The sequence below is a fragment of the Solanum verrucosum genome, unplaced genomic scaffold, assembly GCF_900185275.1.
Source record: "Solanum verrucosum unplaced genomic scaffold, falcon-dt-bn FXZP01000143.1, whole genome shotgun sequence".
Taxonomy (NCBI): Eukaryota; Viridiplantae; Streptophyta; class Magnoliopsida; order Solanales; family Solanaceae; genus Solanum; species Solanum verrucosum.
The window spans coordinates 760073-832161 of NW_026020238.1; the positions used below are offsets into that span (position 1 = coordinate 760073).

Below are 72089 nucleotides of genomic sequence, written 5' to 3' on the forward strand. Positions count from 1 at the left end.
TGAGGTACCTCCCTTAGGCTCCGATCGTCCAGACACGGTGGGTCAGGCACAGGACGGTGACCCCATTATACCAGATCACTCTGATATTATCTCAGCCTCCTCTTCCCAAGCCGCTAGTATGGCTCATAGTTCATCCCGTTCCACACCACCGTTGGGAGCTACTGTTGTCCGGTTGGCCAGAGTATAGAAATTAGAGGCTTAGATGGCCACACTGCTGCATCACATCCAGTCATGAAAGAAAAAGTTGATAGCCAAGTCTGAGGCCCGAATAGAGCGAAGGATGGAGGGCATGATAGACTGAAAAGTCCAGGCTGTTAATAAGTGTCTTGATGCATTTGAATTGGGAGTCCTCGAGCGATCAGCCCCGGCCATAGATCTATCCTATTTGCAGGTTGAGTTAGTCAATCTCCGGATCGACATTGATGCCATTCTTGCCACCGCTATAGTTGAGGATCAGGCTGCACCTGTTGCACTGACAGATGATACGGTGGTAGATGTTTTATTCAATGGTATCGCCAAGGAGGGGCTTGAGCCTACACATGCCAAAGGTAAGAAGCACCGTTTTAGTCGCACTGAGGAGGATAATGCTCATAAGAGACAGCGTAGGCAGGAGAAGCAGGCTAGGAAGGCTTCGATTTTAAGTGAAGATTTACGCCAGCGGATGGTGCATGAGAGTGTTGCAGGGGACTCAAGTTCTGCCCCAGCTGTAGAGGTCCCGCCTGGTGTGATGGATGTTGTGAGCACCACTGGTGGTGCTATGATGGGTGATGTTGGTACTACTGAGGGTGACCCAACTATTGTTCTAGCGGGCTTTGGGAAACCGGACCCACCTGCTCGTTCATGATTCTTCAGCGCTATGTGCCACAGGTTTGCTTCACCCAATCCATTATCTTTTACTTTTCCTGTATGCATTGGGGACAATCACATCTATTTTTGTTGGGGGTGGGGTAAATGGATTGTGAGTGATAGGGTGTAGTCTGAGTAACCCAACTCATAAATCCTCTCTTGGGGTTTTCTTGCTCGTGTTCCTTTTTCCCAAAGAGACTATTTAATTTCTGTTGAATCGGCATATGTTAGGATTGTATGTATAGAAGGATGTAAAAGAAATGAAGCATGATGGCTTATGAAAAATATACCCGTCTAAATTTTGTGATGTGTGCTAGACTTGGTAGGCTAAGACAACTTGAATGTGTTAACATTGAATATGATATGATAATGAATCAACTTGATGGCATGACTTAAGCTGAAACTTGAACTGGGTAATCTGGTAATCTGATAATGAAACTATGCGCCAAGAGTGTGTGAGAATAGTTGATTGTTCAAATAGTTTTTTTGCAAAAACTAGAACTTGCCCGGTTAGTCCTGCTAAGACAATTCAATCTAGAGGTTAGGAAGTGATCATAGGCCCTTGTTCTAATAAGTCCACAAATTGCCTAAAAGAAGGATCCAACCAAATGACATAAATGCTCCCTTTGATCCAAATGCGTTGAACCTAAAATTATACAATTTCTTTCTAAACCCAATCTAACTTCCCATAATCGACTATGTTGGCCCTAGTCCCTCCTTGATCATGTTCACCTCGACTTAGGCCAAAAGCCTAAGTTGAGGGTGGCTAATGTAAAAAGTCACTTCAATCTTGTCCCTGACCCGATATCGGGTATTGTGCACCTCAACCAATGGAAAGTGCATAAAGTTGAGGGTGGCTATGAAAGAGGAAACCGAAAGAAAAATGGGTATGAAAAGAGTTTGATGTTGAAAAAGAGAGGAAATGATGTGACTTGTTGAAAGCTAAAAAAAAATTAAAAAAAAGGGCTACAAAGTGTAAAGTCACATCCATGGTTGAAGAGAAAATCAAGGGAAAGAAGGTACAACAGTAGGATGGTGGTGCATGCACAACAAATTGATGAGGAGAAGTTTAAGGAAAATTCTAGAGAGGTAAAGAGGGCAAAGACCGGAGATGGAAATTTCTCTCATACAAGGTCCGATGGACAAGGTCGTCCTAGATTTTTACAAAAGTTTTCCGGTCAAGGTTTCCCCAATGCTCCTCTTAGGTTCAACAAATATAGGGTGTCTAACATAAAGCCTCAAGTAGGAAACGGTAGTGGATCTGCATTACCCATGTCTACTTGTGCTAGGTGTGGAAGGAAGCACGAGGGTAAGTGCCTAGCCGACACAGATGATTGCTTTGGTTGTGGTAAGAGTGGTCACATCATGAGGGATTGCCCGATGCTTACGACTAAAGGAAGAGAGGCCAAGCAAGCTCCTCCAAGTGGTACGGGTTCCAATGCTCCTAAGAAAAACTAATTTTGTGCACTTCAGACTTGTGGTGAACAAGAGGGTTCTCCCGATGTGGTTACCGGTATGTTTAAAGTTTTCCAACTTGATGTTTATGCTTTACTTGATCCCGGTGGTACCTTGTCTTTTGTGACGCCATACATGGCTATGAGGTTTGATGTTCTTCCGGATGTGTTGTTAGAACCTTTTTCTGTCTCTACTCCTGTTGATGATTCTATTGTGGGTAAGAGGGTCTATAGAAGGTTTCACATTTCCTTGTACCATAGAGTTAATCTTGTTGACTTGGTAGAGCTTGATATGCTAGATTTTGATGTTATCTTGGGTATGGAATGGCTGCACTCATGTTAGGCTTCTCTTGATTCTAGAACTCTTGTAGTCAAGTTTAATTTCCCAAATGAGCCTGTCCTAGAGTGGAAGGGGGGAAATTCTATTCCTAAGGGTCAGTCTGTCTCTTTTCTTAAAGCTAGAAAGATAATTTCTAAGGGTTGCATATACCATCTACTTAGGGTGAGGGATGTAGATTCTCAAACCCCTACTTTTGAGTCGGTCCCCGTTGTTAATGAGTTTTCAGAAGTGTTCCCAGATGACTTACCCGATATTCTTCCCGAGCGTGAAATAGACTTCGACATCAACCTTCTTTCAGATATACAACCTATTTATATTCCTCCTTATCGTATTGCTCTGGCAGAACTTAAAGAGTTGAAAGAACAATTGAAAGATTTGTTAGATAAGGGTTTCATCTGAGCGAGTATATCTCCATGGCGTGCTTCAATGTTGTTTGTTAGAAAGAAAGATGGTTCTCTTTGTATGTGTATCGATTATCGAAAGTTGAAAAACGTGACCATTAAGAATAAGTATCCTCTTCTAAGGATAGATGATTTATTTGACCAACTTTAAGCAGCTAGTTATTTCTCTAAGATTGATTTTTGATCAGGTTATCACCAATTGAGGGTGAAAGATGATGAAATTCTGAAGACGGCTTTCGAACTCGGTATGGACATTATGAGTTTGTGGTAATGTCGTTTGTGTTGACTAATGCTCCGGTGGAGTTTATGGATTTGATGAATAGGGTGTTTAGTTAATACGTTGACATATTTGTGATTGTGTTCATTGATGATATTTTGATCTGCTCAAGAAGTGAAGATGAGCATATTGATCATTTGAGGATCGTGTTGCAAATTTTTAAGGACCAATAACTCTTTCCAAAGTTTAGCAAATGTGCATTTTGGTTAAGATCCATAGCTTTCCTTCGACATATTGTTTTAAGTAAGGGTATTGAGGTAGATCTAAGAAGATGGATGTGATCAAGAGTTGGCCTAGACCTCTAACTATTTCGGATATTAGAAGTTTCTTGGCTTTAGCCGGTTACTATAGAAGGTTTGTGGAGGGTTTCTTTTCAATTGTCTCTCCTTTGACCACTTTGACTCAAAAGAAGGCTACGTTCATATGATCCTAAGTGTGCGAGAAGAGTTTTCAAGAGTTGAAACATAAACTTACTTCCACTCCGGTGTTAACCTTATCGGAAGTGACATATGGTTTTGTGGTTTATTGTGATGCCTCCAGAATTGGGCTAGGGTGTGTACTTATGCAAAATTTTAAAGTTATTGCCTATGTCTCAGGGCAACTTAAAATCCATGAGAAGAATTATCCTACTCACGACCTTGAGTTAGATGCGGTCGTTTTTGCCTTAAAGATTTGGAGACACTATTTGTATGGAGCACATGTAGATGTGATTACCGACCACAAAAGTTTGTAATATGTGTTGAATCAGAAAGATCTAAGTCTTCGCCAAACAAGGTGACTTGAATTACTGAAAGATTATGACATGAATGTTGTTTATCACCCTAGTAAAGCTAATGTTAGCAGATGTTCTTAGTCGATTATCTATTGGTAGTGTTGCCCATATTGAAGATGAAAAGAAAGACTTGGTTTGAGATGTTCATAGATTGGCTCGATTAGGTGTTCAACTAGTGGACTCCACAAAGGGTGGTGTTATGGTTAACAATAGTTTCAAATCGTCTTTCGCAGCGGATGAGAAAGCCAACCAAGGTCTTGATCCAATTTTGGTAGAATTGAAAGAGGCGGCGTTTAAGAAATCTCTTGAGGCTTTCTCCCAAGGGGAAGATGGTGTACTTAGATACCAAGGTAGGTTATGTGTTCCAAATGTGGATGACTTGAGGGAACATATTGGCAGAAGCCCATAGTTAACGATATTCCATTCACCCGAGAGGCACAAAGATGTATCATGATTTATGGGAGGTATATTGGTGGAATAGGATCAAGAAGGATATTGCGGGAATTGTTGCTAAGTGTCCAAACTTCCACCAGGTGAAAGTTGAGCATCACAAATCGGGAGGTTTATCCCAAGACATTAGCATTCCTACTTGGAAGTAGGAAGACTTGAACATGGACTTTATAGTTTGTTTTCCTCACACCCTGCGACAACATGATTCGATCTGGGTGATAGTAGATCGGATGAGGAAATCGGCTCATTTCCTTCTCGTCAAAATTTCTTATATGGCGGAGGACTAAGCCAAGTTGTATTTGAGAGAAATGGTAAGGTTGCATGGAATGCCTTTATCCATTATTTTCGATTGCGGTACCCATTTCACTTCTCAGATTTGGAAGTCTTTCTAGAAGGGTCTTGGTACTCGTGTTAAGCTTAGCATGCCCTTTCAACCCCAAAACGAAGGCCAAGTGATCGTACTATCCAAACTTTGGAAGATATGTTAAGGGCTTGTCTGATAGATTTTAAGGGTAATTGGGATGACCATTTTTGTAATGACCCTAAAAATGAAGTAGGATGATCTAGAGCCTCATATGTGTTTTAGAAGTTGGTAACTTGTTAAAATTATGAGTTTTGGCTTTTAAGTTTAGTTAGAAGTGTTTTTAGGTCAAATGCCAAGAAACGACCATGATGTTCGAAAACTAGTCTTTTGGTGCTAGTGTGTTCTAATATGTTGTTGTTGAAATTGTTGTGTGGTTGAGGTCTAAAACTGGTAGAAGTGACCCTAGCACCTAGATGGACATGTGTACGGGTTAACGTCCGGGTACGACTCCCCAAGGACCACCCTAAGGGTCCTTGAGGAGGACCCTAAGTTAAAACCCCCAAGCTGCCAAAATTAGTGATCTACGGCCATGACTTACGGCCAATAGGTTCACTTACGGCCCGTAAGTCTATCTCCGTAACTCAAGACTTAGCCTAGGGATCCTTAGCTCCCATGACCAAGTCTCTGTCACAAACGACGAGCCAACATGATGGCCCGTCACTCCACTTATGGTCTGTTGGTGAGTAGTTGTAGGTCACACCTGCAAGCTGTCAAGTGACACGGCAAAGCCAAGGGTGATTTGGTAAATTCCACCCTTGGCCAATTAAATACTTGGATGGTTATTTTGTGTATTTTAGGTATTTTAAGTATATTAAAACTATAATTTCCCTATTTAGAATTCATTCTTCAAATAAAACCCTTCCCTCCCAAAAAGGTTCTCTCTAGAACTCCATTGAAGGTCAAGGTAAATATCAAGCTAGGGCTATGGATTTTCAAGGGTTTCTTCTTCAATTTTGTTTGGGTTCATCAAGGTTAAGGTATGGTGATCCTTTATCTAGGGCAAGCTTCAGCCTAGAGTCAATTTCAAAATAGTTTCCAAGTTTCTAATGTTTATGAAAAGCCCTAATTCTTACTCAAACTCATGGGTTATTGATAAGATATGATCATGTTGATGTTTAATTGAAGATTTTAAGATGAAAAACTCTATGAACCCATGATTTCACTAAACTCCTAAATTTGGCTTATGAAGTGGGTTTTATGGTTATGATTGGATAACGACGGAATTGTTCTTAGATTGAATTGTATTACTGATTTCTATTGTTGTCTATACCTAATTATGGTGAATTGTTGGGGATTTGAGTAATGGTGATTATGGCTTTGGAAAATGGTAAATTGACCTAACTTCATGTTATAGTAGAATTGTTCTTGTATGGATTGATCCACTTGAAAGGTGAAGGTGGTTATATATTGAATGTGATGTGATTATGGCCATGAAGGCATTATATGGTGAATTGAAGTATTAACATGTTATTGTATAGATGGTTGTATAATGTGAAGGTGTTTATGTGATCTCAATGATAATCTTGTGTGCAGTATTATTGTATTGTGATGGAAAGTATGTTCTCTCTTAATGATCATGTATGAGGTTGATATAATGTGATAGGTCCTCCTAGTATTGTAATGTAATCTTGCACATTGATTTAGTAGGCCTAGGGCATCCTCCTCCTTGCGTAATTGAATGTGATGAAGGTATCTTAGGACAGGTAGACCAAATGTGGTATCCCCTCCATGAAGTCTGATTGATGTCTTGAATTGGTAGAGCTAGTATAGGTACCCTTTCATGAATGAATTAGTAGTGACCTTGAAACGGTAGACCCAATGTAAAAGGTACCCTTCTTGGAAAGTCATGAGTTATCCTTAATGTACCTTGAATCGGAAGACCTAGTGAAAGGACCCTTTCTTGTGTAATGTACTTTGGGTCGGTAGACCTAGTATTGGTAGCCCTCTCAAGTACAATGAATGTGAATGAAATACTCTATGGGAATAGAGGCTAAGCACCGAGTGGATAGGGTTAGATGGAAACTCTCCCAATGATTGGCTAGAGTTCCAATGAACATCTTCCTACCCCAGAACTATGTGCCCACATAGGAGATATATTAGCTAGTGGTCTACACCAACACTACAATATCATCTAGTTCTACCTTAGGCAAGTAGAACACCTCTTTTCGGTATGGGGTAGAACACTAGATTCCATGTCTAGCTCTCATGGTCTATGTCAGTTAATGCCTATTCCCATCATATGAGATGTGCACTCTAGTCATTGGATAGGCTCTACAACGTGTAGGTAGTAGTATGGGATGCTATCTACACACGGCACGAGTACACTTTGAAGATACTAAAGTGAGTTCCCTTAGACTTAATGGCTAATGAGTGAAATTCCTCTAAAGGAATGAATGTGTCCTAAATGTCTTAATAAATATGTTGACTTATTGTCTAAATGAAATGATGAATGAGTAGCTTATATTGATGAAATGATTACTTAGCATGTTGTGTATAAATGGAAAGGTTCTTTTCTATTGTAGCCTTGAGGAATACCTAGGTGTGGTATGAAGAGGTTGTATGGATGGCCACCTCATGTCTTACTTAGGTGTGTCTTAAGGTAACTTTAGATAGAGGTCCTAAGAGGTTGAATGGCTTATTGATGTATGTACTTATGGGTTATATGTGGTTCTTGCCTAAATGTGATGTTTGAGACTTTATATATTGAATGCGATGATTATTATGCCTTAATATCATGTTATGAAGATTTTATCAAAAATGGCATACAAGTATGATTTGAACTCAAATATCCTTTTTAGGATGTTTTTGCATGGTCATCATACGTAGTGCTTAATTGTGCTAACCTCATTCTTTATTTTCTACAAGGTGTAGGTTCCGGCAAGTGATAGCAATTCTCTAGTGAAGCTTGGGATTAGAAGTTCTCTCAAGACCTATCTTGGTATGTCCTCATATGTTCGAGGACAACGATTCTATGTTTCTAGTTTTGTATTGAGACCCTTGTAATAGACTTTCGCATTTTGGATTGTATAAAGGGTCGTGACCCTATCTTGAATGTTTGTCCAAGGATGGCCATGTGAGACTTAGTCTTCCGTTATGTCTTTGAAAGATGTTTAATGAGATTTTAAATAGTTGGTTTTAAATAAAGTTTTAATTCCACACTATTTTCTATTGTCTATGTAATGAATGAGCTAAAAGGCTTGTATTACACCTTTTCGAGGTCGAGTACACTGTGTTACGACTAGGGGGTGCTCTCGGGTCGTGACAATTTTCCATTGATTGAGTTTGATACAATAACAACTATCACTCGAGTATTGGTATGGATCTATTTGAGGCCTTATATTGTAGGAGGTGTAGGTCTCCTATAAGATGGTTTGAGGTGGGTGAAGTTTCCCTAATAGATCACGAATTCGTACAAGAGGCCATGGAGAAAGCTCGACTTATAAGGGAAAAGTTGAAAATGGATCAAAGTGGGCAAAAGTCCTATGTCGATCTGAGAAGAAGGGATCTAAATTTTGATGTTAACAATTGGTTTTACTTGAAAATCTCAACCATGAAGGGTGTAATGAGGTTTGGTATAATGGGGAAGCATAGTCCCCGATATGTAGGCCCATATCAGATTTTGAGGCGTATTGGCAAGGTTGCTTATGAGCTAGATTTGCCAAATGAGTTGGCATCGGTGCATCCAATTTTCCATGTCTCTATGTTGAAGAAATGTGTTGGTGATCCGACATCCATAGTTTCCTTAGAAGGTTTGGGAGTTAAGGAGAGTCTTTCTTATGATGAAATTCCGGTAGAGATTCTAGACCGACAAGTTAAGAAGTTGAGAAATAAGGAAATAGCTTCCGTGAAAGTGTTGTGCAAGAATCAGTTAGTTGAGGGTGCTACTTGGAAGGCCGAGACCGATATTATGTCCTGATATCCTCATTTTTTTCCTTCTACTCCTACTCTAGCTTGAGGTAATGAGTTCCTCTTGGTTTGTTCTTTATTTTGGAGTCATGTGTTTTATGTGTTTCCCTGGTTTCCTTATGTTATGCATGTTCATGAAAACTTGTGTTTTGAAAGAAAATGAGTTTATATGATTGATTTTCCTCATGTTGTTCTGCATTGAGTATCAGTTGCATATAGACTTCATAAGATGAATTGATGAACATGATTTAGCTATGCTTTTTGAGAAGGAATTGCATACGAGCTCCATGAAATTATGTTGAGCATGCTTTTAGCTTGGAGAAGGTACTTACTCCTTGAACATGAGTAATTTTTAAAATTCATGCATTTAGGGTTTTTAGATGTAGTTTCTACTTCCTTATGATGCATTGAGTATGCTTAGCTTGGAGTTGACATTTCCTCCTTGTATATGGGCATTGCATGCATGATGGGCTAATAGAGTTAGTTTCACCCCTCTTATGATGTATTGAGAACATCCTAGATTGGAGTCGATAATTCGTCCTTGGTTACCTTATTTGCATTGTTAGGTTAGGTTGTTAACTCCACTCTTAATCTTTTAGAACTAGTTTGAATCTCATTCGAGGACAAATGATCCCAAGGGGGAAATATTGTAACGCCCCCTATCCGTAAAGGGGAAATGAGACTAATTTCCAGAAGTTGTAGGTACAACCCACGCTGGCCCATGGAAAGGACCACGAACCGTAGGTGTAGTCCATGGTTGGTCTGCCTAACAGTGGTCTGAGGGCTCAAGACCACGACCCAACTAACGGACCGTTGGTTAGACCACAGTCCATGGTTGGAGGGTCTATGGTTTGAGGCCCCAAAATCATGGTTTTTGACCACGAATGACGGTCCACCAGGACGGACTGTAGGTCAGACCACAGTCTGTTGACTAGGTTCGTGGTTGGTAGGTGATGAGTTCACGATTTAGATTTATTTAGGGCTTCATTTTAATAGTTTTAGTGTCCTTAAATGCATATTTTATGCCAATAATTGATGTAAATCCTTGAATTTCAGGTATTTGGATTGAGGAACAAAGCATGGACACTATTGATAAAAAAAAACAAGGAAATTGAAAGAATGAAGAAAAGAAAGCCTGAGGATCGCGTAACCCATTGGGTGAGTCGCCGAATGGCCATGATCTCGCCTAATGTTCCAGTGTGTCAAGCCCTAAAGGAGAAATCAAGTCGACGATAGTAAAGAGCAGTCGGCGAGTCACCAAACGGTTCCGTGATGCAGTGCCATATTGCCCAAAGTACAAAACCTGAAGATGCTGAAAGCCAAAGAAAAAAGACGATGAAATTGACCAAAGAGCAGATCGCCGAGTGGATCGGCGATCCCGACTTATTGCGCCGAATGGTCCTTCACATCATAGTTTTGGCCAACTATAAATATGTTTTAAAATTCTTAATTTAGTAGGCAGTTTAGTTTTTATCAGTGTTATTATTTAGTTTTCAAGTTTGAGTGCTTAGAACTGAGTTTAGAGACATTTCTGCTTAGCTTTGAAGATTTTCATTTCTAAGAAATTGGAAGTGGGTGTTGAAGATTCTTCATCTTAGACATCTGTAAATACAATATTAATCTTACCCAGTTGATGGAAACACAATTTGGTAACGATTTCTACCTTTTTACTATGTCTAGCTAAAACCCAATTTTTGGGGTGTGATTATGTGATTATGGGTTGATTTAACTACTGGGTATTGTTAATTAATAGTTTATTTTCTGTTTAAAGGTCATTTCGTTCAGTAATTGTGGTTGAATTTAATGGGTTGTAGTTGAAAATACAATCTTAACTTCGTATTTTTGGCTTGCTCGAGAGAGAGGTTTTAAAACCAAAAGTACTGAATCAATGGTCTGTGGGTATTGAGTTGTTATGGGTTCAGCTCGAGAGAGTTAACCCTAAACCTTTTTCCACACATTCAGCTCGAGATAGTGAATGGACTAAAGTGTAGGCTATGCTTAATTGCGTCTTATTGGTGTTCGATAGAAACCAATTTGATTTGGGGTAAATTGTTCGAGATAAAGTTTATCCTCACTAAAGTCTATCTTAATCACAAATTTATAGTTGTTTACTATTAATCGCAATTACCCAGTTGTCTACCTTGGCCCATAATCCAATCACATCCCAAGAACCCGTCTCTATACTTGCTATTTCGTGTTATTTGTTGTTGTAGCTGATAGTTGAAACTAAATCCCCTCTATATTTGACACTTGTGTCACCCCAAATTTGAACCATGTTTTTATTCATAAATGGTTTTAGCTATGATTGACTTGAGCATATTCTTACTTGCCTATTAATTCTTAATAACAAACCACTCCCTTGGGACATGACCCCAACTCACTTAGTTAGGTTATATTACTACATAACGATCGTTGGCACTTAGTATTGGACGAAGTGTCTTGATACATTAATAAAAAATGGTGCCGCTGCCGGGGAGTGGTGTTATTTGAGAATTTTTAGTTAAGTTGGATTTTGTTGTTGTTCATTATAGTGCTACTTACTTAATTTTAGTTTTGGTTTTCTTGTTTGGGTGTTAAAATAGGAAGTATGAGTGTGAACGGCAGCAATGGCGGCCATCAATATAACATCGGAAACCTCAACGATGTCAACGAGCCTCATGCTAATGACCCCTATCTCATGGGAGGTATTGGTGCCATTTGTTTTCCTCCGGCCGAAGGGAATGCGGTGTTCCACATCACGAGTACTATGTTGCAACTCTTGCAATTAAAGGGGCTTTTCAGTGATTTGGCTCATGAGGATCCTCATGAGCATATTAGAAACTTCATGGATATATGTGTACCGTTCTCCTTCAAGAACATCTCCCAAAAGTCGGTCTGGTTGACGTTGTTCCCGTTCTCTTTGATGGGGGAGGCATGTAAGTGGCTGGCTGAATTGCCACGTGAATCAATCACTTTTTGGGAGGAGTTCGTCACCACATTTCAAGTGCAATTCTTCCCTCCCTCGAAGATGATGACTCTTCGGGATAACATTCAGAGCTTTAAGCGTCTAGAAGGTGGGCCAACTCATGAAACTTGGCTGCGATTCAAGAAGTTGGTGCTTCAATGCCCAACCCATGGCTTTCTTGATAACATGTTGCTGCAGTATTTTTAACCGAGTCCTGACTCGGTAAATAAGGGTGTTACTAACCAACTTTCTCTGGGAGGTTTGATGCAACAACCTTATGGGAGGCTCAACTGTTGGATGGCATGACTACCATAAACAGGGCGTGGTATACCTGTGAAGACCAGGTCTCCCATCTCACGTTTAAACTAACCAAAGAGAAGATGGAGAGAGAGCAAGAAAGGGACCAGAACATGGCTAAGATCATGACACAACTTGATGTTTTGTCTAAATATGTCATCGGAGCTGGTGCTCGAAGTGTCAATGCCATGGGTGTCGGGTGTGCTAATTCGGATGAGTCTAAGTTTGAGTATAATGAAGAGGTGAATTTCCTAACCAACCAAGGCGGTTGTTATCATTCAAACTACCCGAGGCAGGGTGGTAACCAAGGTTGGAATAACGATGAAGGTTGGAAGGATCGTGATCGAGAATGGAGGGACCGAAATCCCAATTGGAAGGATGGGGAGAAAGATAGATATGTGCCTCCCCACGAGTGCCAAAACCAAAGGATTCGAAAGGTGGTCGGTCTGAGGATACGCTTTCTCGTATCTTCAACAAAGTTGAGGGGTGAGACAAGATTTTAAAAGAAATGAAAGAAGATGTGTCGACCCTTAGCCAGACCGTCACCTCCCATTCAGTGTCGATCAAACAGTTGGAGACCCGAATGGGTCATATATCGTCTCATCTAAACCTGAGACAACAAAGGGGGTTTCCTAGTGATACTATGGCTAACCCCCAAAAATGAGTTTTGAAGGTGGACTTGCGTCGTGCCACGACGTTAACTAAGGCGCTGCTTGGGAGGCAACCCAAGTTTTATTTTCTTTCTTTTTAAGTGTGAAACAATAGTGTGTTGATTGTGCAGGTCGAAGTGTAAAAAGTGGTTGAAAAGTGCAGGTTGGCGAGCTAAAGGTCTAGTTGGCGTATCGCTGAAGTGGTCGGCTACCCCAACCTAGACCGTTGTTGGACTCGAGACAACTTTAAATTGGAGTTTGTAAAACTCGGCGAGCCCAGGAAATTATTGACGAATCGCCAACTAGGTCGGCGATCACGATCTAGTCCGCCGTTTGGACCCCCAGATTAATTGGAGGTCCTGTAAAACTCGGTAAGGTAAGCAACCACTCGGCGTGTCACCGACTGGGTTGGCGAGCACGACTAATGTCGCCGAATGGGAGAGAACTGGACGGTTTTTAAGGCCAAAGGTTTAAAAGTTTGAACTCTTTCACTTTCCCTCACTTTTAATCTTCCCAAACTCACACCCGCTTAGTATTTTCCATATTTCTTGCTTTTCTACCATATTTTAGTCCTTGATTTATATTCTGAGAGGATTACATTGTCGCCTAGTATTTCAATCTAATTTTAATCGGCATTAAATGTTGGTTTTCCAAACCCCGAGTTTATTTTTATTGAATTCGTACTCTTATGCAAATGATTTTATCTTGTTGAAGTGTGTTGGGACTCTCTGATAGGATTAGCTTATTTGAATGCATTTTTTAATTTGATAATCTTGCTCGTAGTGTTTTGAATGTGGAAATCCCATAATTTTATGCCTCAAAATTGATTAAATCTTGTGGGATTGTGCTTGCATGTTGTTGAGTTTAGCTGGGTGAAGTTTGAGTAACCCGTCTTTGTTCCAAACAACATAATTTACCGAATGATAGAGCGGGTGACGTCATTCTTAAGGGCATAAGTCGTCAATTGGCCAAATTTGGCAAAACTGGGAGAAGTCTGAGTATCCTGGGGTAATAGGTGTTATGGGTCTTGTTTTAATTTGAGTAGTGCATGCTTTGATTTTGTTTTCGGGGGTTGCGGAGTTGAATTCGAGAAGTTGGGTTGAAAGTAGGTACATTAGGTCGTTTGGCAAGCTGGGTCGAGCTCGCCGAACCACTCGGCGGTTCGCCGAAGATCCCCACCTCACCTTTAATTTCATGATATACTTTGATATACTTAATGTTTGACTCTGTAACTTTCGGCGATAATCTTGAGGTCGCCACAGGACGTCAGTGACTCGCTGAAAGTCCTCTTGTTCTCCTTTTGTCTACACCCCTGTAGCTTAAATTGCACTGTAACTTTCGGTGGGCTACGCTTTCCTCGCCAATTGTTGTTGGCGATTCACCGAAAGGCCTTCCCATCGTCGTCTTGCCAAAATTTTAGAGCCAATCCTTTCGGCGAGCCCGACCTAGCTCGCCAAAGTGATTCGGTGACTAGCCGACTGGTTCAGCGAGTCTGTCTGCAACTGTTCTTCTGTGATTTTAATTGAATTGTTTTTAACTTTTTCTCAATGTTTTGCAGACATGGCTAGACCTAAGATTGCAGGTAGAAACATGCCACCCCGAAGGAAAGCTAAGGGCATATCACTAAATGAGGATGCAACTGCATCCAGGGACAAAGCTACCAAACTTCCCACATTTGGTGGGAAGGAAAAGAACAATCATCACCGGAGGAAAACTCCGACAGTGAAGACATCTACACCACTCACCTCACCACTTCTGAAAGTGAAGGTGAGCACCAGGAGCCCAAGATTGCAGCTTCTGATGATGATGAGCTTGTAGCAGCCCAGAGGGCAGAGCTACGATAAAAAATGATGAATGATCGGTCTAGGATCAGGAATTCTCAGCCCTCAACTCCTCCTCCTCCAGCTCCAACACAGGCTATAGTCCTAGCACCACTGGTTTAGGGTCCTCCCCCCAAGTCTATGAACACATTAAAGACTGAGGGGATGAGGACGATCATTGAGGAGAAACGTCTGTCCACTGATGGGTAATTGATATGTACCCCTATATTATGAGTTGTGTGAAGTCTCATAAGTTCCAGCTCTTCAAAAAACCCCGTGGCCCGTATATTCCAAGTTGGGTTAAAGAGCTCTACAGTGCATATAATGCCTTGATACCACAAAGAAAGAAGTAGGCGGCAGTATTTAAATCGGTTGACTATGTAGTTGTCCGGGGGAAGAGGAATGCAATTTTCCTGCCAATAACGTTGTCCTATAGTGTACCACGAGACTTGAAGATGACTTCCTGATATACCGTGAGTTTATGGTATTATTAATACATTTCACTTAAGAGTTGTGTGTGTCTATTTTATATTGGTATTAATGTGTTTTTATCATGTTTGCAGGAAATAAATTTGGACGTGGAAGTGGAAAGACACAACTGAAGAATTGTGCAAAAAAGGGCATCTATGGACGTGACCTACGGACCGTAGGTCCAGTCACGTTCCGTATGTGGTAGGCATAGATGGACGGGCAAGGCTTGAAGGAAAATTAGGGAATTCTTGACCAAGTGTGGAACCACGGTTACAAACGACGGACCGTAGGTCGACCTACGGTCCGTCCTGCAGTTCCATCAAATGATTTAGAGAAGGGGGTTCCAGTACCTGATTTCGAAAGTTTAAGTATGGAGCTACAGAGGAGGATCCACAGACCGTGGATCGAACCACGGTCCGTCCTGCTGATCCGTTGATTGTTACTAAGAGTTGGAGATTTTGAGTTTTGGAAAATTGTCCAAGTCCCATGCCACCGAAGGGACCTACGAATCGTAGGTTAGTCCACGGTCCATAGGTCAGTGTCGTAGATCGAAACCACATCTAGAAACTTTATTTCCTTATTTAGTTTCCATTTTATTTGGGACATGTTTTTCTATATATAGGGCATGTAAACCTAGGTAGGCACTATTATTTTAGTTCTAGTTTTTGGTTTTGGAGATTAACTGGCGACTCTAGCAATTCTTGATTTCCTAAGTTCGTTTTGAAGATTTTAACTTTGAAATTCAAGTTGGGTTTTTCGATTTCTTCTTCTCATTACGTATGTTCATGAATTCTTCTTCTACAACTATGAATTGTGTTCTTGCTACTATGGGTAACTAAATCCACAACTAGAGTTGTGGGACCCATGAGCGATTAACAAAGTATGAATAGTAACTAAGTAATTCTTGAAGAGTGTTATTGCATGCATTGACAATTCTTTCGTTTAGAAGTCTTTTTAGTGGTTACAAACATTAGAACTCAACTTGAGAGAAATATAGAGAGAGGGAAGACTTTGGGATTTTGATTTTGGGAAAAGAGAGTAAATGACTTGTTAAAAGACTTAAAACCTTATATAAGTCATTTAATTAACTCCTAACCGACCCCCTAAGCCCTTAATCTACTAACTAATTAATTCCCAAAGCCCCAACTAAAAATTAAAATGTCAAAAACAGGCAGCATCTATGGACCCCAAATCTCTTTGAACTAAACTCAAAAAGCCGATTTACATTATTTAATCAAGTTACCAACTTCAATACACATGTGAGACTTTAGTTCTTCCTATTTCATTTTTAGGGTCGTTACATTATCCCCCACTTGAGAACATTCATCCTCGAATGATACTTTAAACACATAAGGGGGTAATGACTCAAGACTAGCAGTCCACAATCATACATACAACATTATAAACATAACACATATCTTGGAGGAACATCAACTCCACATCAACAAGGATAAAACAACTTCATGCAATTCAAGAAAGTAGGAATACATCTACCAACTCCTTATGCATCAAACCATCACATTCTTCACTTCATTGGAGGAGCTTCGTTCTCCAATTCACATAATTTTCATCATAAGATCAATAGACACAATATGCAATTTCCTCATAAAAGCACATTATGCAACATTTTCAAGAACACATTTAAGCATGCTCAATAAGTCAACTCATGCAACGTTTAAGCATATTCACGATTTCACCTCATGAAGCAAATACACAACTCATACTAGATGCACATCAACAAGAGGAACACCATTCATGAAAACTCATTTTCTCACTTAACAAGAATTCAACTAGAACATGCATAACATAAGGAGAACATATGGAAACTCATTTTTCACACAAGACTCCAAAATATAAAACAAGCTACTAGGAACTCTTAGTTTTAGGCTTGAATAAGCACATAAAGAAGGAGGTAAAGATATCAACACCTCCCAACAACTTTACTACTCAACATACCATTCCCCACTTAACGAAAAACCCAACTAAGGTCAACATGACATAACCCAGGAACCTCAATCAAGACATTCCCAACCTTCAAGAAACCATCAACATACCGAAGCTTTTAAACTAGGAAGGTCCTCATTAAGCAACTCTTTCTCATCTCAACCTTACCAACACCACTCAAAGGTCTCATATGAGTCTACCACATCGGATCTAAACTCCTCAACTCACTACACCTCTTAAAATAAAACATCAATCAAGCCTAACTCATGAACATCAAAGACACTCAAGGGCCTTACCATCTAGTCACATTATCCCCCACTTGTGAGAATACTCATACTAGCTCTTCTAAGCTTCACTTTTTCTTTTTCTTTTTTCAATTCTAAGGTTGGAGCAAAATCTCACTGAACCTTCACACCCATCACACCTAAGCATTTCTAAAACACCACATTTCACTAACTCTTTCAATACTCCTCCAAACTCATCATAACTATGCCGGATTCTACCAACAACTCATAATCATAAGGCATCTCATTCAATCTCATGTCAACATCACAATCTTCCACCTCACATCTATCAAGTCACTAAGTCATAGTTGGCATCACAACCAACCTTTTCTCTCCCTCAACCCTTGCAACACAAACCTCTCAAGGGAAATCACACTATAAGGACCATCACATAAGGAACAAGGGAAAGACATTATAGAGCGAAACTCTGTGGCACTGCTTGAAGAATCAAGAAGTGAAACATTCTTAGCACCCAATAGCCTCCTATTCATAATGTGGCGCGCTTCACATTATGAACAAGACTCTACTAGATGTGGTTTGAGAAAACCTAAGACCATTCCCAAAACCTTATGCTCTGCTACCAAGTTTGTCACGACCCGAGAGCACCCTCTAGTCGTAACAGGCGTATTCGACCTCGAAGAGGTCAAATACAAGCTTCATGGATCATTCATTAAAATACGATACAAAAAAAATATAGAGGAGAAATTTAAAGCTTCCTTTACAATCAAAAGACCACCTTTTAAATAAAAAGCAAGCGGAAGACTTTGTAGACTTTATTCAAGATGTCTCAAAACCATCTTATACTTGAATACAACAATGGGACTAAGCCCACTCAAAAATATAACAAAACTAAAAGACATAAAGGAACATGTTGGTTATTGTCCTCGAATATATGAGGACTCACCAAGTCATCATCTTCAAACATCTTAGAAACCTATCCATCAACCATGGAATATCAACATCTCCAAATCCCTACACTTTAGTCAAAAGGGAAAGAAAGGGGTTAGTACAATTATGTACTAAGTATGGAAACCATGCAAAAACAATCTAAAAAGGACATTTGGTTGAAAGTCATGCCCTATGCCATTTTAGTAAAACTTCATGAATATTGACATATTAGACATATTATAGAACATAACCAACATATAAGACATTAACCACATTATAGACATACTCAACATTTTCACCACGTAACTCATTTTATCATCCAAGAACCCTTATCTAAAGTTACCCTAAGACACACTTGAGTGAGACATGAAGTGGCCGCCCATACAACATCTTCATACACACCTAGTGTTCCTCAAGGCTACTATAGACAAGAATCATCATTCTTCAAGGTAGCATACTAAGTAACTCACTTCATTAACATAAGCTATTCATTCAACAAATCATTTAGACAATAAGTCAACATTCTTCTTTAAAGCCATTTAGGACACATTCATGCATTTAGGGGACTTCACACTATAGTCATATAGACTTAGGGAACTCATTTTGACATCTTCAAAGCCTACTCGTGCCATGTGTAGATAGCATCCCATAGTACTATCTACACATTGTAGAACCTATCAACTAACTAGAGCTCACACTAAGGCTATCAAGTTCTACATTTAAAGATCCAAGTGTCAAGAATGCTCATAGCACAAATTTCCAAGAGATTCAATAGCAAGGTTCGCCCAATATATACATCATGTCGTCACACCAAGCACAAGCAAGTATCAAGAAAGCTCGACGCCCGGTATCAAGAAGGGTCAAAGCCCAATAATCAAGAGAACCAAGAACCATATTAAAAATGGCTTTCTAATTCGTACTTAAAATGGACAACTTCCATTCATAAGACGGACTAAAAATCTAGAGTCAGGATGGCAAGTGATCCGAATCAAGAGGCATGCCAAGAGTGACAAAGTTACAACCACAAGAAGGACAAGGTCCCAACAAGAGTGCAAGGTGATCAAAAAGTCCGTACAAGTGGGCAAGTTACATGAGCGTCTTTAACGCCTTAAAGGATACCAACATGACAATGCAAAGTGACAAGAGGTAGCCAAGGTACCAAGATCAACCTTCAGATATACCAGCAGTTAAAAGAGTACAAATACAAGTTTATACACAAACTCAGTGCTTTAGCAAAGAACCAGTCCAACCCAACTTTGCGAGTTCAGACAATAGACCAACCAACGTTTCAAGGTCCTTAACTTGTTCACGAGTATAGACAACCTTAAAAATACAATTAAATAACTTCTTTAACTTCTATTAGCTCAGTAATGTTGACGTAAAATAGGATCATAATCACAAGTAAGCCTAGCATGTACAAATATAACTATGCTACCAAAACAGTGAATCTGTCCAGCCTGGTACCTCAAGTCGCAAGTTAGATTTGAAAAGGGAAAAGGCAAAACTAAACTTTATAACTTACATGAAAGATGTAGGTACATCTCTAAAGGTTGCAAATAAACAAGAATCACCGCGAAATATATTTTGTACAAAAAGATATATTCAAAACACTACAGCTGATCATACAGGATTTCAATTTCCGAAATATGGGCAGAACTTGCCCTTTGTTGCGTCCCATATTTCGTGTCCATAACAGTTAAATTAGAGTTTTACATAAACATAAGAGTTGTAGGTATACGAGTTAGATTTCCAAATCATATTTATTCATTGTAAACGAAATTCTAGAGAACAAGATATGCGTAAATTACCAAACACTACCCAGCTCAGAAACAGAGTTCATCACTTACATATGAAAGGAATGCCATAGCCTATCGATTTATATTCAACATAGCTTTTCATTTATCAAGAAGAGCACCTAAGTCTACCAAGTCATGAGATGACATTTAACAATATAAGGCACTTCACATTCCATCATCTTCATTCATAAGTGTTAAGAGAGAACATACTTTTAATCACAATACAATAATACTTTATTCAAGCTCACCTTGGGATCCCATGAACACATTTATATTCACAACATGATTACCTTTACTTCATTAGATTCTCATTCAAATCCTTTACATCACATTCACATATATGATATCATGTCAACACTTCAATTCCTCATATAATGCCTTCAAGGCCATAATCATAATACATTCAATAAGTAAACACCTCCACCATAAGTGGATCACACATCAATCTATCACAATTCTATATCAATTCTACATTAACAATGAAGTTTGGTCAACTTACCCTTTTCCAAAGGCACAATCACCATTCCTCAATTCTTCAACAATTCTCAATAGATAACATAGATAATAATAGAAATCAACTACTCAACTCAACCTAAGCATTTTTCCATCATCATTCAATCGTAAACATTCAACCCACTTCATAAGCCAAATTAGGAACCTTGGAAAGACATGGGTTCATGGACTTTTCTTTCTTAAAACCATAAATAAACATCAATAATAACATAAATCATCATGAAAAATCATTTAATGCAAGAACCCATGCTAGAACCGAAATTAGGACTTTATTGAGTTTTTGAAGAGCTTTTAAAACACTTTGATTTGGCTCCTTGAATGGAAAAGGAATCAAGGATAAATGATCCCCATACCTTAACCTTCATGAATCCCACGAAAATTGAAGAAGAAACACCATGAAATCCTCCACCGTTGCTCCCCCTTTATCTTCTTCTTTGAGTTAGAGAGAAATATAGAGAGAGGGAAGACTTTGGGATTTTGATTTTGAGAAAAGAGAGTAAATGACTTGTTAAAAGACGTAAAACCTTATATAAGTCATTTAATTAACTCCTAACCGACCCCCTAAGCCCTTAATCTACTAACTAATTAATTCCCAAAGCCCCAACTAAAAATTAAAATGTCAAAAACTGGAAGCATCTACGGACTCCGAATCTCTTTCAACTAAACTCAAAATGCCGATTTACATTATTTAATCAAGTTACCAACTTCAATACACATGTGAGGCTCTAGTTCTTCCTATTTCATTTTTAGGGTCGTTACAAAGTGTTATGCCATGCATACCACACTACATTTAAATTAAGTAAGTGTTATGCCATGCATACCACACTACATTCTATTGATGTACCTACATCTTACTCTCAGGCTTCTACACAAACTTGTTGGAAAGAGGTAATGACGGAAGAGTTTCATGCATTGAATTAAAATTTTACTTGGGAATTTGTTGATTAATCAATAGCTGGAGCTCTCATTGAAAGTAAGTGGGTGTATTTCATTAAACTTAAGGCAGATGGTACAATTGATCACTACGAAGCTCGATTAGTTGCTAAAGGGTACAAACAAGAGTATGGGGTGCATTATGAGGAGACTTTTGCACATGTTCCTAAGATGACAACGGTACAGACATTATTGGTTGTGGCTTCAATAAAAGGCTGGACTTACATAAGATGGATATGAAAAACACATTTATCCACGATGACCTAGAAGAAGTGGTGTTTATGAAACCACCACCTGGATGTGTTCTGCCATGACCAAATGCAGTTTGTCCTCTTCGAAAATCTCTTTATGGCTTAAAACAGGCTTCCCGAGCTTGATTTGACAAATTTTGATCCACGATTCAAATTGCGGGCTTCTCTCAAAGTTCTTCAGATCATTTTTTGTTTCTTCATACTTCTCTGGTTGGTATCACAATACTTATCATCTATGTTGATGATATCATTATCACATGAAATGATCCAGAGAATATTACTAAGTTGAAAAAAATCTTGCATACTTCATTTAAGATGAAGGACTTGGGACGATTGACTTACTTTCTTGGACTTGAGGTTCTATACTTGCCTACTGAGATCATGCTTACACAACAAAATATATGCTTGTATCGTCAAGGTTGTTTACACCCCAATGGATATTCATACGAAGTACAAGGAGGTTGATGGAGAACCATTCAATAATCCAACATTGTATCGGCAGTTGGTGGGATCATTAGCTTATCTCACTATGACAAGGCCATCCACCTCATATGCAATACAAGTTCTAAGTCAGTTTGTGGCTAATCCGTACCGTATACATCACACTGCATTACTTTGTGTCATTCGATATGTTCGTGATTCTATGAGTCAAGGTGTTCTTTCCCATTTCGTCGCTCTGTTACTGGTTGGTGCATGTTTCTTGGCACATCCTTGATATCTTGAAAATGTAAGAAACAATCATGTATGTCTAAATCATCTATAAAGGCTGAGTATTGGCTATGTCGACAACAAGTTTGGAAATTGTTTTGCTACGACGGCTATTATCTGAGCTCAGTGTTTCTATTACATCTCTTACAGTGCTACATGTTGATAACACTAGTTCGATTAAAATAGCCACAAACACGATGCAACACAAAAACACAAAGCATATAGAGGTGGACTGCCATTACATTCGAGAATTGGTTATCGATCGTCTCATCACTCTACAACACATTCCTTCTCATAATCAACTTGCTGATTTGTTTACAAACGTGATGACACGAGCACAACATCAATATCTTATCTCCAAATTATTACTTTGTGATCGCCAATATTAATTTGAGGGGAGTTGTTAGGAAAAGCTATAATTGTATAGTAATCATAAAATATTCTTTCTTAGAATAAGATTGATTTACAGAATATACAATTATAAGCATATCTAATCCTTTCTAGAATAGAACCAATTGTATAGTTATAAATATTTGCTTTCTACTGTAGCATGGAGGAATAGAGAAAACTATTTTCAAAATATTTATGTCTTTCTAGCAAAAAAAAAATGAGAGTTATTTTATTCAGTTGAAAGAAGAGATGTTTAAATACAAGAAAATCCTAACAGATTTGTAGTAAAATAATGTAGTAACTCAAAAACAGAAACTTTCTAAGAATTAAGCCTTCCAACAGTTACATGCCTAAAGACTTCGAAACAAAATCAAAAATATATATCTTTTAGAAAATAAAATGCATCAGCTCGCATGTCATCTTGCCAACTCAACATCAATTAGCAGCCCATTATGCAGATTTCAACACTCCTTCTTGTCAGTGACGAAGCCATGATTTTTGCTCAAGGGGTTCAAAGTATCAAGAAGAAGTTCAGGTGGTAATGCAAGTGTGCGGTGAATGTCGTAGACCCTCGGCATGATCTTTGTACAAGAAACCATAGGTATTTCATTTATTGCTAAAATTAAACACCAAACTATTAAAGATACCGAAAACAAAGATACATTTATAAAAAGAATTTTAGTGGATTGACTGTATTATATAAGTTAATTCCTAAAACACGTAAAAATTAAAGGATGAAAAAGGGAGCGAGGTGGGGAAGAAAAATATTTACCTTAACCCGCTAAATTAAACATACCTTATCATACCACATTAAGCATTTCTTCCTACTTTTACCATGCTCCATCTTGCATTCTTAAAATTTCTTGTGCTTTTTATACTTTTATTTTGTAATGTTTTACTTTATTTTGTATTTTTTTAAAAATAGTATTCATTCAAACACATGTTATTAAGAAAATTGTCAAGATTCTTTAAAATTATGTAAGAGTAGAGTTACTAATATTATAATGCACATTCAGAAGATAAATAAATGGCATCATCAATTTTTTAGTTCATATAGTTCAACTAGTTCTCGAACATGTGTGTTGCATGTGTATTCCACGCTTAAAAGTATAAATATTTTAAATGCTAAAGTATTTGAATTAATTTTTTAGATATCATATGAAAATGTGAAGAAAACAACTATATTTTATCTTTTGGAACTATTTTTTTGTACATTAATTTTTATATTATAAGGTACATAATAGATGATGTTTGGTTCTCATATTTGACTTTTGCATCGAATGTGTACATAAATCAAATATAGTTATTTGACTTTCCATTTTTTTCCCGATATATAAACTAAGAATTAAACATAAAAAATATATTCAATATGTGAAATCATATATATAATCACATATTTACCTTACATCCAACAAACAAAAATATTGTTCATATCATTGTTAAAGATTTTCAATCGATTCAACTAGGCATGATTCGTCCAATAGGCAATAACAATCTTGTGTTATCAGTTATATATGAGTAGTATAAGAATGTAAAAAGTTATTAGTTAAAAAGCTAATATAAGAAAAGATGAAAGATTAGTGTGAATAACATCTGCAATAATTAGTAATAACTAAGAGAATGTATAATGCCATAACTAAAGAATTAAAGTACAATTGCAGAATTTCTTCTTAATTCTGCATTTACTTAAATAAATAGGACTTCTGATTAATTTTACTATTTCTTTAGATAGTTAATTAAATTTTAATTTAGTGTAGAGACAAAATGGTAATCCAACGTTGCACTTTAAAGCTTCTCGTGTGTTGCACGTTTATTCTATGTTATTTAATATAAAATTTATTTTGCAAATGATATTTTTAAATGATTCACATATTTTCCTATTTTCTATGAGTTTTTTTTTTGTTTTAAAAAAAGTAATCAAACATTTAAAAATAAGATATTTTGAAGTTCGAAGATCTTGTTAACTTGATGATATTTTTGTGACATATATAATAATTTAATTGAAATACAAATATCTAACTGACTATATATATATATATATACTTTCGTGACATATTTGAATCTTTGACACACAAACTTATGATAGAAACAAAGTAGTATAAAATTGAACTGGAAATTGCAAGTGCAAAATTGAAATATCTACTATAACAAGTACTCTAACTCCATTAATTACATGCGGCAACATATGTTAGTATTGGAAATTCATTATTACTTGGCTTGCAGTCCACAAATCAATATTAGTTGAAACTAAAAACTAATCAAGATTACATCTGTAGCTTTCTTTGTAAATAAAATTCTATACATCAACCTTATACCTTATACCCAAAACGGCATAAGACAAACACGTTCATCTTTAATTCTCTCTGCTGCGCCTCTGGGAGTGGGATCCCAAATGTTAACTGCAATGAGGAGAACAATAGGAAGCACAGGGCGGCCTGAATTGGCTGGTAGAGACATCATACTCCGACCAAAGGAAGAGATTTCTGTGATGATGGGTGTCATTCTATGCAAAGGCAAACTTATAGAGCATAGTATTTCACAAAGACTATCATCGGGAGCACCAATCATAGCATTACTCGGCAAATAGAAAGATTCCACCATAAATGGACCTCGAGGTTCCTCCTCGATGGAATCCCCATTCTTTGACAGATATTGAACAAATTCTTGAACACGAATTTCGATCAAGAATAATGGACTAGTAGAAGGGTTGTTGATGATGGTCTTCAAGTTGATGTCCTTTGGAACGATACAATCATCTGTCCAAACTTTGAACTCATTGAAGGTTTGTGGAATCTCCATCTTCAATTTTTGTTGAGCTAAGTGAATAGAAGAAGATTATTGGTGATGATTTAGACCTTTTGACCAAAATAAGCTATTTTAAAAACCAATTCACCAAACTAATACGCTTTTTAATTTTTTTATAAAAGTAGTATAAACGTATTTCATGGTAACGTTTTAGGTTAATTTTATTTTAAAAATTCAACGGACAAAAACTGGCGGAGCTGACGACGTTAAATGAATACACGTTACTGTGAGTAACGTTTAGGTGTAAAACGTTACTCACAATAACGTTTATTGAGAATCTAATCACGTCAACCCTGCAAATGCAGAATCAAATCCTGCAACTTTAAAATGTTACTCATAGTAACGTTTACTAAGAATCCAACCACAGATCTTCGACTCCTGCAAATTTAGCTATAAAATGTTACTCATAATAACGTTTTACCTCAAAAACGTGACTGTCAGTTACAATACTCTGTTAAAGTCATATTCCTCCATTTTTTAAACTGACCATATGTGATTATAAAATAAATGTTGCTATAAGAAATGTTTTGCATATTTCAACAATATTCAACAAAACTTTTACTTGTGTTGCCCATTGTTAAAATAATATTCACAAAACTTCATCAGGTATGAATTAAATAAGTCAAGTTTATCATATTATGTTAAGTTCTAGTAAAATAATTTTAAAGCTATAGTAAGAATTTAACATAATATGAATAACGTTTTATAGCTAAATTTGCAGGAGTCGAAGACCCGTGATTGGATTCTTAGTAAATGTTACTATAAGTAACATTTTAAATTTGAAGGATTTGATTCTGCATTTGCAGGGTTGACGTGATTGGATTCTCAATAAACGTTATTGTGAGTAACGTTTTACATCTAAAACGTTACTCACAGTAACGTTTATTCATTTAACGTCGTCAGCTCCGTCAGTTTTTGTCCGTTGAATTTTTAAAATAAAAATAATCTAAAACGTTACAATGGAGTACGTTTATATTACTTTTGTAAAAAAATTAAAAAGTGTATTAATTTGGTGAATTGATTTTTAAAATAGCTTAATTTGGTCAAAACTTCTGAATTGTTGGAGCAATAGGAAGTTTTATATAGACTTTGAGGAAAGACTAATTCGTGTAGAGATAGGAATCTAAGGTTTCCAAAATAGTAACAAAATAATTAGGAAACAAAATAGTAACAAAATAATTAGAAAACAAAATTGTAACAAAATAATTAGGAAACAAAATAATTCGGCAAGCTAGTTCATTTTAGTAGATTTTGAGGCAAATTTATAGTTTTGTTTTATTGGAAAGTTAAAAATTCTATTTCTGATTTAGGAAATGAAACATAAGTTACTTTAGGTTAAAACATGTTTTATTAATATAAATTTAACATTTTATATCACGGTATACCTATGGGTATAATTAGGGGTGTCAAAAATGAACCCAAACATAAGTAACCCGCCCAGAATTTTAAGGGTTGGGCTCAAGATAATTTGAATTGAGTTCAATCTCAACTCATTCAAGTCTAACCCATTTTAAGAGAATCCTCAATTGAGCCCAATTCAATCTTCAATTTCAACCCGTTTTAAAAGAGCAACTTTCACATATAGCAAACATAAAAATCATCTTTGTATGTTATAACTATAGTTTACATAATTGCGCTCCATAGCAAATTTTATGTTTGCTATGGAGCTTTTGATTTGTATAATTCGCTACAAACATCCAATTTTATACAAATTGTTAGTTTTGTATAAATTCATTTATACATTGTAATTTGTATAATAAGATATGTATTTGTATAATTTTAAGTGTATAGGACAAAAATATATGTATTTGTATTTGTATATACATTTTTCTCTCGCTTTATACAAACACATTTTATACATTTTATATCGAAATGTATAAAATGACTAATTGTACACCGAAAATGGCTAATTGTATATCGAATCAGATGACAAAAAAAAGAGGATGTTTGCTGCGAATTACAATTAAAATAAACTATGGCTATATCATTTAATTTGAATTAATAGTTTGCTATTTCATACAATTTTCCCGTTTTGAAACTCTTTATTAAGATATGTTCATATATTGAAGGTATGAATTATTATCTATTTAATATCTTTTATGATTTATCTATCCATTTGTTACTTTTTTTTAAAAGAAATTCTTGAGTTGAAATTCAAATTGTGAATATAAAAGTTAAATATCACTATGTTAAAATTATTGAGATTAAGCGGGTCAAATTGGACGGTCAAAATCCAACCCATTTTTTAGCCCATTTGAGCCCAAAGTAAACTTGGGCGGGTCAAGACTCAACCCCAGGTCTATTTCAGCCCATTTTAATATGGGAAAATTTTCAAAATATCAATATTTTAGCATTTAATAGAACCCCTTAGCCACACTTTCAATATTATTAAAAATATCAATATTTTAGTTTGTTATATTGTGTATTTTTTTTCCTTTGATTTAACTTAATAAAATACAACTAAGCAAATAACAAATTAGAGAAAATCATGAGAGATAATCTTTCAAATTAAGTAAATAGTGCTGAAAATATATTATTACTTACTTTACAGATTAGGAGACTAAAATAGGTACAAATTCTCTCGTCTTCCTCATTATCCATTAACGGCTTTCAATTCTCCATTGATGATCCTCCTTCTTCGTAGAAGGCAAGACAAGATTTTTGCCGAATAAAAAGAGATCGATGCAGATTAAGAGACTAAAATAGGTGACAAATTCTCTCGTCTTCCTCATCCCCCATTAACGACTTTCAGTTCTTCATTGATGATCCTCCTTCTCCGTAGAAGACAAGACAATTGATCAAAGTTTTTGCTAGAAAAAAGGAGATCCATACAAACAGATAGACATACAAATCGACGATGGGCTGGAAGTTCAAGTATTCTGCTGAATTTGTTGCTTGGTGCATTGTTCATCCCCGTTTTGCTACGGATGGGATCTAATATTATTTGGTGCTCCAATTTTTGTTTTCTTAAACATCCAACCGGTTTTTTCATGTAGTTTTTTTATTTCTAATTTTTCTTTTCGACATTTGAGTTTACTTTTTTTCCCCACTTGTGTTTGGTGTGGCCTTGTTGTTCCAGATTAAGCTACCACCAAGCATTGGATAGGATGATCTTAAGGCTATCATCGCTCCAGACAGAATAGTTATCCACGTAACTATATTGTATTCCACAAAAATTGAATACAAAATCATCAACAAATACAAATTTATATTCATATAACAAAAAGTATTCATGATTGAGTTATGTATGTATTTTACTTTCATAGTGAAAACTAAAAATCTATCTATATATAAAAGGAGAAGAAAAACAGCATATGTGTCAGCACCACAATTAATCTTGAAATTTAAGTATTTAAAAATTAAGTTCAAAAAAGAAATATGACTTTTTCTAAAAAAAAAAAAAAAAAAAAACATGTCAGCAAATTCCCTCCACATTTTCACGTTGCTAAAGAATAGGATTTGATTAACTAATAAGCAATTTATTTTAAGTTTTAAATTTTAAGCAACTCAATTATCTATTTTTGAAAAACATTTAAAAAATAAAAACTATCTATTCAACCGAATTGAAACTTCCTTACTATTTTAAAATTCTAATTTAAAATTCTTTTAAATTAACCGAAACTTCCTTACTATTTTGAATTGAATTCATGGGTACATGTTTTTAATTTTTAATTCTATTTAAAGTTTCCACGAAAATTGTTTTAAATTTAAATTTTGAAATTTCCTACTTTAAGATACAACTTAAAAATAAAAGGTAAATTATAATTTGGATAAGAATGAATTTGAATTGCATATTGGTTGGTTTCCACGAAAATTGTTTTTTCTATTTGAATTTTAAAAATTTCCAATTTTGAAATATAATTTAAAAATAAATGTGTAAATTGTTCAATAATAATAATAATAATAATAATAATAATAATAATAATAATAATAATAATAATAATAATAATAATAGTAATAATAATAATAATAGTAATAATAATAATAATAGTAATAATAATAGTAATAATAATAATAATAGTAATAGTAATAATAATAATAATAATAATAATAATAATAATAATAATAATAATAATAATAGTAATAATAATAATAATAGTAATAATAATAATAATAGTAATAATAATAGTAATAATAATAATAATAGTAATAGTAATAATAATAATAATAATAATAATAATAATAATAATAGTAATAATAGTAATAATAGTAATAATAATAATAATAGTAATAATAATAATAATAATACTAATAATAGTAATAATAATAATAATAATAATAATAATAATAATAATAATAATAATAATAATAGTAATAATAATAGTAATAATAATAATAATAATAATAATAGTAATAATAATAGTAACAATAATAGTAATAATAATAGTAATAATAATAATAATAGTAATAATAATAATAATAGTAATAATAATAATAATAATAATAATAATAGTAATAATAATAATAATAATAATAATAATAATAATAATAATAATAATAATAATAATAATAATAATAATAGTAATAATAATAGTAATAATAATAATAATAATAATAATAATAGTAATAATAATAGTAATAATAATAGTAATAATAATAATAATAATAATAATAATAGTAATAATAATAATAATAATAATAGTAATAATAATAATAATAGTAATAATAATAATAATAATAGTAATAATAATAATAATAGTAATAATAATAATAATAGTAATAATAATAATAATAATAATAATAGTAATAATAATAATAATAGTAATAATAATAATAATAGTAATAATAATAATAATAATAATAATAGTAATAATAATAATAATAATAATAATAATAGTAATAATAATAATAATAATAATAATAATAAAAATAATAATAATAATTTGGATAATAATAATAATAGTAATAATAATAATAATAGTAATAATAATAATAATAGTAATAATAATAATAATAATAATAATAATAATAATAATAATAATAATAATAATAATAATAATAATAAAAATAATAATAATAATAATTTGGATAATAATAATAATAGTAATAATAATAATAGTAATAATAATAATAGTAATAATAATAATTATAAATAATAATAAAAATAAATAATAATAATAATAATAATAAAAATAATAATAATAATAATAATAATAATAATAATAATAATAATAATAGTAATAATATTAAATAATAATACAATCATAATTTAAAAAAAAAAGCTAGAAATTTAAAACGGTTTCAAAAATTAACGTGACAGTTTTTTAAAAACTAAAACATATAAAAGCTAACAAAATCCACATTTATCTAACTTCCCATTTTTCTTGCCCACTTCTTAGTTTTCTCTGAAATGGAAAATTTCATTAGAGAAATATTTCACAAAATAATTTATATAATGACTCACAAGTTCTACCATGAATGTACCGATCGTGTTTGAAATGTTACCAAACACGTTATTGGTGTTGAAGTTAACAACCAAGTTCATAACAAGATTTTAAGAAAGAGAATCCATGGGAGGACGTCAACAGTCTCGATGCACGGAAGAAGTTAGAGAAAGGATTAAGAAGAATGATGTGGTTAATGATTTCATCTGTGGTTTATATAAATTTCTGCATAAATGAGATTAAAGACATTGAATTTCATGTTTATTGGGTTTTCTCTTATTCTCCGATGATATTTGACCATTTTCAGACTTAAAAAATGCATATCAATGACATGTTTAGTTATTTCTTCAAAACAGTATTATTGTTTCCCTTAACTGCATGCAATTGTAGGATGCTAATTAAATTGTCAAAGATAGTCTAATTTATATTGGATGATTATGTTGAATCTTTTGTCTTTTGTTAGTTTTATTGTTAATACATAATTGCTATTACTTTACTTTTACTACTATATACGTATCTACAAGATAAAGCACCAAATTTTTATAGTCATCACAAAATATATTAGGTATTTATATTCATCACAGGATATATTAGGTATTTTATGCTTCTGTACTTTGAGTTTTTTCTATCTGGTATTGAAGTAATAAACTTTTTTTTTTTTACTATTATACAAAAAAAGAAGTCATTAATTGGACAATTAACTTTTCAAAATTCATTTCTGCTTATAAATTGATTTATTTATTATCTCACATATTTTAATGAACTTTATGTAAACTATGCAATTCTACTCTACTATTAATAAGAGAGACCTGCGTTTGTTTGTTTGAAAAGAATTATAATGTATATTATTTTCTCTATAATTTTCATGTATTTAAAAAATTAATTTAAAAAATATTGATTTAATCTAATTGAATTAGCTTTGAATATTAATTGAATTGTCTTTAAAAAAATAAAATATGACAAGTATTTTGAAGGAGGGGTACTATTTCTTTCATTTATTAATCATAATTTTATGTCATACTTTAAGAATTTAGTAAATTTTATGTTTACTAACTAATTACTATTTATTCATGCGGACAAACACATTTAATCAATACAATGCTCCATGCATGATGGAGTATTCCATTCGTATTTATCTTTTTTTTTTTTTTTCAATAGTTACTATTAAATTTAGCAATACATATTTATTTATTTTTTAAATCCTGTTTGGCCTTATTTAATTTTTTATTTATGTTATAGTTATGTTTTTAATTCTTTTAAAGCATGATTTATGACATTTTATTTTTTTAATATCAAAATAAGATATGTTACTCCTTCATTAGTGTAGGAGATTTATTGTAAAATAGTTGGATTGTGTAGAGAGAAACACGATGAATGTTTTTGTTGTTCATGGGATGAGACAAATAATATGGATTGTGTGGAGAGAAACACGATGAATGTTTTTGTTGGTCATGGGATAATGAAATTTATTATTTTTCTTTAGTTATGTATTTCAATTTTAATTTATGATTTTCTTGATTGAAAATTCATAGAATATGAAAGAACAAACACTGATGAATATTATTTTACTATATAATTTTTATTTAAAGTATATTAAAAAAATTCATGTTATTTTATACTTTATTAATGAAAATATGTCAATTGTTAAAATATCTGTTAGACAATAAAATTAATAAATTTGAAAAATATAACTGTCAATGTAACTACAAATTATATTTGAATGCAAATTGTGAAAAATACATATACAATAATTTATTTTCCTCGCTGATTTTGCAACTCTTTTTAATGACTTTTTCTTGCAATAACAACTAAATCTTATAGGATTAATCTTTTTATATTCATTTTCGATGCAATGCGTTTTTCGAAATTGATTTGGAAATTAAAAATTATTTAGTAATAAAATATTACTATAATTAGATGATTTTTTTAAAAAATCATGTAATCAATATACGAGTTCTAAAAAAATAGAAAGACACAATTTAAAATTTTGAATATCATGCCTACAATTAAATATTTAATCATTTCATGTGAAAATTAGATTTAAAAAGTTACTAACAAGAATATAATATTATTTCAATTAAACATAATAAAAAATAGTAGACCAAACATCTAAAACGCATAAAGTTTTTGTTTTTTTCATCAAACTAAAATAAACAAAAAGAAAGTAATATTATCTTTATTAAAATTTCAACAAAATATATTTAAAAACAATAAATGTAGCTAATTATAACTATAAACATAATATTAAATTGTGTATTAATAAAAATGATAATGTAATATGCACAAATAAATAAGTTAATTGATTTGTATAATTATTTTTTAAAATATACAGTAGAAAGTGAATAGTAGATTTTATTAGTTTTTTTTTTAATTTTAAAATCCGCGCAACGCGCGGGCACGTATACTAGTAGTATCCAGTGATCAAAATTGTATTACATGGCTGTCAAATATATTTTTCTTTTATTTGTATTATAAAAATATTATTGATTGTATCCCAATATAATCTAATCATTACATATGAATACGATTTAAGAAGGGATACAAGATTCTGGAAGAAAATAGCATACATAGTGGAAATAATACAATCTTTTGAGGAAGACTACAATATTCTAAAAAAGACACAAATTGACTGTGAAAAAATAGGATACATCAATGCTTAAGAAATACAAATCCATTTGGCATACCTATTGAAATGACTACAAACTAAAAAAGAAATACACTATTCTTAATAAAAATACAAATGTTGAGTAAAAGAAATTCAGTTGACAAACAAAAATTAATATGAATACAATTTTTGCAACCTTCTTCTTCGTCTGCTATGTTCCTTTTTCTGATTTTTTGTTCACCAAACCCAAATCTGAATCTGTATTCACTTGTGCATTAGTAAAACTCTGTCTCGTCATCCAAAAAAATTATAATTACCCGGGAAATTTAAAAAACTTTCATGTCCAAACCTTCAAACAAATTAATGATTCAACAGTTAACGAACACTTGCTACTCATATAATGACCAAAACATGTTTTATCACAAAACAAACTATACTGCACACAAAATACATACAACATATATAACATAATGAATACAAAACCATAAAATAATAAAACATGAAAACAATCTAAAATAGCATCACTATTTCTTAAAAAATGAATACAACTATATCAAGTAAATATGTATCTTTAATTGATTGGATACCAACAACACTCTTACAATGTCTACAACTAGAAAATGATGCATAGATATGATGAGTCCAAATATGTGGATATATTATCAAAACTACAGAATGTCCACAAATACAAAAAATAAAAAATTAAGGAATACAATATCTATACTAACAAACCCACAAAATCCATAAACATTGGCAATATTATTTTATATCAATACACATACTTAATGAATTTTGAATACAAAAGAAAATTATTACAGATACTCGAGACTAATAGAAAATCATGATTTTTATGATTTTAACAACTTCAACTAAACATGTAAAAATTGTAATGGTAATATAATCAATAAAGAATGGAAAATCACTAGAAAATTATTGATTTAGTTGGATACCTCTTGTAATCCTCTTAGATTTGGTCATTAGAGAGTGATTTTGAGGTTTTCAAACCCTAAACAAAATCAAACAAAAAATTTGTAAGATTTAAACAAAAATAAAATCAGTAAACAAATCTAAAAATCGGATAAAGATATATACCTTAATCCAAGGAATTGTTGTGAATATCTTTAGAGATATATTTTTCAATTTCTGGAAAAAAAATCGAAAGAACAGAAGAGAGAGAAGTGGGAGTTGAAAGATGAAGAAGAATTGGAAGAGGGAAATTAGTAAGAGAGAAAATACTTCTTTTTATTTGAAAACATATGAGAGAGAATGAGTTGGAAAACTTTAATTAAGGTGGGGTAAAATAGGAACTAAATTAGGATACACTATGTTTTCTAAAATATTGACATTTTGACATTTTTACTAATATTTATAAACTATAGATGTTTTTAATAATTATGTTAGGATTTTTGACTAGTTTGCTAATTTTCCTTTTAATATCTCCAATTTCAACTCAACCCGCCTATTTGACACCCCTAGGTACAACCATACAAGAAAGAGAGAGAGAGAGAGATTAATCACAAAAAAGTAGAAGACGGTCACCTTTCTTTGTATATATATATATCTTTCAAAAATCACCAACAATTTCACAGTCCAAGTCTCAATCAATTACAAACAAATGAAAGAAAATAAAATGTATGAAGGGTATATAGAACTATGAAAAGATCTCTATTATCCCTTTTCTATTGAATCATATACAATTAATATTTGGTTTTGATGAAATACAAACCAAATGCAATTGTTAATAATGAAATGAATATATGTTGTTTTCACACGCTGGATGACAAATTAGCAGTTATATCGTCAATTTCTTGTAGCTTATTCTGAGTCAAATCCTTGCAACTAGCACACTTGATTGGAATTTTACAATCTTCCTTTTCACAAATATCACTTAACACTTGCTCAACATGCCATGTCAAAACAATGTCCTTTAAATTTGGTTTTACCTCCTCCTCAAAAAACTTGGTGTACTCTTGTGAATCCCCTGAGATTTTTGAGAACTTAACCACAGCCACTTCCGGAGCCACTTTGAACACCTCGATGTTCACCAATAAACGTGCTTTCGGCCTACTATCACAAGAACCTTGCAGCCTCAAGGTTGATCCATTAACCCTTGCAACTTTAAAATTCAATTTCCTAGCCAACAATTGAATCTTCGCCATAATGATTGTGGCTGAACACCTCGATGTGAAAATGGACTCTGTTTTCTTCTTGTTCTCAAACAAGCTTGATAAATTTGCGCCAGCTGACATAGATGAGATCAATTCAAAAGCATTCAATAAGGCTGGTGAAGAGGGTGATTTGATCATCCCTCCATGCTTTAAGTATTCGTCAGATCTTCCAAATTTATCTAACATAGATATTGTATCGTGTTCGTGATCAATTAATGATGATGATGATGAAATATTTCCATTATAAATTGGCATTTTAAAATCTTTTCTAAACCAAGGGTCTTTCATTAATCCAGCTATACTTATCCTTTTTTGTGGATTAGGGATTAATATTCTAGATATTAGACGTTTTGCTTCTGTAGATAACCAAGGGGGAAATCTATATTCAGCTTTGAAAATCTTTCTATACAAATTCACAAGATTACCATCTTGAAAAGGCAAACAGCCTGCTAGAAGAACATATAATACGACTCCGCATGACCAAAGATCAGCCTTCCCACCATTATAACCTTTATTTCGTATTATTTCTGGTGCAATATAGGCTGGAGTTCCACACTGAGTGTATAGAAGACCATCGTTCAGCAATTGCTCTGGCAAAGCCGATAGACCGAAATCTGTTACCTTTAAATTTTCATTTTCATCAAGTAGGAGATTTTCTGGCTTTATATCACGATGAGAAACACCACAACTGTGGCAAAATTCAACAGCACTTATTAACTGCTGAAAATATTTTCGAGCAACGTCTTCTTTAAGCCTCCCTTTGGCTACTTTTGCAAAGAGTTCTCCACCTTTTACGTATTCCATGACAATGAAGATCTTTGTTTTTGTTGCCATGACTTCTTTGAGTTCAACAATGTTAGGGTGGCGGACAAGGCGCATAACAGATATTTCCCTCTTGATTTGCTCCATCATTGCTTGAGATTTCACAATCTCTTTCTTGATCACTTTGATAGCAACATTTTCACCAGTGGCAAGGTTGGTTGCATGGAAGACTTTAGCGAACGTTCCTTTCCCTAATTGTCTCCCAGTTTCATATTTGCCGAACAATATTTTCTTCTCCATGATGATTTTGAACTACACAATTTGCAGAATCAATTCCTTGCGCGGTCTGTTATGAGAAATACAAGTAGTAATTGGAAGGTGAAGCTGATGATCAAAGAGTTGATGGATTCGAGATCTGAGATTAGGAGATGTAAAGCACATTGATCAGAAAAGAAAGATTATAAATTTTGTTGAAATTAGTAAAAATAGCCTTTTGGACAAAGGCTAAAGACAAATGGAAATGAATTAGTTATTTAGTTACTGGTATATGAGAATATATATTAAGGAATTAATGTTTGATAAAGACCATTTCCAAATTTTATAAACATACTGCGCGTGCTGTAGTGCATCTGCATCTATGCAATGCTGTGCTGTTTTTCAAAGTCAGACAGAATTATTCTTTTTTAATTATGTTCCACTACTTCGTGGGTTACCTGTCACTAATTTTTTTTTGTAAATAATGAATAAGTCTTCATTAATGCTTTATCTAGATTTTAATCTAAAACTGATATCTAACAAACTCTCAATAATCAATAGCTTAATTAATAATGTAGTGTGGGATTATCTGTTATGTCACTATAACTGTACTGGGGGAATATCAAAAGAATATTGTGATTTGTGATGGAGTGATTCTTCTCTTTTGTGGAGTGTAGCCAAATATTTTTTCTTTTGCCATTTGTCAATCAACTTATAATTATTATAAGTATGACCAAACAGTTGATTAGTTACTCTCTTATCTTGTTTACCAAAAATAAAAGGAAAAACTGTCTGAAATATATTTGAACTTTGATCGAAATTGTTGTAACAATCCCAAACTTTGGGCAGGACCTATTACCCCACACTGGGCAGGACCTATTACCCCACACTATTTAATAGTCTATTTTAAAGATATATAAATATCCAACTGGACAAGTTACTAGTTATAACGATGCAATATTTATGATGTCCACGTGAACACCTATATATCTTTAAAATACACTATTAAATAGTGCAAGGTAATAGGTCCTACCCAAAGTTGAGATTGTTATAGCAAATTCGGTCAAAGTTCAAATATATTTCGAACCCTTTTCCCAAAATAAAAAGAACAAGTTATTTACTAGATCTGTTCAACAAGTATACTGTATAGGAATTAAAGTAATGATTTTGTAGGTTTGACGATATCAATTTTATTAAGGATAAGAAAATGACATAATTCATAAAAGAAGGCGATAAGACAAGGACATCATGATAATAAAGATGACGCGGCTCCTACTCTACAATGGGAAAATTATATTCTAGTCATCAAATTAAATAATTACAACATTTAGGCACGTAATATATAATTAAGCAAACCTCTATCAATTTTTTTTCTTTTATTCTCATCAATTGTAACAAATCTTTCCTTATAACTACAATTGGTAATATATCGTAGGCCACTACTCTTAAATATTTTATTTTATATATCCTACAATTGTCCTTCATCATCAAAACTTTATAGTGAGTGTGTGCATGTCAGCCTATGTTTAATTAACGAATAACAAAGTTTTGTTTCTGTTTGACTGAAACGAAGCCATACATTACTGGAAAATTTTTTACACAAGTTCAGTACATATTGAAAATATATATCACAACTCACAAGCATCAACAGCTATAGCTCAATTGGTAGAGCAACTCGTTTACACGAGCGTCAATATTCTCTAAGGGAATTCATCATACAATGAGAAATTGATGTCTTACTCCATGACTCCCAAGTATGTATTTAAAACCCACAATACACAGTTAATAAATCATCAACATGAAATCAGGACTTCATTATATTACTTTCTTCATGGTAATGTTAGGATCAACAAAAGATCTTGAAGTATTCACTGATAAATTTTCCCTTCCTTTAGCTCACTCACTTTATCTCCTTGCCTTGTCACTATATCAACTTAATCATTGCTGTATGTCCAAGATTTTCTTCTCTATATATTTAGTTACTATCGACCGAGCCTATATCACTACTATTACACCCCTATTTTTCAAACGCCCGTTTTGAAAACAAGTTTTTCTAATTAGAGTGACATTTTGAAAGAATTATTTTTTAAAATCAGAGTTGCCACTTGAAATTGAGTTTCGTGGTTTCAAGTCACCTAATTAAATCTCTAATCAAAAGAAAAATTGACTCTTTATCTCAAATTAACTGTAAAGCTTTAACAAAGAATTGAAGAGAAGAGAAGCTCCATTGATTAGAGCTCAAAGGCTAAGTAATACATCAGTAGGATCATCTATTTATAGTTCTCAATTACACACTTTGTAACTAATTCAATAACAAACTTTCTAATAGTTTGTTATAAGCGACAAGTTACAATGACAATACTGCCCTTAACTACTTTTAACTATCTAACTTTCCAACACACTGCTACAACTGATCATATCTCATTACTCCCCTTCAAGATGGGAGGGGTAAAAATATCTAGCACACCAAGCTTGGACAACAAATATTCATGTTGTAGTTTACACAACCCTTTTGTCAAGACATCTGCAAGTTGTTCTTGTGTAAGAATATAGTTGATTATGATCATGCCTTGTTGTAGTTTTCCTTTATGAAGTGGCAGTCAATTTCTATATGTTTAGTCCTTTCATGATACACTCGATTTGCAGCAATTTGTATAGCAACCTTGCTATCACTATATACTTGCACTGACAGTTGAACTTCAGCTCCTACCTCTTTTAACATTCCAAGTAACCACACTAATTTTGAGACAGTGAAGGCTAGGATTCTGTATTCAGCTTTAGCTGAACTCTTAGACATTGTGGTTTGTTTCTTTTCTTTCCATGACACAAGGGACTCACCTATCTTAACTACATATCCTATAACAAATCTTCTGGTAAGTGGACAAGAGGGCCAATCAGCATAACAAAATGCAGTGATCATTCCATGAGATGAACTCCCAAACAACAAGCCTTGTCCAAGTTGCCCTTTTAGATATTTGACTACTCTTAATGCATCATCCATATGTGACTTCTTTGGCTGCTGTAAAAATTGACTCAAAGTCTGAGTACAAAAAGATATATCAGGTCTTGTCATGTTTAGATAGAGAAGTTTCCCAACTAGCTTCTGATACATTATCTGACCCACTAAAGTGTCACGACCCGGGAGCACCCCCTAGTCGTAACCGGCGTACTCGACCTCGAAGAGGTCTAATACAAGCCTCTTAGCATTCATTCATCGCATAGACACCAAAACTATAAGGAATTAAAACTTTCTTCACACACGAAGATACTTTCAATAAATAGCAAGCGGAAGACTTTCTAGACTTTATACAATATGTCTCAAAACCATCTAATACTTGAATATAACATTGGGACTAAGCCCACTCAAAACCTAAGCAAATACTAGAGAGACATAAAAAGAACATGTTGGTTATTGCCCTCGAATCTATGAGGATTCACCAAGTCTTCATCTTCAACTCTTAAAAACCTATCAAGTAGCCATGACATATCACCATCTCCAAATCCCTACACTTTAGTCAAAAAGCGAAAGAAAGGGGTTAGCACAATTAAGTACTAAGTATGGAGACCATGCAAGAAAATATGCACAACGGACATTTACAAGAAATGTATGCTTTCATGTCCTTTGATAAAACCTTTCCTTTACAAGTATAAGAGACATAATACAAGTCAACATTAACATATTAGACCATAGCCAACCATACATATACTTAACATAAATCCATATACAACCCATGCTTAACTTTAGAAGGACACATGTCATTTCATTACCATAGGACCTCTACCTAATATAACCTTAAGACACACTTGAGTGAGACAAGAAGTGACCGCCCACACAATCCTCTTCAAGCACACTTAAGTGTTCCCCAAAATTACCTTAGATAAGGACTTTATAGGCAAAGTGCATAATCATACCCGATAGATAGCATATTAATGAGATGATATGTATAATGATGCTTACATAAAATAAATCATATTTAGTGGGGCATAGTACATGTGTGGTGAGTGACCATCAATATAGTATTTCCAAGGCCTACCACCCCCTTGGAGAGGCGAAAGAGGTACAAACCCCTCAATGTGGTTACCCGGGCCTACCACCCCCGAGCTAGGGACCAAGGTACAAACCCCTCGATATGGTTATACGGGCCTACTACCCCCCGTACTAGGCAACCAAGGTACCAACCCCTCGATATGGTTATACGGGCCTACTACCCCCCGTACTAGGCAACCAAGGTACCAACCCCTCGATATGGTTATACGGGCCTACTACCCCCCGTACTAGGCAACCAAGGTACCAACCCCTCGATATGGTTATACGGGCCTACTACCCCCCGTACTAGGCAACCAAGGTACCAACCCCTCGATATGGTTATACGGGCCTACTACCCCCCGTACTAGGCTTGGTCGACTCACAACACTTATATAGAGAAAACAATATACATGTGTCCATTTCATCATCATTTCAATAATTATATAACCATTCGATTCATAGGACGTACATTGGACCTTCCATTTCCTAAGAATTCTATAAATGGGCATTTTATCAAACACAAGGTGGGCTATTGTTCATGTAAATGAAATCTTGTATTTCAAGAATACTAAGTCCAACCAATTCCAAAATCCATATAAATCAGCCCACCAACAACATACATATATATCAACCTTCATAATTTGATCATGGAAGCATGAAAACCATAAACATCACATAATAATTCCATTTCATGATAATATGCAAAAAATAGACCATAATAGGATGTGTAATAGTAATTCCATAATTCAAGAGTTCCTAAATAATCATAAGGACCCATAAACTTGAAGTAGAAATAGAGGATAAATGGTTGGACTTGTGGAAAGGAAGGTTTCCACGATCAAACCCACATACCTCAACTTGTTCACGAGTATATCAACCTTAGAAATACAATTACATAACTTATTTAACTTCTATTAGCTCAGTAATGTTGACGTAAAATAGGATCATCACAAGATCACATAAAACTCATTCACACCATTCCTTCACATATAGTTTCACATAAAACTCATTCACATCATTTCTTCACATAAAACTCATTCACATCATTTCTTCACATATAGCTTCACATAAAACTCATTCACATCATTCCTTCACCTATAGCTTCACATAAAACTCATTCACATCATTCCTTCACATATAGCTTCACATAAAACTCATTCACATCATTCCTTCACATATAGCTTCACATAAAACTCATTCACATCATTCCTTCACCTATAGCTTCACATAAAACTCATTCACATCATTCCTTCACATATAGCTTCACATAAAACTCATTCACATCATTCCTTCACATATAGCTTCACATAAAACTTTACATATAGCCTCATATGTGTATAATAATACAACAATATAATAACATTCATATAATGCCCTTCATGGCCTCAATTCACAATAATACAACAAATAACCACCTCCACCAAAGGTGGATCAAACCAACCAATAACAATTATATTAATACTAAGAGATCAAGCCATCTTACCACCCTTTTTAAAGGCCATAAGCCACAATACTCAATTTCATGCCAATTATACAATATTTATCAAGTTTGATCAACTTACCCTCTTTCCATGACAATCTTCATCATCCTCATATTCCAACAATTAACAATACAATAACAATGATAACAACAACATTCAACTATACAAACTAAGCTAAGCATAAGCCCATAATCAACATGAAGACCAATTCACAATTTTGCCCATTCAAGGCTAACATCCCACATCCTTCAATTCAATAACAATTCTTAACAATTTAACATAGATAAATACATACATGAACAGCCCACAACAATTTACACAAATCAATACACCCACTTTAGGCCAAATTTAGAGAATTTGTAAAGGCATGGGTTCATGAAGATTTCTTTCCTAAAACCATCAATAATCATTAATAACAACATAAAACATCATTGGAAATCATTTAATGCAAGGACCCATGCTTAGAATTCGAAATAGGATTTTGGTGTATTTGAAAGACCTTGAAAACCTTTTGATTGGGCTCCTTGAAAGAAAGAATGATCAAGGATAAAGGATCCCCATACCTTAATCTTCAAGAACCAAACGAAATTGGTGAAGAAATCAATAGCCACCATCCACCCTAGCTCCATCTTTCACCTTGAGCTTCCTTGGGGTTTTGAGAGAGTTTTTGAGAGAGGGAAATGTTTTTTTAGGGATGGGAATTGGATTATGGTATCTAGGAAATAATATAAGTCCTTTGAAAAAAATGGTCCAACACTTAGAAAAGAAAATGAGGCGGGTGAACAGTAACCCCGCATACTGGAAATTGCCATTTCCTACCGGACAGATTTTACGAAAATGGGCATAACTTCTTCGTCCGAACTCCGAATGAGGTGAAACAAAGTGCGTTAGATAGCTAACTCCAAGGGCTTTCCATGGATATATTATTGGCCACCAAATAATTTGTGTGCTAGGAGATATGACCCTCCAAAGTAGACCCTCGAAAAAGGCTTCACTTGGAAATTTTGGATTTTGATACGGTTGCTCTAAAATTTGGGTTAGACCCATTTCCCACTCAATTTGACCCCCTAAACGAGAATATGAAGTCGGATTTTCGAAAAATGAAACGGATCTTTTTATATACAGTTAAACAAGTTTCCGGTAACTTCCGAAGCACATTTTAAGAACTTTTTGGGTCAAATTCAATTATAACCATTTCATTAAGTTCTCGACTCCAAACTCACATGTGAGGCTCTAGTTTCACTCTATCATTTTCCGAGTCGTTACATTATCCCCCACTTAGGAACATTCGTCCTCGAATGACACTTTAAACACATAAGGAGTAACGACTCAAGTAAACAGTCCATCAACATGCATACAACATCAATACAAATGCATAAATATAGGAGGAAACATCAACTCCACATAGAAAGTCCCACACAACTTCATGCAATTCAAGAAAGTAGGCACAACATCTACTAACTCCTTATGCATCATCTTTACCTTTTCTCATTTCTCATTTCATTTTATTGGAGGTACTTCCTTCCCCAAATCATCTCATGCTCATCATAACATCAAAGGACACAATATGCAATTTTCTCATTAAAGCACATCATGCAACCTTCTCCAAAACTCGAGTAAGCATGCTCACATTATCACCTCATAAAGCAAATAGACAACTTATGCTAAATGCACATTATGCAACTTTCTCATAGAAGCACTTTAGGCAACATCATCAAAACACTTTTAAACATGCTCATAAGTCAACTCATGCAACATTTAGGCAAATCATTATAGATGCACATCAACATGAGGAACATAAATTTATGAAAACTCATTTTCTCATTTAACAAGAATTCATTTAAAACATGCATGACATAAGGAAACCATGGAAAACTCTTTTTCACATAAGACTCCAAAACATAACCCAAGCTTCTAGGAACTCTTTGGTTTAGGCTTGAGTAAGCACATATAGAAGTAGGTAAGGATATCAACACTTCTCAACAACTTCACTACTCAACATACCATCCATCTTACCAAAACTATTCTTACCCAACTCTTTAATTCACTAAACCTCTTGTAATGAAAACATACTTCAAGCCTAACTCATAGACATCAACCACACTTAAAAACCTTATCATCTAACCACATATATCCCCCACTTAGGAGAAACTCTTACTAGTTCTTTCAAATTCACCTCCTTCCATCCTAAGGTCGGATCAAAACAACACTAGGCTTTTATACTCATTACACCTAGTATTTCTAAATCACCACACATTTCACAAATTCCTTCAACACATCACAAAACTTCCTCATGACTAAGCCGAATACTACCAACAACACGCATAACCAAAGGAATCCCATTCATACTAAAGTCATCACCACAATCTTTCACCTCACACCTACTAAGTCACCAAGTCATAGTTGTCATCACAACTAACATTCTCTCCCTCAATCCTTGCAACATTAAAACTTCCTCAAAGGTTACACCCAAATGACCATCACATACGAAAAAAAAGGGAAGACATTATAGAGAGAAACTCCATGGCACGACTAAAAGAATGAAGAAGTGAAACTTTCTTAGCACCCAATAGCCTCCTATTCATAATGTGGCGCGCTTCACATTATGAACAAGACTCTACTAGATGTGGTTTTGAGACAACCTAAGACCATCCCGGAAACTTATGCTCTGATACCAAGTTTGTCACGACCCGGGAGCACCCCCTAGTCGTAACCGGCGTACTCGACCTCGAAGAGGTCTAATACAAGCCTCTTAGCATTCATTCATCGCATAGACACCAAAACTATAAGGAATTAAAAACTTTCTTCACACACGAAGATACTTTCAATAAATAGCAAGCGGAAGACTTTCTAGACTTTATACAATATGTCTCAAAACCATCTAATACTTGAATATAACATTGGGACTAAGCCCACTCAAAACCTAAGCAAATACTAGAGAGACATAAAAAGAACATGTTGGTTATTGCCCTCGAATCTATGAGGACTCACCAAGTCTTCATCTTCAACTCTTAAAAACCTATCAAGTAGCCATGACATATCACCATCTCCAAATCCCTACACTTTAGTCAAAAAGCGAAAGAAAGGGGTTAGCACAATTAAGTACTAAGTATGGAGACCATGCAAGAAAATATGCACAACGGACATTTACAAGAAATGTATGCTTTCATGTCCTTTGATAAACCTTTCCTTTACAAGTATAAGAGACATAATACAAGTCAACATTAACATATTAGACCATAGCCAACCATACATATACTTAACATAAATCCATATACAACCCATGCTTAACTTTAGAAGGACACATGTCATTTCATTACCATAGGACCTCTACCTAATATAACCTTAAGACACACTTGAGTGAGACAAGAAGTGACCGCCCACACAATCCTCTTCAAGCACACTTAAGTGTTCCCCAAGATTACCTTAGATAAGGACTTTATAGGCAAAGTGCATAATCATACCCGATAGATAGCATATTAATGAGATGATATGTATAATGATGCTTACATAAAATAAATCATATTTAGTGGGGCATAGTACATGTGTGGTGAGTGACCATCAATATAGTATTTCCAAGGCCTACCACCCCCTTGGAGAGGCGAAAGAGGTACAAACCCCTCAATGTGGTTACCCGGGCCTACCACCCCCCGAGCTAGGGACCAAGGTACAAACCCCTCGATATGGTTATACGGGCCTACTACCCCCCGTACTAGGCAACCAAGGTACCAACCCCTCGATATGGTTATACGGGCCTACTACCCCCCGTACTAGGCAACCAAGGTACCAACCCCTCGATATGGTTATACGGGCCTACTACCCCCCGTACTAGGCAACCAAGGTACCAACCCCTCGATATGGTTATACGGGCCTACTACCCCCCGTACTAGGCAACCAAGGTACCAACCCCTCGATATGGTTATACGGGCCTACTACCCCCCGTACTAGGCTTGGTCGACTCACAACACTTATATAGAGAAAACAATATACATGTGTCCATTTCATCATCATTTCAGTAATTATATAACCATCCGATTCATAGGACGTACATTGGACCTTCCATTTCCTAAGAATTCTATAAATGGGCATTTTATCAAACACAAGGTGGGCTATTGTTCATGTAAATGAAATCTTGTATTTCAGAATACTAAGTCCAACCAATTCCAAAATCCATATAAATCAGCCCACCAACAACATACATATATATCAACTTTCATAATTTGATCATGGAAGCATGAAAACCATAAACATCACATAATAATTCCATTTCATGATAATATGCAAAAAATAGACCATAATAGGATGTGTAATAGTAATTCCATAATTCAAGAGTTCCTAAATAATCATAAGGACCCATAAACTTGAAGTAGAAATAGAGGATAAATGGTTGGACTTGTGGAAAGGAAGGTTTCCACGATCAAACCCACATACCTCAACTTGTTCACGAGTATATCAACCTTAGAAATACAATTACATAGCTTATTTAACTTCTATTAGCTCAGTAATGTTGACGTAAAATAGGATCATCACAAGATCACATAAAACTCATTCACACCATTCCTTCACATATAGTTTCACATAAAACTCATTCACATCATTTCTTCACATAAAACTCATTCACATCATTTCTTCACATATAGCTTCACATAAAACTCATTCACATCATTCCTTCACCTATAGCTTCACATAAAACTCATTCACATCATTCCTTCACATATAGCTTCACATAAAACTCATTCACATCATTCCTTCACATATAGCTTCACTTAAAACTCATTCACATCATTCCTTCACCTATAGCTTCACATAAAACTCATTCACATCATTCCTTCACATATAGCTTCACATAAAACTCATTCACATCATTCCTTCACATATAGCTTCACATAAAACTTTACATATAGCCTCATATGTGTATAATAATACAACAATATAATAACATTCATATAATGCCCTTCATGGCCTCAATTCACAATAATACAACAAGTAACCACCTCCACCAAAGGTGGATCAAACCAACCAATAACAATTATATTAATACTAAGAGATCAAGCCATCTTACCACCCTTTTTAAAGGCCATAAGCCACAATACTCAATTTCATGCCAATTATACAATATTTATCAAGTTTGATCAACTTTCCCTCTTTCCATGGCAATCTTCATCATCCTCATATTCCAACAATTAACAATACAATAACAATGATAATAACAACATTCAACTATACAAACTAAGCTAAGCATAAGCCCATAATCAACATGAAGACCAATTCACAATTTTGCCCATTCAAGGCTAACATCCCACATCCTTCAATTCAATAACAATTCTTAACAATTCAACATAGATAAATACATACATGAACAGCCCACAACAATTTACACAAATCAATACACCCACTTTAGGCCAAATTTAGAGAATTTGTAAAGGCATGGGTTCATGAAGATTTCTTTCCTAAAACCATCAATAATCATTAATAACAACATAAAACATCATTGGAAATCATTTAATGCAAGGACCCATGCTTAGAATTCGAAATAGGATTTTGGTGTATTTGAAAGACCTTGAAAACCTTTTGATTGGGCTCCTTGAAAGAAAGAATGATCAAGGATAAAGGATCCCCATACCTTAATCTTCAAGAACCAAACGAAATTGGTGAAGAAATCAATATCCACCATCCACCCTAGCTCCATCTTTCACCTTGAGCTTCCTTGGGGTTTTGAGAGAGTTTTTGAGAGAGGGAAATGTTTTTTTAGGGATGGGAATTGGATTATGGTATCTAGGAAATAATATAAGTCCTTTGAAAAAAATGGTCCAACACTTAGAAAAGAAAATGAGGCGGGTGAACAGTAACCCCGCATACTGGAAATTGCCATTTCCTACCGGACAGATTTTACGAAAATGGGCATAACTTCTTCGTCCGAACTCCGAATGAGGTGAAACAAAGTGCGTTAGATAGCTAACTACAAGAGATTTCCATGGATATATTATTGGTCACCAAATAATTTGTGTGCTAGGAGATATGACCCTCCAAAGTAGACCCTCGAAAAAGGCTTCACTTGGAAATTTTGGATTTTGATACGGTTTCTCTAAAATTTGGGTTAGACCCATTTCCCACTCAATTTGACCCCCTAAACGAGAATATGAAGTCGGATTTTCGAAAAATGAAACGGATCTTTTTATATACAGTTAAACAAGTTTCCGGTAACTTCCGAAGCACATTTTAAGAACTTTTTGGGTCAAATTCAATTATAACCATTTCATTAAGTTCTCGACTCCAAACTCACATGTGAGGCTCTAGTTTCACTCTATCATTTTCCGGGTCGTTACATAAAGGATCCTCAGAAATCCTTTTGTTTTCCACCTGCTCATCATATTTTCTTGATGTAAGTTTTACATTCACATCAATGGGAGTTCCTGCAGGCTTAGCTACTGACAGCCCCATATCTATTATAAGCTCTAGAATATATTTTCTTTGATGCATTAGGATGCCATTTGCAAACCTAGTGAACTCAATACCTAGGAAGTATTTTAGCTTACCTAGATCCTTCATCTTGAAAACCTTTTGAAGTGACTGCTTAGTTTCTTCTATTAACTTCAAACTACTGCTAGTGATCAACATATCATCTACATATACAAGCACAATAATGATTCATTCCTCTGACTTGTTAATGAACAATGAGTGATCATATTGACTCTGTTTAAATCTGAGTTGAATGAGGGCTTCAGTCAGCTTGTGATTCCACTGTCTTGGGGCTTTTTTTAGTCCATATAATGACTTTGCCAGTCTACACACTTTCTCCCCTTGACTGACAAATCCTTGAGGAAGCTGCATGTAGATTTCATTCTCCAAACCACCTTGAAAGAAGGCATTAAAAACATCATTTGATGAATATGTCAATGCCTTGAAGCTGCAAGTGACACTGTAGCCCTCACTGTTACCATCTTAACAACAGGTGAGAATGTCTCTTAATAATCTATACCTTCTATTTGACTATAACCCTTAGCAACCAAACTTGCTTTGAACCTTTCAAACTCACCTGTAGACTTATACTTGACTTTATAGATCCATCTGCAACCTATGGGTTTTTTTCCTTGGTGCCAAGTCAGTGATTTCCCAAGTTTTGTTGCTTTCTAGAGCTAGAATTTCAGCCTGCATTGCCTCTATCCATCTGGGATCTTTATAGCCTCTGAGTATGTTGTAGGTTCATGAATGGAAGAAGTAGCAGCAATGTAACATTGGTAGGAAGGAGATAGATGGTCATATCTCATATAGTTACACATAGGGTATTTCACTCCTTTATGTGAGACAAAATCCTTCATCCATGGAGGTGTGGTTTTAGTCCTTGTGGATCTTCTATTATTAATTGGTACAACAGGAGGTGATTCCTCAAGAATGTAATTATCAGTAGAAGAAACTATGGATTCATGAACCTCTGAAGAACTAGTGTTAGCACTAATATGATCACTTGTATCCTATGAAGACTGAGAACCACTGATAGGACCCTGTGCAATTGCATCACTGTTGGTTAAGACAGAATCAAAGGAAGTGAACTTTTGACACCACACACTTGAGTCCTGTAGAGTGTCTCTGAATAAGGACTGCTTAGCAGGATCATTCTCTTGTTTAAAAGGAAAGATATCTTCTGTCACACCCCTATTTTTCCCCAAATGAATGTTTGAAAAATAGAGTTTCTCCAATTAAAGTGACGTTTCGAAAATGGATTATTTTATTTCAGAGTCGCCACTTAGAATTGAGTTTTGGTGTTCCAAGTCACCTAATTTTTACCCCTAATCAAAAGGAAGTTGACTCTAATTTTAAATGGTTTGCGAACTAGAAATCTGGATAAGAAATTCTATTGACCAAGGGGAAGGTGTAAGGCACCCCTCGAGTCCGTGGTTCTAGCACGATCGCTTCATTTACTTATACCTTGGCTTGACTTAGCTTTTGTATCTAGTACTTATTAGCTATACATTTACTTATATCCCGCCTTCTTTAATTTATTGTATCTGTCTTGTTTAGATTTTTAGAGTTCGGGGAATTTTAGTATTGTCATTTTAGTGGGAGTAGATAGTTGAATTATAATAGGAGGTGAAATTCTATGGGATTTAGGATTAGTTTTAGAAAAGAAAATGTTAAAGAGGTTAAGACCAATTTCTTGAAATTAATTTTTTTTTTGCACGTTATATTTGTAGTTTTTTTTTTTCAACATTCTGTTTCTTCTCTTCTTATCTTTCAATTTTTATTTTTTGTTTTTGTCTAACAGAATGTTTCTCTTCTTTTTTTCATTTAAATAATTTTTGGTTAAGTTTTTGTTTTCCCTTTTTTTTTTTTTACCTTTTCTTTTTTTTTTATTATTATTACTTTTTATCACTTTCATCTTTTGTTTCTTCTGTTTTTATTTTTTTTATAATAAATGTTTATTTATTTTATTTTTTATTTTTATTTTCTTTTTAATGATCTGTTCCTCTTTTTTATTATCTTTATTTTTTCTATTTTGCACTATTTTTCCTTTTATTATTATAGTTTTTCTTTGCTCACATTTTCTTAATTCTATATATTATTTTTCAATTTTTTTCTTTCTTAATACTAATTGAGAGAAAATTGATATACATAGTGATATAATAATATATTCCTTCACCAAATGATGATAGTATGAAATTACTAATAAGAGAACTATCTCACGTTGATGAATTAATGACTCACCCAAATGAACTGATGTTCATCTCCTCCATTTTTAATATTTTGGGTACGATAAAAATTATTCTAATAATTAATTGTGTCCATAAGTATGACAGTATTATTTATTTATTAAAATCCAGAAACTTCAAACGATGACTAATACAGAATCTCTAACCAATTTACATGTAATTAAACTAAAGTCATAACTGAAATTGTCAATTTGTACAATCAAATAAATGTACATAAACATGTTGGAATAAAAACTAAGACAACCATCTATGGATCAAATTAGTTAATTAAATTATAGTTAGGTGTAGAAATACTTCAATGAGCAAATTTAAACAATAACAATTCATGCAACCAAAAATATGATATGCGTCATAAAATAGTGGCATATAACAATACATGTAATTTTAAGGATTTCATAACATCATAATCAAATTTCGAACAATCATTTCATTGAACTATATAAGAAATTAGAATTACCTTTTCGTAAAACTTAATTCCCACAAAAGAAACCGCTATAATCTACTGATTTCCAAAGTTAATTATAATTAATTAACTTTAAGGAGCCACGAACTTGAATCCACGAAAAAAAAATCTTTCTGACTTAATTCACAAAATAAAACTCACTTTTTCTTCTCTTTGCTTTGGTTTTTTTTCTTTCTCTGTGATCCTTCCGTCTCCGTTATTAGTATGTTGTGTGGTATATATATAGGATACGTTTCTCTCTCTTTTTTTTTTCTTTTTCAGATACGTGGGTGTGTGGGTCTCTTTTTGGGTTACTGATTTATTTATTTATAGTCGTGTGTGTATAGGGGTGTCTGTTAGTTGCTGATGGTTTTGTGGGGCCGTAGTAGTATAGGGGCGAGTATATGGGAGTTATGGGGTATGGGAAGTTAGATTATTTAGGTTATTTTTTACTTTACTTTTTAGTTTTATCTTACTTTTAAAAGAATAATAATTAACTATAATAAAATATCAATTAATTATTTTAAATTAATAAAAAGCTAATTAGAAAAAGTCAAATAGCTAGTAAAAAAAATAAAAAAATAATAATACTAGCTTACTTATAAAAACTTACTTTTAAAATAATATAGATTTTTTTTTTGTGTAATCTTTCATTTCTTTTTAAACAATTAAAAAATAAAACTTACCTTAAAAAGTGATTCTATTTTTGTTGCTTTCAAATCTTTTAAAAATAAACTTAATAAAATAAGATAAAAGTCAAAATATTTAATTTATATTTATAAAAATATTTCAGCTCTAAAAATGGTATAAAATTTTAGGTTTGGTAAAAAATTACGTGTCTACAGTTTGCCCTCATTGACTGGAAACACGAAGAGTTTTCAAACAAAGAAATAGACAACGTGACAAGTTTTGATCGGACTCTTATTTGAAAAGAAAAATATGCGACTGAGTCCTAGTTTTGAACAGCCTACATATCCCGGGTTATAAGGGAATCATGTCACATGTAGTTCAAGGAGATGAGATAATGAGTTAGAAGTTGAGTGACGTTCCATCGAGGCTTCAGTTCGCGGCTCCTATTATTACACCAACATGAAAAACAAAGAATTAAAAAAAGATACAAGTATCATATTCTAGCTATGCAACTACTCTTGAATCTTGACTTAGGTCTTCATGTTTCTAAAGTTATGAGATATTGATTTTCCTCTTGAGTGAGTTCGAAAGTAAATGCATCTCTTTAGGTAGGCTCCTTCTACTTGGACTTGGATATCGACCTTGTTCTTAAGATGAGCTCTCGCCACTTCAATTGAATATGAACTTGAGAGTTGACTCCCTTCTAGATAAGATCCTGAACTTGAAATATGGATTGCCCTTATTCTACAAGCAGATTCCTGAAATTAAAACAAAGTACTAACACAAAATTTTGCCCCAGTTTATAATAAAGAAAATTTTGTGAGGAAAATAAAAGACGGTGCTTAGCTCTGCTTCGATACTTTGAATGACTCGAGCTTCGTTGTGAGGTACTCTTTAGAGGGCTTATGCATGTAAAAACCAACTTCATTCGTCATGATGAACCAGTTAAAATAAATTATGTTAGTCTAGTCCCTTTATCCAGGAGGGTCCTCCTAGTCCCATTATCCAGGAGGGTCCTACTAATCCCATTATCCAGGAGGGTCCTGCTAATCCCATTATCGAGGAGGGTCCTGCTAATCCCATTATTCAGGAGGGTCTTTGCTATACTACGTCCCATTATTCAAGAGGGTCCTTGCTATACTACGTCCCATTATTCAGGAGGGTCCTTGCTATACTACGTCCCATTATTCAGGAGGGTCCTTGCTATACTACATCCCATTATTTAGGAGGGTCCTTGCTAAACTACGTCCCATTATTCAGGAGGGTCCTTGCTATACTACGTCCCATTATTCAGGAGGGTCCTTACTTTACTACGTCCCATTATTCAGGAGGGTCCTTGCTATATTACGCCCCATTATTCAAGAGGGCCCTTGCTATACTACGTCCCATTATACAGGAGGGTCCTTGTTATACTACGTTTAATAGACTAATAATATAAACAATATACTTACCTCGATATGGACTATAAATCTTTGTGCAATGTTGCCATTTAGCTCTTTGTAGACTAAACTGAACATCTAGGTTTTTGGATCTTTGATCTTGAAAGAAATTGTGCCCTGCTTCAACAAAGAAAATTTGTGAGTTTAAAAACGTGGTGGTTGGTTTGTGGTTTTGCCTTTTGACGAGGATTACTTACACTTGTTATATTTTACTTATTTCCAATCGGCCAGTGCTCGTTATTGATTAACTATATGCACCCAAATTTGCTTACTTTGAGGGACTTAAATCCCATATCCGCCTTCATTCCACGATACTCCTTGTTTAGCTTTCATTAATTGTGGACTTTTCAGAATCCAAAACTTGTTGATAAATGATAACTCATTGGCCTAATGCTTTGCCTTGTACAATCCAGAAATTTGGTAGCCAGTCTTGAAATCCTTTCTCACTTTCTTGACACAAACTCGACTCAAGGATATGTGAAACCAAGTGATGAAAAAGGGGAAGAAATATATATATATATATATATATATATATACTACACAAGAATAGAAGAAAATGATTCAATGAAAAATCTCTTTTAGAGAGAGGAAGAAAGAAGAACTTATCTGAGTGTGGTAGCCGACTCTACTGATCATGACATGCAATTTGAATTGATACCTGATTTGTCCATCCAATCTATTCCTCAACCATTATTGATCATCTAATCTTGATATGGAGTCCCAACAATTTGACGAAGTCATAAATAACTTCAAACTCTTATTCCCCTTGGGATGTCCACGAGGGTTTTTGCCACTAAAACTCTTTCATTTTGATTCCTTCAACTCTCATTCGCCTCATGGTGCCTGTCAGGGTTTTCACCAATAAAACTCTCTCATTTTTATTTCTCTCAACTCACATTCGCCTTATGGTGCCCGTTAGGGTTTTCACTAATAAAACTTTCTAATTTTTATTTCCCTCACTCATATTCGTCTTATGATGCCCAGTTAGTGTTTTCACCAATAAGACTCTCTCATTTTTTATTTATTTTTATTTTTTTCATTGCACACTTTCGCCTTACGATGCCCACTTATGGTCTTCACCAATAAGACTCTCATTTTTGTTTCTCTCAACTCACATTCACCTTATGACGCCCAGTTAAGGTTTTCACCAATAAGACTCTCTCATGGTTTCATCATTTGTACCCTTAACATACTTACTCTTGACATTTCAAATGTTGATCCAAAGGTCTTTCTTTGATTGAAACATGACTTTTATACAAGGTTAGAAAGAAATGACAGGAAGAAGGCTCAAATACGACTTTAAATGATGGGGCTGGCTTTAGCTTTGGGAGAGAAAGAAAAATAAAATAAAAATAAAAATAAAATAAAATGACTTTTGCCCCAGTTTTTTGAAATATGGAATTTTGGATTTTTATTTGGTTGGACTGAACCCCAACATAAGGGTTGCCTACGTATCTTGTCGAAACAAGAATCAAGTCAAACATAGTTCATGATGATGAATTTTTCTTTTTCTTTTTGTTCTTTTCTTCTTCTACTTTTTTTTTAGACTCTTTTTTTTCATAGACTTTTTTTTAAGAACCAAGGAAGCAGAAGAGCCAAGGAAGTAATTAAATCTCAACAAGGGTAGCCAGATATGACTTAATACTTATATACAAAACCATGAATTTCCATTACATCAACCTTTGAAATGTCCAGTCCAAACATGAGGGTTTCTAATACTGAGAAATCAAATCATATATAATATCTTTTCACGGCATCAACATTGACGGCCATTTCTGTCATTTTTCCTTCTATATCTCCTAAGTAAAGAGCACAATTGGATAATACCTTCTTTACAATGAATGGTCCTTTCCAATTTGGAGAAAATTTGCCTTTGACTTCGGCATCATGTGGCAGAATGCGTCGCAACACTAATTGACCCTCTTCGAAACGTTTGGGACACACCTTTTTGTTGTATGGTCGTGCCATTCTTTTCTGGTACAATTGTCCATGACATATGGATGTCAATCGTTTTTCATCAATCAAGCTTAGTTGCTCTAACCGTGTTCTGATCCACTTATCATCATCGATTTCAGCCTCCACAACAATTCGTAAGGATGGAATCTCAACCTCCGCAGGTATGACTGCCTCAGTCCCATATACCAATGAATAGGGGGTGACACCTACTGAAGTACGTACTGTAGTGCGATAACCCAACAAAGGAAAGGCAATTTTTCATGCCATTGCCGAGAACCTTGCACCATTTTACGAAGTATTTTTTTTATATTTTTGTTAGCAGCTTCTACAGCCCCATTCGCTTTTGGGCGATACAGAGTCGAATTCCGATGTTCAACCTTAAACTGCTGGCATACCTCTTGCATTTAACGACTGTTGAGATTTGCAGCATTATCGATAACAATTACCTTTGGAATACCAAATCGACAGATGATGTTGAAATGAATGAAATCCACCACGACCTTCTTAGTCACTGACTTGAAAGTTACCGCTTCCACCCACTTTGTAAAATAATCAATGGCCACCTGGATGAACCTCTGACCATTCGATGCTTTTGGTTCTATTGGTCCAATCACATCCATTCCCCATGCCACAAAAGGCCATGGGGAAGACATCACATGCAATTCCGAGGGAGGAGAATGTATTAAATCACCGTGTATTTGACATTCATGACATTTACGAACAAATCATATGGAATCCCACTCCATGGTGAGCCAATAATAACCTGCTCAAAGTATCTTCTTTGCTAAAACATATCCATTCATGTAAGGCCCACAAACTCCGGAGTGTATTTCAATCATGATTGTTGAGGCCTCTCTAGAATTTACACATCTTAGAAGACCCAAGTCAGGAGTCTTTTTGTACAAAATTCCTCCGCTTAAGAAAAAACCTCTAGCTAGTCGTCGAATAGTCCTTTTTCGATTACTAGTGGCATTAGTAGGACATTCTTCGGACTGAAGATATGTTTTAATATCATGGAACCAAGGTTTACCATCAAATTCTTCCTCCACCATGTTGCAATAAGCATGCTAATCACGAATCTGTATGTACAAAGGGTGTCGATATGAGCTTCGTCAGGATGTTGGAGCATCGAAGATAAAGTTGCCAATGCATCAACAATCTCATTATAAACTCTAGGAATGTGTCTAAACTTTATTGACACAAACCGTTGACAAAGATCTTGTAAACAATGTTGATATGGTATAAGCTTTGGGTCACGTGTCTCCCATTCTCCTTGAATTTGATGGACTAGTAAGTCTGAGTCTCCTAGCACTAACAACTCTTGGATGCCCATGTCAATAGCTAACCTCAAACCCAAGATGCAAGCCTCATACTCTGACATATTATTAGTACAATAGAATCTAAGTTGGGTTGTTATAGGGTAATATTCACATGATTCAGACATAAGAACAACTCCTATCCCAACTCCTTTCTTGTTAGAGGCACCATCAAAGAATAACTTCCATCCTTGATCGATATCGTGAATGACTTCATCGATACATGACAACTCTTCATCTGGAAAATAGGTCTTAAGTGGTTCATATTCTTCATTAATAGGGTTTTCTGCCAAATGATCTGCCAACGCTTGAGCTTTCATTGCGGTCCGTGCCACATAGATAATGTCAAACTCTATGAGTAACATTTGCCATTTCGCAAGCCTGCCGCTGAGCATAGGCTTTTGAAAAATGTATTTTAAAGGATCCATACGGGAGATGAGGTAAGTCGTATAAGACGAAAGATAATGCTTCAACTTCTGTGCTACCCAAGTCAAGGCACAACATGTTCTTTCAAGAAGAGTGTACTTAGATTCATAAGTGGTAAATTTCTTGCTGAGGTAATAAAAGGCTTGCTCTTTCTTCCCGGTGACATTATGTTGACCTAGTACACAACCGAAAGAGTTATCTAATACAGACATATATAATATCAATGATCTACCCGGCTCAGGCGGAACCAACACATGGGGATTTGATCTTAATTCTTTCGAAAGCTTTGTGACATTCTTCAGTCCATTCAACCATAGCATTCTTTTTTAACAACTTAAAAATGGGCTCACAGGTTGTTGTGAGTTGAGCAATGAATCTACTGATGTAGTTTAACCTTCCCAGAAGGCTCATAACCTCAGTTTTGTTCTTCAGAGGTGGCAATTCCTGAATGGCTTTTACTTTTGAAGGATCTAACTCAATACCTCGTCGACTAACTATAAATCCCAAAAACTTTCCTGACGGTACTCCAAATACACATTTTGTAGGATTAAGCTTGAGATTATACCTGTGGAGCCTTTCGAAGAATCTTCTTAAGTCTTGTACATGATTTGACCGCCCTTTAGATTCAATGATCACATCATCCACATAAACTTCAATCTATTTATGCATCATATCATGAAACATGGTTGTCATACTCCTCCCACATTTTTTAACCCAAATGGCATGACTCGATAACAATAGGTACCCCATGGTGTGATAAAATATGTTTTGTCCGCATCTTCATCATCCATAATAATATGATAGTAACCCGCATAGCAATCCACAAAAGAAGAAATTTCATGTTTTGCACATTTGTCCAACAAAATATGGATGTTGGGCAAAGGAAAGTTATCTTTTGGACTTGCTTTGTTCAAGTCACAATAATCAACACATACTCGAATTTTACCATCTTTCTTAGGGACGGGTACGATGTTGGCCAACCAAGAAGGATATTGAGCGACTCGAATGACTTTGGCTTCAAGTTGTTTTGTGATTTCCTCCTTAATTATGATAGTCATGTCAGTTTTAAGCTTTCTCAACTTTTGCTTAACAGGCAGAAACTTAGGGTCAGTCGGCAACTTGTGAACCACCATGTCAGTGCTTAATCCGGGCATATCATCATAAGATGATGCAAAAACATCCTTGTAATCAAACAGTGCCTGGATTATAACTTTCTTTTATTGTCGAGCATGTACACTTATCTTAGTCTCTTTGATATTTTCATGATCTCCTAAATTTATTGTCTCTGTTTCACTCATGTTTGGGTTTGATTTATTCTCAAAATGTTCGAAATCCCTGCTTACTTCTTCAAATACTTCATCCTCATCATATTTGACTTCTCGACTTATTATTTCAGGATTAGGTTGATGATTAGATTGGATTTTAAGATCTGATGAAAAATTCTGCATGCATGTCATATCACTAGAATCAACATAGAAAGAACTGTATAAAAGAAAATAAATAAATATATTAGACTGGAATAAAAACCCAATTACATCCTATTGAAAAGAAAGATAGAAAGTTTTGAAATAAAACAACAAAACACCATCTGAATTACAATCCTTGAATAAATCGGATAGCAGAAAGGAAAACAAGAGAGACTACCAAGACTTTTTCTTAATGGGGAGAGGAGTGACCTCCCAATTGTTTAGTTGGACATCAGGACCAATGAGTTACACATCTTTGTCACTAGTGCCTTCTCCGAGTTCAACCATATCAGCCTCGACAAATAAATTGTGAAAATAGTCGATCAGTTCTGCGTTAACCTTCAACACAAGCTCTGGGAGTGGTGACTCGGGAGATTCTGTTGTGCGGGTTTTGATGAAAGATTTGTATATGGGTGGTATTGGCTTTCAAGTGGCTTTTTTATTTTCCGAGTATCAGTCTCACATTATTTAGTCTAGGATGAAACACACATTTTTTTTGACTCAAATATGTATATTTACTCAAATTAATTACACAGCTCCCTTTGTCATTAATTCCCAAATTTATTTCATTCAAATGAAAAAAAAAATTATAAGTTGTTGATTACGTGCACACCTCTCTTATCTAAAATATGAAACATATCACTACTAGAAATAAAGGTATTCCCATAGCGAATCAATGAAAAAAATGTGTTATACAAATCATGAATTTCCATGGAACAACTCATTGGGTAAAATAAGATACCTTTGTTATATGCGGTTCATAATAAATATAAGATACCTTGCATAAAAGAGATGTACAAAAACATCCAAAAAGGTAGTAGACCAGTACACTTACTTCATATCATGAAACTACTCCCTCTGTCCAACAATAGTTGTCCAGTATTGACTTTGCACACTTTTTAAGAAACTATAAATAGAAGGATACTTTTACTATATCACATATGAATATAATAAATATAACGTCTTAAAAAAATGTAATAATAAAATGACTATAATTAATGATAAAGGTAAATAAGGAATTAAATGTAAAATTATTTATTGATTTCATAAAATGGACAAGTTTTGTTGAACATCCAAAATAATATAGTGGATAACTATTGTTGGACGGAAGGAGTATTTACTACCAACAATAACTGACTAGACCATGTAGTGGCCAGTGCTAGTAGAGGTTATTTCCTACGAATCGTGATGCCACTACCTTCGGTCATATCCAAATCTTCTAGTTTTAACCCTTCTTGTAACGCAAAATTGAACTTGTGCACAAGCCTTGCTAATGCTAGCTCATTTATCACAACAGCAAAAGCAGTTCCTGAGCAGCCCCTTCTGCCTGCCCCAAACGGAATCAACTCAAAGTTTATTCCTTTGACATCAATAGTACTATTTAAGAACCTCTCTGATCGATGCTCCTCTGGATTTTCCCATGATAAAGGATCTCTTCTGATGGTCCAAGAATTGATGATGACTTGAGTTCCAGCGGCTATATGGTAACCAAGTAAATTTACATCTTTTACTGATTCTCGAGGAACTGTTTGTGGAATCGGTGGAGGAAGCATGAGAGTCTGTTTGATCATTGCTTTAAGATAGTGCATATTGTTGTGTAATAAAGAAAGAATAAACAACGTATAAGAAGAAAAAAGAAGAATTACATAGAACTTTAACGTTATATTTCTGATATTTTAAAATCAAATACATAGGACACTTTAAATAGGAATTAAAACTCAACCACCTAAGAGAGACATGACCCACTAACTTAACCACAACCCTATCCACTAAGCTAAATATTAGCAACTAATAGAAGATATTCTTTGACTCAATTCGGACTCCTAACAAACGTGTTACTTTGCCAAATAAATAGGAACCTCTAATTACGTTTGAAAATCAATATTCAACACTCCCTCATGATGATAATAATGCAACCACATACTGCTTCTTTAAGCTCCAAGAAATCACTCCAGATCCTAAATTGAAAACATTTCCGAGGTTGCAAAGAAATGTCGATACAGAAAAAAGAAGAGGAAGATGAAGAATGTAACCAAGGATATGTTGTAAAAGAGTCAAGCACACTTCATCATAGACACAAAAAGCTCCTAATAAAGTGAGACTGACACTCTAAAAATTGAAAAGCCACATGAAAGCAAAAATAGACTTGAAATAGAAAAGTAGATGGATAAGAGAAGAGGATTATGACAAAGGATATGTTGTAAAAGAATACTCAAATGACTCACTTCATAGTCACAAATCAAGCAATATCTCCTCCTTTCAACGAACTTATTTCTACATCTTAAATTCATGGCTAAGTCAATAGGGGGAATTTGATGAAAATATTTTCATAAAGGAGCTTCATGAAATGAAATGCTATTGAGATACAAAAGTTAGTCATTTTCCGACCCTATAAAAAGAAAGAAGATAAATCCACAGTCCACACATCATAAAAATGACAGGATATGCTGATTCTCCATGGGTTTATACCATATCTTAAACTGAAAAATAATTAACTATATAGTCTTGGAAGGCTCTTCTGTGATAAAAAAAAGCAGAAAAATGAGGGAAAAAAAGAGAGTTGGTGAAGGAAAATATATACTTGAATTTATAAAAGAAATAGGTTTACGACTACGCTCTATGCAATTGTTTATTTCAGATGGCACGCCAAAGGATAGATGCCTTGTTATTGTCTCTTCTTAATATCCTAACACAAAGAAAGAAGAGTTGGTGAATGATAATAAGAGAAACAATGATAGGGCTACTCTCTATTGGCATGCAACTATATATTAAAGCTGACATGCCAAAGGAGAGCTGTCTTGTTACTATCTCTTCTTAATCGTAGCACGACCATCCGCGCTTGCAATTGACTACAATATGTAGATTGCAAGAAGGTACGATTTTGTACACCTGCATGATTCTTGAGTCGGGAGTCAAAAGGGCCCCTTTTTTTTAAAACTAAAATACACAAAGGACTACTTCTTTTTCTATTTAACCAAAATGGACAATGCTAAAAGTTGAGCGATTTATTTTTATATTAACTAAACAAATAGTTGTTTTTAAAAAGTCTCTCATATTTGAGTGTTTTGCTTCATCATTTTTCTTTTCGAAGTCGCTCCAAATTGAGCAATTTGGTCCACTTCTTTTTAAAAAAAAAATTAAAGTTGCTCCCAATTGAGTGATTTTTTAAAAACTTTTATTTATTTTTTAAAATTACTTTTAAGTCACTCTTTGTTGGGTGATGTTCTTAATTTTTGTTTTTCTAAGTCACTCAAAATGGATCAATTTGCTTAACTTTTTTTTAAAAACAAAATAATTAACTTTATACTTCTCATTTTATGTAGAAATAAAAAGAATAATGTATCAAGTAAGTTGGAGTGTATTAGCTTTGTTATGAAGAATTACATAATTTAATAGGAAAGGGGTTTGATTAATCCCTCAACTCTATCATTTAGAACTGATATACCCTTATTATAAAAATGTCTCACATATTGTAACATCCCAGAAATTTTATGAACTAAGACTCGAACCATCCTTCGTTATGAGTAGGATTTTACCAAGGAATTTAAAAATTCTTAAGTATTAAGGTCATGTCACTTGATATAGAACCTTGAGTTCCAAAAAGAATTAAAGAGAATTCATTCAAGTCATTCGTTAGTTCTTTTAAGTTTTAGATCAATTTCAAATGACCATCTTTAGCACAGAATGAGTTAGGAGACCCATAAGATATCAAATGAATGGTCTTGGAATCCTCTTTCCAACGCCGCCGAGTTTGCTGATTTTCGAGCTCGTATAAGGGAGATATGCCCGTTTAAAGTTGGGCTGTCCAAATAAGGAAAGTTACCCAAAAATATGAGGGGTATTTTGGTCTTTTACTTACCCAATCGGAGTTAAAGGTTTTTAGTAAGGTTTTAGGAGTCTAAACTGATTAGAAACAGTTTCATTCATCCCCAAAAGAGTTTAGGGTTTTAGAGAGAATATTCAAGAGGAGAAAAAGTTCAAAGTTTCAAGCGTTAGTTCAAGAAATTCTAGATTTCGCCAAGAACCTAGTTCTTTGAGGTATCTAAACTTCTATAGTGTTGGGTTTGTTAACCCACAGGCCAATCATGAGTTTCTTTTGGGAATGTATCCATAAATATTAAGCAATTTGATTTCTTGATGAGTTCTTGATAAGTGTTCTTGAAGTTTCCTTATCGATTAAGTTTTGATGTAGAATTCTACTTGGGTCAACTTCAAACGACCATATCTTTTTGAATATAAAGAGTTACGTGGCCCATAGCCTATCAAATTAAAGGTATTTAAATCTACTTTCCAACTCCACCAATATCACGTCACTCCAATTTCTGAGTTAAAAGATATGACTATTTTAGTAACCTGAAACAGTGTTACAAATTAACCGACGGAAAAACATAAAAAATGGTCCTTTTTCTCTTTTTAACTCCAAGAAAACCCTAAACAAATTTCTTGACTAATAAAAGGCTCAAAACAATTAAATTTTCATCTTTTAATCCATCATTCTCTTCTCTCTCAAACCCTAAGACAAAACCCTAAAGAAAAATCAAAGTAGAAGACTTCATTCAAGATTCTTTCAATATGTTTCAAGATTCTTCCAATGTTTTTCAAGATTCTTCTTCAAGGTAAGTTTTTCTCGAAGAATTCCATTCTTTCCAACTCAAATTCTTCCATATAAAAATGAATCACTAATGAAAATCATAATTCTTGGCCATAGAAATTTAAAGAAACTAATTCAAGAATTTAAAGAAACATTTTCTTGATCGTATCTTTAAGCTAGGGTTTCAAGGTTTATAATCAAGTTCATCAAGAACATTATTCTTCAATGTATGTAAGACTATCATCAGTGGCAGAGCTAGAATTTTTAATAAGGGGGTTCAAAATCTGAAAAAGTAAATATACGAACTAATCGAAGGGGGTTCGACATCTACAATATATACAAAAAAATAATTTTAACCATGTATAAATAGTAAGATTTTCTGCCGAAGGGGGTTCGGGTGAAACCCCTGACACACTATTGGCTCCGCCCCTGGGTCTATCATAGTGTTGGACTAGTTCATCCCCACACCTTACATCTTCTTTCAAATCTGTAAAAGAGAAATCTAAGATTCTACCCCTAGATTTGAGTATTCTTGAGATAAGTTTATTTGAGTTCTTGAGTTCATGGTTCTTTTAAATTTTTTATTCTAAATTATTGATTTTCTATATTTTTATTGAGATCCTTGAGTTGATTTGTTCATATCTATAATTCAACATGAAGCCTATTTTGAGTTTTAAATCATGAGAAGTTTTTCAAAGCCAACACTTGAGTTTTAAACTGAGTTTTGAGGAAGTAAGTATGCGAAAGAGAAGAGTAGTATACATGAGATCCATATTGTTATTTAGACCCTGAGGTCGAGCAGTCTAGATATGAGTAGTATCATTGAGTCTTGAGTTCTGAGTATTGTGGTTCTTTATTGTTATTGAGATCCCTGATTTGAGTCGTTCATGTTCATAATTCCACATGAACCCTATGAGTGGAGTTATAAATTTAAAAAAAGCTTTTTAAAGCCAACACTTGAGTTCTTAAACTGAGTTCTGAGAAAGTAAGGATGAGTTTTGAGAAAAGAGTTTTCTAAATCATGATTAGTATGACAATTGAGTATGTGATCAATGTAAGAGCAGTATGGTATCTAGAGATACCATCAATGTTTATGCAGCATGACTTCCCGAGTCATTAATGATCATATTATAATATGATTTTGAAATGTTTTTGAGAAAGAGCAGACTTGAGTTCTTTTTCTTTAAAATGATATATGGGAACTACACATTTAAGATGAGAGGAAACTAAGATTTCCAAAAGAGGTTTGACGAGTTTGAGTACCTTCTCTTTTAAGAGAAAATGTTTTTGAGTAATAATCTCAAACCATAGAAAAAGTTACGTTTTTAAACATATGAGCTAGTATATTGTAGGAGTAGTATTGAACACTAATATAGGGGAGAGTTTAGATGACTCATAGCCCCCATAAACCATGTAGCAAACGTGGGTAGAAAGGGTCATACATTTTAGATGATTCCTTAATGGTTTTTCTAATAGAGTAGTGGATCCACTTAGTTAGTAGGTCAAATACCCTGGCAGAGTATTAGACAGTTCTGGCAGTGTAGATGAGACGTTGTATTATCACATAACTCATATTGATAGTTGTCAGTTAGAGAAACTCCCACAGAGATATTTTGTATTCTTTTATACACTGAGTTTATTTTGTATTTTTATATACAAACATAGTTTACTTTTCATGCTCGTGTACAAACAGACTTACATTGTATTTCTAATACATTGACTTGCTATCTATTGTTTTCAAAGCTTTCGATGTATTGCATATTTTATTGTTGCTTTATATTGAGTTGAGTGTCAAGAATTGTCACTACCCAACCCATCGGGCCGTGTGGGTACCCACTCTAACACCTAAGTAGGAGAACCTTCATATCCCAATAGTCAAAACAAAGCAGAAAAATTAAGAAAAACAGAGATAAATAAAATAACATGATTTTATAAATAATATCTTTAGACAGACTTTTAGTTAAAACTTTCAAAGTAACTTAACAACACCCATGGATCTAGTCTAAACATGTAGTAGAGCTACTAAGTGTACAACTGGACAAGATAAATAAAAGACACAACTCCCACCATGCGAAAGGAAGAATAGAAGCTGCTGGGGAATTTCTTCATCTTCACCTAGAGAAACATCCCCAACCTACATCCAAACTATGTCAAAAAGACATAGCATGAGTAGTATCATTATAGACACACATACTGGTAGGTATCATCGGTCAACCCGATGCCCACCACATAACATAAGAATTCAACTAGTAAGATCATGAATTAAACCACTTGCTTCTCCACCTTTACCCTCTCGTAGAATACCTACCAAATCACACTTGTACGCTTAATCACTAACCCACTTCCCAGTCAACTTACTTACTAGATTCATGATCATAGCCTAACCAATCTAACACATGGACAAGTCCGCAACACAACTACCACATTCGAACTAGCCGCTCACGTCATACCCTCACCTTTTTCTTATTATTATTACCCCACCTTTGTCGCGTGGTCTATTATATCAATCTTACTATGTACTCACCCCAAATCCCCTTCTCAAGTGTCATTTCCTACTAACAATTTACATCACGAACACTACCTTTCCCCTTGAAAACTTTGCCCTTCTACTATACCCAATAAGTTCAACATATATAAGTCAATACCACCAGATATTCACATGCGCATAGCAAACCTATACAATATCAACGACACTTACGAACAACTTCACATTTTAAATCAAATCCTTGGTCCTCTCACGGAACCCAAACCCAAACAGTTAGCATACCGAAACGTGGAATCCGATCCAATATTTATGCCAGAACGTGACAACCGATCCCATCATTATGCTGAAACGTAGAAACCGATCCAAGTTAGTTATGCCGAAACGTGGCAATCGATCCAAGTTAGTTATGCCGAAATGCGGAAACTTATCCAAGTTAGTTATGTCGAAACGTGGAAACCAATCCATACACACACCACAATCACAATCATAAGTATATCTTTAAGAGAATACATTTACGTCACGATTTCATGGCAATCATAATTCAACCATCTCATTTACAACAAGTGTGATCAATAATGCAGCATTCATTTACATACATGTATCATAATGAAGCAAGAAGAAACGTACATCACACAATCATAAAATCACAACAATCACCTACGAACTACTCCTCAATCAATATCATGTAAACATTTAGTTGACCATTCTTAACCACTAGTTCATCATCTAAGGCTTCTTTCTAGGGTTTGATTCATAATTCATCATAAAGTCCCAAATTCAATCACTCCAATTTATGATGTAGCATACATTCATAAATCTAATTCCATTCGTGATTTCATATTCTTATTCTTGCACCAATTCTATCCATGATAGAAATTCTAGAAGCCCTAACAAAGTCATCAATTAGTCTTCTCAAGGCAGAAAACCCACATACTTTGATTTCTAGAGATTACACATGAAATTCACTCGGTGCAAGAAGGTCTACGTATAAACCCTACCATTGATTTACATATATTACGCAGTGAGCACATATTTAAACTACTCAATTCATAAAAACCTAGCCTACCTGGGTGCCAAGCAGCTGCACAGAGTTTTGGCCTTGGTTCCGATTATCCAGGCTTTGTGACGGTGAATTTGTCCAAGAATCCAGAAGATATCACCATCTTCATGCTAGAAATCTCTTTCTCCTTCCTTCCCAAGATTAGAGCAGCTTTTCTGAGGTTTCTGGGGTGTTTTACGACTTATTTGGGTATTTTGAAAGATGGAGAAAATAGGATTTTTTGGTAATTTACGTTTTGCCTCGCCTATCCCGCCCTGGCGCTAGCTTACCCCACTGTGATACCGCCGCCCTAGCGGCATCTGGCGCACTTTGGCGGGACAATGTCCCAAAGTTTTCCTGGATTTTTCTTTATCCTAAATAACGACGTTTCAGGTCGTTATAGTAGATACCAATTTACCCCTCGTTTATCTCCGAACGACTAGTGCACGAACATCACGAGCCTTATTTCAATTTACTTTTACATTAAAGAATTGGTCCACTATAGAATCATGACCAGTGGTGAGTTTTAACTAGTTGATACAAGTAAAGTACTATTCTCAAAGACTAGAAGAAAATTTGAGGCAACACATGAAGGAAACAAACACGTTTAATATGACACAACCTGCCCCACCAAGGTGGCAGCCCTCCCGCTGAGACGGGGCCGCTGTGGCGAGGACCTCCCGCTGAGGTATGATATCGGGAACCAGAAAAGGGGGAAAAAGGGAAAAATATTTCCCATTTCTCCCTTAAACTCCCAATACTCTCCCAAAATCCTTTAGATCACTCTCCTGCGAACTTTAAAAGTCAAGAAATATTCTTGTTCCTTACGCACATTACTTCTATACTTGATTAACAACGACTGCATGACAATTAATTGATCAAAAAAGCCAGTTTTTGTGTAGTTATTCAAAAGTAAAAGTAGGTTGCTTGTTTTGATAGATAAACATAGCATGGACACTTCCCTTACGTTCCCAACATATCCATGACGTTCTGGGAGTAAGGATTTCGTAGAAATTTAATCAAATCAATACTGAAAAGGTTGGGAGAAGTTGAAAAGTCTCTTTGCCGAAAACTTGAATTTGAGGGGTATTTAGGGGTTATTTTGCCAAAATAATTGCTTATTCTAGTTCTAGGGTAGTTTATATACTATGACGTGTTGGAATTCTGTCGAAAATAGGGGTTTTGGGATGAAGAGACGCCATAGTCGCGTCTACTGTTCATCCCAGATGATGGCTGCTCTGGCGGCCTTTATCCCACTATGGCGGCCTTCATAATAGCGCCAGGGCCGGATTTTGGCCGCTGTGGTAGGATGCACCAGACCAATGACCTACACCCTTAACAAAAATAATTCTCCTTTCTTAATTTTTTCCTTACTCTGACTATCCTAATGCATTTCTAGCTTACATTAGACTTATTGCAGGCTCTCAAAATGGCATGTAAAAATGAAGAAAACATACCCTTCATCCGGTTCCCCGATGCCGCAAGTCAGAAAAGGCATCATGACAATCGTAACAGAGGGTTTTGCTGAGAGAGAGGATTCATGTTACTTAAGCTAGAGGAGAAGGTTCCTTCATTTTATGCTCGCCTGATGGAGTTCAAATGGGCTCCACTGGCTGAGGCTCCCTAAATGCACGTTCCACTTGGGTGAGGGAGTTCTATGACATCCTCCATACCCTCAACTAGGATGACTCTTACCCTGTCATCCATGTCCGGGGAGTCGACATCCCTTTGAATGGCATCGCCTTTATTGAAGTATTAGAGTTACTCGATGTCTCAAATGCGGAGTTAGAGGTCAAGTTGCGGGAGATGGATCTAGGCTGGTTAAGGGATACACTGATCTAGCCAGCCAAACGGGACCAGGTCTACTGGGCTAGTGTAGAGGTCATTACTAGCACAGATTGGTCACATGATGCTAAGAGGTGGCTACACTTGGTGACTAGGAGGATCCGCCCATCAGGCGACCATACAGACGTGACCTTTCCCCGTGCTATGGTGGTGGCGTGCGCCATACATGGAATAGAGCCGAATGTAGGGGCGCAGATTATCGCCGAGTGGAAGATGTTCTACCGGGGTAACAAGAATGTGTTCTTTCTTCTTGGTCTTATTACTACTCTGTGCAAGCGGGCAGGAGTACCACTTATGGACATCGACGAGGTACTTCTTATGGATCCCCCCTCTTCACCCTCTATTGGTTAGAGAAAGTTCTACTTCTAGGAGTAGGAGAAGGAGGACTGGAAGAGCTAGCAATAGTAAGGAGGCCGCAGGGTCGGACGAGGAGGGAGGCGACGACACTCGTCCCCCACATTCCGCGTCACAGGTAGAGGAGGACATGGCAGCTATGCAGAGGAAGATGGGGTGCCCTATTTGATATACCGTGAGTTTACGGTATTTCTAATACATTTCACTTACAAGTTGTGTGTGTCTAGGGCCTTTTTATATTGGTTTTTATGTATTTTATCATGTTTTGCAGGAAAGGTGTTCAGGCGCGGAAGTTTAGAGACAGCTGAAGGAAATGCAGAAAAAGGCATCCACGGAGGTCATCTACGGACCGTAGGTCCATTAACGGTCCGTAGGTGAGGACCGTAGATCAGCAGGAATGTGTTGAGGACAAATCAGGGAAATCTGACCAAGTGTGGAACCACGGTGCCCATTGACTGCGAGGGTTCCAGTACCTGATTTTTGAAGATGCTAAGTATGGAGCTACGGAAAGGATTGACGGACCGTAGGTCGATCTACGGTCCGTGCTGCTGGTCCGTCGTTTGCATCAGAGAAGCTAATTTTTGGATGCTGAAATATTTCTAAGTCCCAAGTGACGGAAGGGACTTACGGACCGTAGATCAATCGACGGTCCGTAAGTCAGTCTCGTGGATCGAAGACGCGTTCCTGAACAAAACTTTCCTTAATTTGTTTCCTTTTTTATTTAGGATTTGTTTTTTATAAATAGGACATGTAAACCTCGTTTTTGGGGGTTAGACACTATTATTCTATTTTTGCTGTGCAACTTTGGAGATTAATTTGCAACCGTAGCAATTATTGATTTCCCAAGTTCGTTTTGAAGATTTTGGCTTTGCAATTCAAGTTAATTTTCTGGGTTTACTATTCTCTTGACGTAAGTTCATGATTTCTCCATCTACGATTATGAATTGTGTTCTTGCTAATATGAGTAACTAAATCCACAACTAGGGTTGTGGGAACCATGATCGATTAACAAAGTTTGAATAGTAAATAAGCAATTCTTGACTATTATTTTTCATGCATTGATAATTCTTTCGTCTAGAAGTCTTTTTAACGGTGGCCAACGTTAGAACTCGCCTTGTTACTACTTGCCGGACCAAGGAGGTAATTAACAAGAAAAGAATTATCAACATAGATTTAGTGTGATACTATCTAATAGGCTAGTGTCGATTGGTGCGAAGTAATAACTAAGCCAAACATCGATTATGATGTCTAATATGAGGTAAAGGTAAGGGTTAGTAAATTATACACACGTAGCCGGACCAAGGTGCGGGGTGAAATTCTCTAGATGCCGGACCAAGGATTTAGAGATACCTAACTTATCACTTTGCATGTAATACACTAGAAAATGATTGCTATTACTAGGATTACTGCGTTATGAGATTATGGGGAACACGTGTACCCTAGTTATTTCTTTTACCTTGATAACAACCAAAGTTGAATCTAATTACTGATTACAATATTAAGTCTTGCTATTCGTTTCACACAAGTACAACCCCCCTTTTTATTACCTGTTTCTGGAAATAATTTGACTAATTGAATATAATTGTTGGTTAAAAGTAAAGTCTAAACCATTTTCCTCGTGGGATCGATCCCAACCTACAAGTTGGGTTCTTTACTTGATAACGATCGCTTATGCTTCTGAAAGGAGGTGTAATTTGAGCGTATCAAATTTTGGCGCCGCTGCCGGGGAATTTTGGCTTTTAGATTTAGTTTTAACTACAATATTGAACGTTAGTCAAATATTTCCTAATTTTATTTTTTTTCTTTGTTTTTGTCTCTCTCAGGTTCAGACTCTAGTGTATGCCAAGTACACGGAGCCAAGGCGAGCCACTTACTCCGTACGATCCAGAGTTGAACAGAACGTTGCGAAGAATGAACAATCAAGGACTTCCAGTTCATCCTATCGGAGGAAATCTAGTTGAAGCAGTTGAGTTACAGCAGCCAAGAGTAGTTGGTGGAGAAAACCGGGGTCTAGCTGAAAATCAATTGGGAGATGCACTGAGAGTGCATGGTCCACCAGGCCCGCAACACCATGACAACTATCGGGGCAACGTCGACATAGCAGATTCCGATGGACCCATCGTCCTACCTCATCTACCTCCAGGGCACACATTTGTGGTGACTAGTAGTTTGATGCAGATGCTTACAGCAAGAGGCTTATTTTCAGAATCACCATCGGAGGATCCACATGCTCACTTAGCCAAGCTCAGGGTGGTTTGCAAAAGTTGTGTAGGCAGACCAGACTTGGATATGAATGTCATTGGGTTACGAGTTTTCCCTCTGTCACTGACAGGCGATGCTGCAGTATGGTTCACTGAGCTTCTTTATAACTCAATTTTCACATGGGACCAACTAGCAGAGGTATTTAAAGCAAAGTACTATCCAGTATCTAAGAAGCTCAATCACAAAGATCGGGTCAACAATTTTGTGGCATTACCGGGAGAGTCCGTGAGTAGCTCGTGGGACAGATTCACTGCTTTCGTAAGAAGTGTCCCAAATCACCGTATTGATGATGAGTCACTGAAGGAATATTTCTATCGAGGACATGATGATAACAATAAAACAGTACTTGACACTATTGCTGGAGGTTCATATGGTGACTGTACATACGCACAGATTGCTGAAAAATTGGAGAGGATCTCTCGCAATAATAAAGCGTGGAGCACTAGAAGGTCAGATACTGGGAGAAACACATTTGCTGTTCATAATGCTACTGTTAACTCCGCAGATGATATTCGTGAGGAGATGGCTCAGATGAGGACAGAGTTGGGGTTGGTATTGCAGCATGTGAGTGGAGGAGCAGAAAAGGTAAATGCTGTAAATTACTTAACTAGAACTCCACTGCCGGTTGAGGAGTGTTACTATGAGGAGGACACTTATGCGGTGAATGATCAGACGGGGGGTTTCCGACCAAACGCCCAAGGATCCAACACGGAAAATTGGCGCCAAGGTCAAGGGAACCAAGGTCGGAACTATGGAAATTACAACCGAGAGGGTCACTATGTCCGAGATGGGAACTTCAATCGCGACAACAACTACAACAGGAACAACTATGGCAACAGAAACGATCGGGTTGGACCCTATGTCCCCCCTCAAAATCGAGAATCTGGTGCTAGGGAAGTTGGAAGTAATATGACGCGTATTGAAGATATGCTGCAGAAGATGAT

At 35.0% G+C, this 72089-nt stretch overlaps 2 protein-coding genes across 2 annotated transcripts; both read right to left on the reverse strand.

Moving 5' to 3' along the window:
• Positions 1-35259: 35259 nt before the first annotated feature.
• Positions 35260-36793, reverse strand: LOC125832798 (CBL-interacting serine/threonine-protein kinase 5-like). The gene has a single exon (XM_049511992.1). The coding sequence runs from the start codon at positions 36721-36723 to the stop codon at positions 35260-35262; it is 1464 nt and encodes a 487-aa protein (XP_049367949.1). The 5' UTR covers positions 36724-36793.
• Positions 36794-59738: 22945 nt separating this feature from the next.
• Positions 59739-60158, reverse strand: LOC125832800 (cytochrome P450 71A2-like). The gene has a single exon (XM_049511994.1). The coding sequence runs from the start codon at positions 60156-60158 to the stop codon at positions 59739-59741; it is 420 nt and encodes a 139-aa protein (XP_049367951.1).
• Positions 60159-72089: the final 11931 nt, after the last annotated feature.

What these genes read in the sequence shown, in the direction of transcription:
- LOC125832798 (XM_049511992.1), bottom strand. Translation starts at nt 36,723, where the DNA reads ATGGAGAAGAAAATATTGTTCGGCAAATATGAAACTGGGAGACAATTA.
- LOC125832800 (XM_049511994.1), bottom strand. Translation starts at nt 60,158, where the DNA reads ATGCACTATCTTAAAGCAATGATCAAACAGACTCTCATGCTTCCTCCA.